General features: G+C 42.7%; 1 protein-coding gene across 1 annotated transcript; it reads left to right on the forward strand.

Annotated features, from left to right (window-relative positions):
- Nucleotides 1–6196: 6196 nt before the first annotated feature.
- TBC1D31 (TBC1 domain family member 31) lies at nt 6197–39381 on the forward strand. The gene is made up of 22 exons (XM_075270128.1): nt 6197–6347; nt 7292–7399; nt 10295–10441; nt 10571–10686; nt 11398–11576; nt 12187–12338; nt 12700–12859; nt 13750–13950; nt 14032–14223; nt 15343–15422; nt 16984–17130; nt 17787–17920; nt 18456–18589; nt 32877–33056; nt 33424–33656; nt 34178–34330; nt 35406–35634; nt 35721–35855; nt 35995–36189; nt 37626–37779; nt 38398–38523; nt 39143–39381. Exons 2-22 carry the CDS (start codon nt 7323–7325, stop codon nt 39283–39285), a joined length of 3267 nt encoding a protein of 1088 aa, XP_075126229.1. The 5' UTR covers nt 6197–6347; nt 7292–7322; the 3' UTR covers nt 39286–39381.
- Nucleotides 39382–62142: the final 22761 nt, after the last annotated feature.

The raw sequence follows: 62142 nt of genomic DNA on the forward strand, positions 1-62142 counted from the left end.
ATGTACATTTGTATTACTTTGTCCTGCTAGTAAAAAGAGCAACGATTACCCCCGAAGCCTGGTTGTCTGTTGTCACTGTCAGATATCAGAGCGGGGTTGGGTAGTCGGGGACATCAAAAAGGAGATTTTGTGCACATTTGGGACCCAGGGACCCCCCGAAAGCCGGCCACATCTGATATATATTACCCGTGATTACCAGCCCTGGCCCTCCTGAGTGTTGCACTATCATGTGGCCGTATATCAGCACCAGCCTCAGCCGGTGCAGGGACCACAGAACCAACACTTTCCTGGGCCTGTGATGGAGGGGGAGTAGGCGGGCATCCCGAGGCAGAGGAGCTGCGCGCGGGAAGTGGAGCTGTGCAGAGATGGTAACCGCGGCAGTGGAATGCACACGTGCGCGCGGACCGGAAGTGACGTCGGCCGGGGAACTCCCTGGCCGGAAGTGAACTGCCGCGGGCAACGCTGAAGCCGCCGAAGCCTCTGCCAGCGCTCGCAAGCTCCGCCCCCTCAGCGGAGCCACCATGGAGGGGGAAGGGCTAAGATGCTGCGGGGGCCTAGACACCCTATCTGACCTGCGACCACCGCCGGCAGACTCACCCGCCGACACCAACGGCGTGGAAGGACGCAGCTGACCCACCAATGATTCCAGCCAGCCCGGGCTTTCCACATCTAACCTAGCCCAGAAGTGGGACAGCAACTCTTCATCAGCCATTCCTCTCAGGACTGGAACACCTAAAACACACTGGAGAGGGCTGGAAAGAGGAAGAGGCAAACAAGGTGAGCACCTTAAACACCTTTGGCTTGTACCACCTACTGCTTACAAGGAGGGGAGGAGCTCATCAGCTACAACAGAGCACAAATCACTTTACCACACTTCAACCTAAACTCCCCCTATAACTTGGTATAACCTACCCTATTAACCATCACTGTAGGCCTGTGAGATAAACCCTTTACTCAATTCCTACTATAACCTGCTCCACAGTCTTGAGCGCCTTCTCTAACCTCTCCCCCTTGTTTTCTCCCTGTTTTTCGTGGTTGGCTCTTCCTCCGTCTTTTCTCTTTTTTTGTACTTATGGGGATTGGCGAACTGCCTTCTCCCCCTTGTTATTTGTTTTATTATCTCCTTTGTAAAAGTTCAATAAAAATCACAGTTGGAAAAAAAAAATTTTTATAACTGAGGTAGCAGCAAGATGGGGACAATGCGTAAGACCAGTACAATGTGGATCGGATGCCTAGAAAATGGAGGAGCCAAAGATGTCTGTACTGCAAACTTTACACAGACAAGTCACAGCTGGAAGAAGTGGTCATGGCGGTCCAGATGGGAGAGACGAGAAATGTGAACGATCACGTCACCTATAAGCAGCTCCATTGTTCTTGTACTGTATTTACCTAAAAGGTCTTTACACATCTGTGTAGAACCCGTATATACTACTATATGATCATAATATCAGTATACATGAGTTGGGGGCCCACTTAGATGTGTTCGTCACCTGTGCTGAGCCTCCCGCCTCTGACTGCAGAATAAACTACAGTATACGCTATACACTACCAAATACACTATAGTATACAGCAGGCATGTCAAACATGCGGCCACAGGCATATCTGCGGCCCGCACAAAAGTCTCAAACTTTGTCTCTAAGAGACAAAGTTTGAGACTTTTGTGCGGGCCGCAGAGGTGCAATACTCACGCGGCTACTCGCTGCTGTGTAGACGTGATGTGACGTGATGACGTCACATCGCGTCTAAATCTTCAGACGGAAGCCGTGCGGGTTGAGCCGCGCGGCTTCCGCCCCCGGCAGCTCTCTCCTATGTCGGCTCATTCATTTGAGCCGACAGCGGAGGGGAAAGCCGCGACCGCGATGGTCGCGGCAGGCGGGAGAGAGAGAGATTGCGGCGGGGGAGCGAGGACTCGGAGTCGTCGGAGAAGGTAAGTTTAATGTGTGTATGTATGCATAGAGGTGGAACGTGAAACAGGGCAGATGAAGGAGGGGACAGCATGACACTGGGGACAGAGATGTGGAGACATGAATCTGGGGGCAGAGATGGGGGACATGAATCTGAGGGCAGAGATGGAGGAACATGAATCTGGGGGCAGAGATGGGGGACATGAATCTGGGGGCAGAGATGGGGGGACATGAATCTGGAGGCAGAGATGGGGGGACATGAATCTGGGGCAGAGATGGGGGGACATGAATCTGGGGGCAGATATGGGGGGACATGAATCTGGGGGCAGAGATGGGGGAGACATGAATCTGGGGCAGAGATGTGGGACATGAATCTGGGGGCAGATATGGGGGGACATGAATCTGGGGGCAGAGATGGGGGACATGAATCTGGGGGCAGATATGGGGGGACATGAATCTGGGGGCAGAGATGGGGGACATGAATCTGGGGGCAGAGATGGGGGACATGAATCTGGGGCAGAGATGGGGGACATGAATCTGGGGGCAGAGATGGGGGACATGAATCTGGGGCAGAGATGGGGGACATGAATCTGGGGCAGAGATGTGGGACATGAATCTGGGGGCAGATATGGGGGGACATGAATCTGGGGCAGAGATGGGGGGAAATGAATCTGGGGCAGAGATGGGGGACATGAATCTGAGGGCAGAGATGGGGGGACATGAATCTGGGGGCAGAGATGGGGGGACATGAATCTGGGGGCAGAGATGGGGGGACATGAATCTGGGGGCAGAGATGGGGGGACATGAATCTGGGGGCAGAGATGTGGAGACGAATCTGGGGGCAGAGATGGGGGGACATGAATCTGGGGGCAGAGATGGAGGGGACATGAATCGGGGGCAGAGATGGGGGACATGAATCTGGAGGCAGAGATGGGGGGACATGAATCTGGAGGCAGAGATGGGGGGACATGAATCTGGGGCAGAGATGGGGGGACATGAATCTGGGGGCAGATATGGGGGGACATGAATCTGGGGGCAGAGATGGGGGAGACATGAATCTGGGGCAGAGATGTGGGACATGAATCTGGGGGCAGATATGGGGGGACATGAATCTGGGGGCAGAGATGGGGGACATGAATCTGGGGGCAGAGATGGGGGACATGAATCTGGGGCAGAGATGGGGGACATGAATCTGGGGGCAGAGATGGGGGACATGAATCTGGGGCAGAGATGGGGGACATGAATCTGGGGCAGAGATGTGGGACATGAATCTGGGGGCAGATATGGGGGGACATGAATCTGGGGGCAGAGATGTGGGACATGAATCTGGGGGAGATGAAGGGTGTATATGTAAATAGATAATTTTCTTTTATGAAACTAACAAAATCTTCTCAGAGAACAAGGCTGACTGATCACCACTTATAATCTAAAAAAAGATTGAAAAAAATGATAGCAAATAAATGTTTAGTTTTTAATTGCTGTATTTTTGTTAAATATATGTTGCTGTTACATATTACTGCTTCATATCTTGTTTTCATGACTGCTGTTAAAATATGTGCGTGACATTAGCTGCTGTGTGTGGCCCTCGCAACAACCTCTTGTTACTCATGTGGCCTTCGGGGTACCCTGAGTTTGACATGCCTGGTATACAGCATACACAATAGTATAAACTGCAGGATGAATATACACTATGCAGCAGAATACACTATCCACTACCAAATACACTACATTATATACTACTGTATGCACTATTCAGAAGAACACACTATACAGCATATACTACACTACTGATTTTAACTAGGGGAAGCAAAGTGATACGCGTAGGGGAAGCTTAGTGGTTAAATGTATAAAAATCCCAAACTTTTAGGTGTCCTGCCGCTGTATCCTTGGAGAGATGCATCGCAACAGGTCCTCAAAAACTTGTCCGGGTGTTGACACAGCGCCAAGTGAAGGGTGTAGTAAACTCCATGGGACATCCTTGCAGACGTGATGGAGTGGACCCAGTTGCGCCGTTGTTACTGTCTCTCCAGTTGCCGCTGCTGGAACCTAAAGGTTTATACCAGTGAGCAACATGGTGAGGATAGGCGAAAGGCAGATAGCAGGCAGAGAATGAGTAGTGCCAACATTGCAATTTTATTTTAATACTGTGCGGATTTACAATTGCAGACAGTTATGGACCCAGCTACTTTTACTGAAGGCTAAAGTTCTGTGCATTTGGTACTTTTGAACAATTAATGTTATTACAGCCTGTACTAATATCAGTCAAATATATGCTATAAAACAGATACTGTGTAATTTAGTGAGTATTATTTGCTTTGCAAGCCTGATGAAGTGCATTTAGCACGAAACGGTCGTCGCTTCATTTCTTCTACATCCCATCTACCCTACCCCCGTCTGTAAATGCTGTTCAAGTACCTATTTTTATGGAAGATTATTAAAGTTTGGTGAATTTTACTACTGGCTGGTGAGTGCCCTGATTTTTTTTCTATTTTTTTGCACTATATTGGACTATTTGTTTAACAGTGAGCACCACCTGAATGCCAGATCATCTAGTTTGAGATCCAGTGATTTGGTGTATGTTCACACCCACAGAACGGTGCCGCTGCTTTTGAACTTTTTTTTATTATTTGCTTTGCACTGACCCCCCCAGACAGTATTATATGCTCCATAATAGCCCCCCCCCCCCCACAGTACACCTTCCACACACAGTATTATATGCTCCTCAGTACGACCCTACACACAGTATTATATGCTCCTCAGTACGCCCCTACACACAGTATTATATGCTCCTCAGTACACCCCCCACATACACAGTATTATATGCTCCTCAGTACGCTCCTACACACAGTATTATATGCTCCTCAGTACGCTCCTACACACAGTATTATATGCTGCTCAGTACGCCCCCCACACACACAGTATTATATGCTCCTCAGTATGCCCCCCCACAGTATTATATGCTCCTCAGTATGCCCCCCACACAGTATTATATGCTCCTCAGTACGCTCCTACACACAGTATTATATGCTCCTCAGTATGCCCCCCCACACAGTACTATATGCTCCTCAGTATGCCCCCCCCACAGTATTATATGCTCTTCAGTACACCCCCCCACATACACAGTATTATATGCTCCTCAGTACGCCCCTACACAGTATTATATGCTGCTCAGTACGCCCCCCCCCCCACAGTATTATATGCTCCTCAGTACGCCCCTACACACAGTATTATATGCTGCTCAGTACGCCACCCCACACACACAGTATTATATGCTCCTCAGTACGCCCCTACACACACACAGTATTATATGCTTCTCAGTACGCCCCTACACACAGTATTATATACTCCTCAGTATGCCCCTACACACAGTATTATATGCTTCTCAGTACGTCGCCCCCACACACACAGTATTATATGCTGCTCAGTAAGTCCCTCCCACCACAGGTTTGCCAAAACGGTCCTATGGGGAGGATCACATGCAATCTTTGAACATGAACAAAAATCTAGCTTTTGTGTTGTAATTGTGTTATGTGTGATATGCAGTTTTTATGCTATAGATATGTATGGCTGAGATGATAATAATAATATATTATATTTATATAGCGCCAACAGATTCTGCAGCGCTGTACAATTTGTAGGGTTCAAATACATTAAAAAGATACATTACAAAGAAAGTCATTTCACAAAATGGGACTGAGGTCCCTGCTCCCAAGAGCTTACAATCTATGAGGTAGAGGGGGAGACACAAGAGGTAGCAGGGGCGGCGTAGGAGGTAGCATTGTTACTGAGATAATACAAGTCTACAAACCTCTAAAAATATTCTTCCCGTATGGCAAATGTCATAGCAGAAAAAAAAAAGTAAGAAAACCGCTGGTTTTTTGCTGTTTTGCCCCCATAAAAATTTAAATACAAAGTGACCAAAATATCAGACATTCCCCAAAATGGTAGAAATAAAAAGTACATTGGGCCCTGCAAAAAAAAGACCCCTATGCATTTAGGTGGGACATTATTACTGTTAGGCCACCTTGAAGGGGTAGCACAATGAGGGGCTACAAGGGGGGTGATACTATGTTGGGGGCCTCAGATTTGATCCCTCTTTCTATCCTAGACTGTGACATTACAGTATAAAGTATACATATAGTACTGGCAATTTTCCCAAAGTTAAAATGGCGGCCCTGTGAGACGCACGTACGTCACACCTTTCCCTCTCGTCGTTGCAACGGTCAACATTACGTCACACGTCCGCCTCCTTGGATTTCCCAGGATTCCAAGCGCCCTCAGTGCAGCGTGTATGGGCGCTTGCGAGGAGGGGGCGTGGCTTGGGTTCCCGCTGAGCTGCCCGGCTTGTGTACAGGTGAAGTGTCCGGGCAGGGGGCGGGGCTAGCTCGTCTGTTCTCATCCTGCAGACACCGACCGTCCCCCACACGGCTGCTGCAGGACCAGGTACTGTACACACGACCAATATCTACAGATAGCATGCAGCAGAGTTCAGACAGATGACATACACCGCCCTGTGTTATATATGACTGTTATATCAGTCAGTAAAGTTATTTACTGTCATTGCATTAGTAGCACCGATCTGTGGTTGGGAAAGCTGGATGACAATGATCAGGGCCACTGTTGCTCGTTCTGTATGTGCTGTGACCCAACTTTCCTAGAGTCCTGAGTGCCTGGTAATGCAATGGTATAGAAACAAGAGATGTGTCAGTGTGTAACAAAGCAGAATGGTTTGGGAAAGCTGAGTGTTACCCAGTGACTGTGGCTATAAGTCCTGTATGTGTTACCACTCAGCTTTCCTAGTGATCTGACTGCCTAATATGCAATGCATTAGGAATAGGAGTTGCGTCATTGTGTAACAAAACAGATCTCCTGTCCGGGTGCCTTGGGAAAGCTGAGTGACAACCAATATGATTACTTTTATAGGTCATGTATGTGTTGTCACCCAGCTTTCCTGGTGTTCTGACTGTCAAGTTAACCCAATAATACAATGGTATGGGAATACAAGATGCTTCATTTTATAACAAAGCAGGTTTGCTTTGCTTATTGGCAACCAATAAGACTGCTTTTATAGGTCATGTATGTGTTATCACCCAGCTTTCCTAGAGTCCTGACTGCCTAATGTGCCTAGTAATGCAAAAAAGCATGGGAACAGGAGACGCAACATTGTATAATAAAACTGTTTTGTTATCCGGGTACCTGGGAAAGCTGAGTGACAATCCCTATAAGAGCTGGAATGGCCTTTATATTGGTTGTTACAACTAAATATCTCCTGTGAGTCTCCAGTTATTGCAGAACTACAACTCCCAGCATGCACTAGGTTGGGGATCGTCCGTGTAGAGAATGGAGTTATCTTTGTATACCCGTCCTTATAGTCTTTATTGTTACAGCTCATTGTCATCTACGAGCTCGCCCAGCACCATGCAAACTACAGACCTGGGAAACAAAGAGAGCGGCAAGATCTGGCACAGGAAACCTACACCGGCTTCTAGTGATGGGTAAGTGGAGGTGATGCTTTAGGGTAGGGGTACGCGGCGAGTATGGCCACAACACACATTGCACAAGAGCACATTGTAGGGTAGGGGTACGCGGTGAGTACGGCCACAACACACATTGCACAAGAGCACATTGTAGGGTAGGGGTACGCGGTGAGTACGGCCACAACACACATTGCACAAGAGCACATTGTAGGGTAGGGGTACGCGGTGAGTACGGCCACAACACACATTGCACAAGAGCACATTGTAGGGTAGGGGTACGCGGTGAGTATGGCCACAACACACATTGCACAAGAGCACATTGTAGGGTAGGGGTACGCGGTGAGTATGGCCACAACACACATTGCACAAGAGCACATTGTAGGGTAGGGGTACGCAGTGAGTATGGCCACAACACACATTGCACAAGAGCACATTGTAGGGTAGGGGTACGCGGCGAGTACGGCCACAACACACATTGCACAAGAGCACATTGTAGGGTAGGGGTACGCAGTGAGTATGGCCACAACACACATTGCACAAGAGCACATTGTAGGGTAGGGGTACGCGGCGAGTACGGCCACAACACACATTGCACAAGAGCACATTGTAGGGTAGGGGTACGCGGTGAGTATGGCCACAACACACATTGCACAAGAGCACATTGTAGGGTAGGGGTACGCAGTGAGTATGGCCACAACACACATTGCACAAGAGCACATTGTAGGGTAGGGGTACGCGGCGAGTACGGCCACAACACACATTGCACAAGAGCACATTGTAGGGTAGGGGTACGCGGTGAGTATGGCCACAACACACATTGCACAAGAGCACATTGTAGGGTAGGGGTACGCGGTGAGTACGGCCACAACACACATTGCACAAGAGCACATTGTAGGGTAGGGGTACGCAGTGAGTATGGCCACAACACACATTGCACAAGAGCACATTGTAGGGTAGGGGTACGCGGTGAGTACGGCCACAACACACATTGCACAAGAGCACATTGTAGGGTAGGGGTACGCAGTGAGTATGGCCACAACACACATTGCACAAGAGCACATTGTAGGGTAGGGGTACGCAGTGAGTATGGCCACAACACACATTGCACAAGAGCACATTGTAGGGTAGGGGTACGCAGTGAGTATGGCCACAACACACATTGCACAAGAGCACATTGTAGGGTAGGGGTACGCGGCGAGTACGGCCACAACACACATTGCACAAGAGCACATTGTAGGGTAGGGGTACGCGGCGAGTATGGCCACAACACACATTGCACAAGAGCACATTGTAGGGTAGGGGTACGCAGTGAGTATGGCCACAACACACATTGCACAAGAGCACATTGTAGGGTAGGGGTACGCAGTGAGTATGGCCACAACACACATTGCACAAGAGCACATTGTAGGGTAGGGGTACGCGGCGAGTACGGCCACAACACACATTGCACAAAAACACATTGTATGACGGGGAGTGCAGGTAGGGGCACTACGATTTGTGTGTTACAACTTCATTCACTTTCAGTGGCTGCACGATAAAGTGTGAACATTTACGTATGTTAACCTATCTAACTTTCTTTTAATAGAAAACAGGCTGTAAAATCCTCCCTGGCAGTCATCCTCCTGTGCTCCTCTGTATTTGTATCCCTACACTGCTTTCATGTGATACCAGAACCATTATTCTAGGTGATATAAATCCATTTGAAGTGACTGCGCCCCCTATGCTCTGTGTACTGCACTGAATACAGGTGTACGGACAGAGTCTGCAGCAGAAATGCTAGGTTTTCCAAAAATTACAGCATGTCTGCTATACCTATGGAAGCGCTGGATTTCTCTATAGGTATAATAGGTGCAGCAAGTCTGTGAGATTGCAATAAAAAAAAAAAAAGCTGCATAAAAAACGTGATGCCGTTTCACCACAGTCTTTTCTAGTGCGTTTTTTTCGCTGCAGTTCCCTATGTGGGGACAGTACACCATGAGGTGGCTTATTGGTGCTTTTGCCATTACCTGTAGGCCCAATACATATATTGGAATCCGGATGGGAAAGGCCGGTCTGTACATGAACCTGAGACCGGACTCCTTGCATTACAGTGAAATTATACGCTGTAAGGGTTCTCTGTATACAATATACAGCACAGGACGGCACAGCTATGGGGAGGAAGGGACTCTTCTCATCATAGACCACAATGGTGCAGGGAATCTGGTGAAATCCTGCCCAAGTACAGATTGAATTTTCCAGTCCGGATTCCATTATGTGCATGGAGCCTTGCAGGTCGTATGTCGCATCCTTGCATCAAGGTCTCTGTTGTGTCCCATTGATCGTTCTTGCTAGAGGTCAAGCCAGAGCGTGCACAAAGCCTATATATGGCCTGGCAAAGACGTAAAGACACAGGCACATGATAGTGGGTTGTGCCTGGGTCCACCAAAAACAGAACAAACCATCTTTTGTCTTGCTCAGACCCATGCCTTAGAATAACTGAGCCCTGACCTGGACAGGAATAAGATCTGTTGTAGATTTATGGCCTTGTAAAACACAGTCGTGTGCAGGGGCCATAGGAAGAAGGGAGTCTGTGTCCTATCTGTCAAAAAAAAGAAAATGCACCGCACACATATAAAAAAACAAAAAACAGTGGCTTGCATTGGGCGTTATTGTGCAGTAATAGGCAGTCTGTGCACGACGGTATGGTGTCTCCATGTGGCGTCATATTACAGAGAGATTTTCCATGGCAATGTGTCAGATTCTGTATCAGATCGCAGGCCTATAGAGGTATAGTAGCCCTGAGGCTGCAGTGTTCACATATAAGGATCACCTCTGTACCTATAAGATCGGAGTAGAAGTGCGATGCAAGATATCTGCTGCTGGTGGCCATGTCTTGTCTGTATAACCATGAATTCTTCTGCTTTTGTTTTGTAGGATTATAGTGAACCTAGTCCATGGATCCGCAGGGTCTCAGGCCAAGACAATGCGCTTTTTACAGGTTGCATTTGACGGCTCTGGAGATTGTTTCCTGGCTGGAGATCACTTAGGAAGTATCTATGTATTCAACCTAAACCGGAACAGGTGAGAAGACTGCAGGAGAGTATGATACAGCCTTATGGGAATAGCTGCACGCTCTGTCCCGTCCGTAACTCTCATTTCTGTACAGTTTATAGATCATGTGTGATTATTTTTATTACACTTTTCTCTTAGATTTGATCTTGTGCAGCGGACCCTGCAGGCCTGCACAGCTCTGGCGTTTAATCTACATCGGAAATCTGAATTCCTCGTGGCGTTGGCCGATTATTCTGTCAAATGCTTTGACACAGGTAATATTATATCCATCTTGCAGTGTTATGGATCCTCTCACCTAGCTTGGTGAGGTCACCGGCCATTTTCTGATAAATGTCCTATGGTTTGTGTTTTCTGATCAGCGCTGTCCACAGCTGGGAATCTGTTCCTTTTGGAATAGAAATACTAATTTGGCAATAAACCCCGCATCATATCAGTAGGCTTATTAACTGAGTCATGCATGATGTTAAGGGGGCTGTCCACTAGAAGGCGGCATACAGAGTGCACTGTTCTCCTAATTACATCCTGGGGAATAGATTTGCTTATTTTTTAACCTATCCTAGTAATAGTTCAGCAAACAATACCTCCACGAAGACCCCTTTAAGGCCCTGTGCGCATGGCAGAATCTGCAGCTGGCGGATTCCACCCCAAAATTAGCTGAAGATTAAGTCTTGATTCTGCATCCCATTGTTTGTAAGCGACAATTGCAGCAGGACCCTGAAAAAATAAGCACCCTGCTCCATGTTGGAACAGATTCTGCTGATTAGGATTGTCTCCGCTGAGTGGTGGAAAAGACATGCCAGAATGCCAAATCCCTACATGACAATTCCCCCGAATCCGAGACGGTTGTCCATCTCAAACGCCTTCATTTTCCAACATCTGAACAGGGCTCCTGAAGGATTTCCTTTAGGGATTGGTGTCTGGTCAGTGTACAGGATATTGTGCTGATCACTTGTTTTGGTTCGTAGATACCAAGGAGCTGGTGAGTTGGATGCGCGGCCACGATTCTACCATCACATCCATCTCTGTACACGGCTCTGGCAGATATGCCGTCACCACATCTAGCGAGACGGCTCAGCTCTGGGACCTGGACACCTTCCAGAGGAAAAGAAAGCTAAACGTCCGCCAGTCTGTAGGGATACAAAAGGTGAGCGGAGAACTCGTCCATATACAGTACTGAATGTGTAATATTAGTCTCCAGGGGGGGTCAGGAAATAGTAAGTGGCTGGGAGGACATATATCGTCACCGCTCTCATCTATTATTAAAAATGCATGCTACCTGTGTATATACCCATTCCTCTAGAGTGACCTGGGGTCAGCGGGACAGACCTGGATTACTTATATTGCCCCATGGTCATAGCATGCTATACGTCTGACTCTGCAGAAGCCAATAGTCATGGCTATTATTAAGGGGGGGAGTCTTTGTGGTGCCCAGGCTCTACGACTATACAAGGGGAAAGCAAATAAATAACAATTTATCCTTTTAGGCAATTTTATAATAAGCCCTAGTGATAGGGATGGTATGTACAATAACGTCCGCACCTCTCGGTAATCCCTGTGCTCATCCTCCAGCTTGGTCTATTGTGTTTGACTGGTCGTAATCGCAAGATAATGAATTTCCCTTGTGCCTATAAGCAAGAGAAAGTAGAACTAATACTGTGAGCGCCCCCTGCTGGATCCATGTGCTCACAACCAGCGCTCGCTGTGCTTATTCTATGGCTTAGTTCACTATTGCAGTTTGTATTTGTTCTTTCCAGGTATTTTTCCTTCCATTAAGTAACACCATCCTAAGTTGCTTTAAAGACAATTCCATCTTTGCATGGGAAAGTGATACCCTCACCTGCAAATACCAGCTGCCCGCGCCGGAGAGTGGGCCCGTCTTCCGGTATAAAGCGTTTGCCATTACCAGGTAGGGTTCCACATGTAGGGTAGGACTGGGCGAATAACGGCAGAACGTTTGAAGTTGCTCATGTTGATGATTTCAATTATTTTTCATATGATTTGTGTATAGCCAAAACTGAAATTCAGTGGCCTATAAGTAGGGGGGTGTGATAGGTAAAGAGGGTGTCCTAAAATAATCATTTATTAAGGTAATAGGGGTCACGGTGCCGCAGCCCCTCACAATGCTGATCAGCAGAGGTCCTAGGTGTCAGACCTCCACTCATAACTTACAGATGACTTATCCTGAACTGGACAACCTGTTGCAATATATGGACTGCTTTGTGTGAGGACAGATTGTGATCTTCTTCTTCTCTCTCTTTCTCCTATAGGGATGGGAAGATGTTGGCAGCTGGAGGAAAATCCAACAACTTACATGTGTGGTGTCTGAGCTCGAAACAGCTGTTCCGGATCATCCAGATGCCCAGTACGGTGCGCAGCGTTCGCCAGCTGGAGTTTCTTCCTGATAACTTTGACGGCGGCTCCAGCCAGGTCAGTGACTACATTGGGTTTCGTCTTGCGTGGTGTTTCACTGGTTTAATAAGTTGGCAGTGCAACTTTGGTTCCGAATTTTTTGGGGAAAAAATTGCTTTCTTCCCCCTTTGCTAGTCTTGATTTGCAATTTGCACATGTATAATCCATATCTGGTGGCTTCCTTGCCTTTGACAGAGTTGAGAGGCTTCACTAACCATGACATGGTCTGAACCTAAGTATGTAAGGTTCTTGAAGTAGAGACACTTAAGACGTGTGCACCCGTTGTGCGACTGTCGCCAGATGACCCTCCGAGTAACCTCCTTATGCATCCACGTCTATGGGAGCTTCTGATCCGTCCCGTTCCATTGACACCATAGAGCAGGTCCTATCCTCTGTGTCATTGGAACAGGTCGGAAGCCTCCATCACTGAATGCGGTTGGATGTCACTCTTTATTTCTCTGCAAACCGTACCCCATATCGGAAGCACACCAGGTTATGTGCATGGGGGTCTTAGAATTTGGAATTGCTTGGAGATCAAATACTGTCACCTAAACCAGTCGGTAGAGCAATGTGCCTGTGATATTTGTCAATGCACCAGGGTCCGTCATCACTAGTGGGATGGAAAACTGATATCAAAGTTGGGGGAAATTTATCAAGACCAGTGTTTTCTAGCCTTGATACCCCTGCGCCACTGGAGGATGTGCATACTTTACCCACCATTCCCTGTTTTAACCTAATGAGGGGCAATAACCTTGCAACAGCTGTCTGTGGATGGGTCTCTGTTCCCTTTGGAGGAGATGTCCTAGCTTGGCTTTACTCCCAGATTTTGTCTTCAGGTTTAATAAATCTCCGCCCGTGTGTGTTCCTCTCCTACCATACGACTGACTATCACTATGTATATTTTCTAGGTTTTAGGTGTCCTCAGTCAGGACGGGATTATGAGATTTATCAATATTCAGACGTGTAAACTTGTGTTTGACATCGGAAGCCATGATGACGGCGTAGTGACCTCATCTGCCAGCCCTAATGGTCGATACATCGCCAGCGTCATGGAAAACGGCAGCATAAACCTGTACAGCGTCCAAGCATTGACCAAAGAACTCAATAAGGTAAGACCAAGATCATTCCTGTTGTGGTGTCTGTGCCATGAGCCTCTGCTCCTAATCTCTGTGCCATACTCCTTATTGCAGCCGCCCCCGCCCCTAGTGAAAGTAGTGGAGCTAACCAAAGACAAGGACTCGACAGCGAATAGATCTGGAACCACCAGCGAGAAAGTGAATGTTTCATCTGCACGACCTTGCCGACCCTGGAAGTCCAAGCAAGAAGTTGTGAAGACAAAGTATCTGCAGCCAGATGAGGGGGACACGTCTGATAACAAAGAGGTGCAGATTAATAAAGAAATGTTCTACAACTTTCTTTATATTTTTTTAAAGGGGTTTTGCCTCCAACATCTATTAAAATCTGTAGACATTTTTGCAAATATAAATAAGTCAAATTTTCAGTGTTTGAAAGATTTTTTCCAACCATCGTACTGGTGACCTCTGTGGTCCTGGTTAAAGATGAGCGAGTAATATTCGATCGAGTATCACTTGCTATTCGAATGGAAAAGTTTGATGCAGAACCAGCATTGATTGGCTGAATGCTATACAGTCGGTCAATCAATGCTGGTTCTTCTCCTACCTTTAGAAGTCTTCTCCGCGCAGCATCCCCGCAGCGTCTTCCGGCTCTGAATTCACTCTGCCAGGCATCGGGTCTGGGCAGAGCGGACTGTGCATGCCCGCGCTACAAGAAAATGGCTGCTTTGACTGTAAGCGGCCATTTTCTTGTAGTGCGGGCATGCGCAGTCGGCTCTGCCCAGGCCCGATGCCTGGCAGAGTGAATTCAGAGCCGGAAGATGCCGCGGAGACGCTGCGCGGAGAAGACTTCTCGGAGAATCCAGCCTGACCCTCAGTCGTGGACTTGGTAAGCTCAATTTGATCGAATGTTGCCTACCCCTGAAACGAGCAATTTCCCCCCATAGACTATAATAGGGTTCGATATTCGAGTAGTTGAATATTGAGGGGCTACTCGAAACGAATATTGAACATTTTACTGTTCGCTCATCTCTAGTCCTTATTCGTTGCCAATAGAGGTGACTGTAAATGCAGGAACTTTCTATGGTCTGACCCCGACATCCCACACTAGCTGTTAGAAGAGGTCGTGATGTGACCCAGCAACAGGCCATGAGACCAATGAATATACTGTCACTGGCCTATGTAGTAGACGCGGCCTTCACATCACTGATCATTGGAGTTACAGGTTGTTATACCGGGCCGATCTGATAGGCCAAGAATACAGCGACCGTATCGAACTCATGGGAAACTCCTCAATCAAGCTTTATTGATGTCTTGGGTTTTACTCCACAATGTAACTTGGAATGACACAGATTCTAAAACGTTTCTTCAGTCATCTCAATGTATGAATATCTTGTCACAGTAAAGTCTATGTGTATTCTACTACAGAATGAATTGTCGTGTGGGCTGAACAAGCAGCGGCTGCGAGGGATACTGAAGGGTTTTGGAGAGTACCCAGCAAAATACAGGTAGGAATATAATACATCCTATTTAGCGTTGAGCCGATTTTGAGATTCCAGGAACGATTTTAAAATCCGGTTTTCGATCATTTTCCAGCCAATCGCAATTGTGAAATTTGCTTGATCGCCGATCGAGATCCGATCTTTCCCGATCGCTCAACCCTAGTCAATGCTTCTCTATGGGAAAAGTCACTTTTAGGGTTGATCTGATCTTGAGATTTCAAAATCCAATTTCCGATTATTTTCCAGCCGATCCTGATCGTGAAATTTGCTTGATCGACGATCGGGATCCGATCTTTCTCAATCGCTCAACCCTAATCATATTCATTGTGTCTGCTCTTAATGTCCTTTTTACATTCTTTTGACCCGTGACCTGACACCTCTTGGTCATATAGTTGATGATGGGGGCAGTATGTAAAAATGAGGTATTAAATGCTACGCCGTTTAGCCGGTCATGTGAAGGATATTGAGGTCAGCATGAGACATGGGACTTGCAGAAATTCTCCATTGAGATGATTAGAACTTATTTTTGGTTGCAGAAACTTTTGCAGCAATTCTACCTCGTGTGAATACACTCGGGGTCAAAGCAGACAGAGTTTTTTGGTGAGGATTTTCACGCTGAATCCACCTCCTAAAATAGAGTTCTATGTATTCCGCTAGCTTTTTTTTTTTTCTGCGAGCCACATGACCTTTCTTCAGGCAGAATCCACCTGAATAAACCAATGGGAGGCGGAAAAACCCTGCGCCCTACACTGTGCTGGAGGAAAAAAAACATTTCCTAATTCCTGAAGCTGATTTTTTTTCCTCTCCAAAAAACTCTGTGTGCATTGACTCTTATACCCAAGTTTATGGTCAGCATGTTCAGTTCATTGCCGTAGGACTATGATACACATTTAGCACCATTTCAGTGATGCTGGGTCACATCTGTATCCTTATTCCCATTTCTGGACACAATGGGATCTACTCTATGATGGATAGGAGTCTAGTGGACCCTATGGGGGCCATTGGATGTCCGTTTTTTTGTTATCTTTTAGCGAATGAAAAAAATCAGGCTTGCAGGACTTTTTTTTTGGCTGACAACCAAGTTTTCGAACGGAGGTACCGTTGCAGATGTGAACCGATCCTGATTAAGAGTTAGTTCACACTAGTGTTCGGAGACATCGTCCTCCATATGACTTAAAATATGCGGAGAGAAAAGTCCTGCGGACATGAAGTGTTGCCCCATGATAGTGTAATGGGTTCTGCAGGTTTTCCTGGGTAACCACTTAGGTCTTAAGCAGACCCCAAAAAACATAAACTGGAACATAAGTACCATATGAACCAAGCGTTAGACATCTGATGATCTCGATCAGGAGATAAAAGGTATCGAAGAGAGATCATAGAGACCCAGATTAAACATCAGCTTTTCCTTATCACTGTTGCCTCTTGTTATAAATCTTTTATTTTTGGTGTATATCGGGACACCTGCATCCATATCTGTACAGCACTGCGGAATATGATGGCGCTATATAAGTAAGCAACATAGACAATAATTCTTTACAGATTTTTAATGGCTTTTCCTGTTCTGCAGAATGTTCATCTGGCGATCCCTGCTGCAGCTGCCCGAGAACCACGCGGCCTTCAGCAGCCTCACCGACAAGGGCGCACATCCCCAATACCTGCTGCTTCACCAGGAATACCCACTGAAGAGTAGAAAGCTCCTGAGAGTGTTACAGAGGTAGGAATTAGAGATGAGCGAACACTGTTCGGATCAGCCGATCCGAGCAGCACGCTCCCATAGAAATGAATGGAAGCAACTGGCACGGCGACTGGCCGCCGGCAAAGTGTACGTGCCAGGTGCTTCCATTCATTTCTATGGGAGCATGCTGTTCGGATCGGCTGATCCGAACAGTGTTCGCTCATCTCTAGTAGGAATGTAATGGCCGGCAACGTGAACTGTAGACATTGCAGGGGTTGTCTAAGAGTCCAGAAAAGTTCAATACTGGCCCTGATACTATGGTGGTCCCTGATTTTCTTGCTGGGGTGATACGCTTTATACGTATTTGGCTGCTACAGTTCCGAGGCTTGGTGGTATGTCCAGTGCACAACCCCAAGTAAGAACATAGATCTGGTGCTCGAGCACTTTACTCACCTCTCCCTAGACTAACCTCTCCAGCGGCAGCACCTCCGGTCTTCTATATAGGTCACCTGGCACCGATAAAGCTTCATTTATGTAACATTTGGATGGAAAAGTCCTTGAGACAGTTCTTACCCAAACTATAAATGGGTGTTATAAGATGAGAGCTTTCTCTTGCATCCTTGTATTTCGTTGGATTGTATGTGATGTAGATGTGAGTTCTCCTGTAAGTAACCGTGCTTCTGTTTGATCACTAGGACACTATCTACATTGGCTCATTGGTCCGCAATATTTGGAGAAACAAAGTACCTTCCCCTCCTGGCCTTTCCTTTTGTCAAACTCTTTCAGAACAACCAGCTCATCTGCTTCGAAGTTGTGGCCACAGTGATAAGTAAGAGCTTTGGTTGTATGTACAGGGGAGGGGGGGATTCGGAGATAGTGTAATAAAGAGCAGCCCTGAGAGGGTCTATCTCAAGGACTGAAGGTAAGGATGGGACCATGTTTGTCTACATACCTATGTCTATGTATTCAGCTCTTCAAGTTCCTCTCTCTACAGGATAGGGGATTACTTACTGATCTGTAGGGGTTTGACTACTGGGACCCCCTCTGATTATAAGAACAGGGGTCTCATTCTCCCACTTGGATGGAGAGGCGGGTTGATCATCCGATCTGAAATGTCATTCGCTATGGGATTGCTTGAGAGAGAAAACGGCACTTGGCTATCTCAAGCAATCCCATAGAAAATAAGTTGTGGCTGAGCTATGTGACCAGCTGCTTTACCTAATTTGAGGTACCAAAGACCCACTTTGTTGTGATCAGAGGGAGCACCAGTGGTCCACAAATATACTTTGGATAGAGGTAACTTGAGATAGAAATGTATAATTTTGTTTTGTTAGGCTAAACTTTTTTATTTATTTTTTTGTTAGCCAATTGGTGTCAGCATTGGTTTCAGTACTTCCCGAATCCTCCAATCAACATTTTAGGAATGGTTGAGAATGTGTTAGGACATCATGACAAGGAGCTTCTCCAACACTTTATGAAATATGACGTCACATCACAGGTAACTAGTACAGTCTGATATATCCACATGTTACTGGGGATATCATTGTGTGCATTCCTGTATTACCTGTTATGTTAAGAATATAATACTGCCACCTATGTACAAGAATATAATTGCCATAATACTGCCCCCTATGTACAAGAATATAACTACTATAATACTACCCCCTATGTACAAGAATATAACTACTATAATACTACCTCCTATGTACAAGAATATAACTACTATAATACTACCTCCTATGTACAAGAATATAACTACTATAATACTACCCTCCTATGTACAAGAATATAACTACTATAATACTACCTCCTATTTACAAGAATATAACTACTATAATACTACCCTCCTATGTACAAGAATATAACTACTATAATACTACCCTCCTATGTACAAGAATATAAGTACTATAATACTACTCCTATGTACAAGAATATAACTACTATAATACTACTCCTATGTACAATAATATAACTACTATAATACTGCTCCTATGTACAAGAATATGACTACTATAATACTGCTCCTATGTACAAGAATATAACTACTATAATACTGCTCCTATGTACAAGAATATAACTACTATAATACTGCTCCTATGTACAAGAATATAACTACTATAATACTACTCCTATGTACAAGAATATAACTACTATAATACTACCTCCTATGTACAAGAATATAACTACTATAATACTACTCCTATGTACAAGAATATAACTACTATAATACTACTCCTATGTACAAGAATATAACTACTATAATACTATTCCTATGTCCAAGATTATAACTACTATAATACTGCTCCTATGTACAAGAATATAACTATTATAATACTGCTCCTATGTACAAGAATATAACTACTATAATACTGCTCCTATGTACAAGAATATAACTACTATAATACTGCTCCTATGTACAAGAATATAACTATTATAATACTGCTCCTATGTACAAGAATATAACTACTATAATACTACTCCTATGTACAAGAATATAACTACTATAATACTACCTCCTATGTACAAGAATATAACTACTATAATACTACCTCCTATGTACAAGAATATAAGTACTATAATACTACTCCTATGTACAAGAATATAACTACTATAATACTGCTCCTATGTACAAGAATATAACTACTATAATACTACCTCCTATGTACAAGAATATAACTACTATAATACTATTCCTATGTCCAAGAATATAACTACTATAATACTGCTCCTATGTACAAGAATATAACTACTATAATACTGCTCCTATGTACAAGAATATAACTACTATAATACTACTCCTATGTACAAGAATATAACTACTATAATACTACCTCCTATGTACAAGAATATAACTACTATAATACTACTCCTATGTACAAGAATATAACTACTATAATACTGCTCCTATGTACAAGAATATATCTACTATAATACTGCTCCTATGTACAAGAATATAACTACTATAATACTACCTCCTATGTACAAGAATATAACTACTATAATACTGCTCCTATGTACAAGAATATAACTACTATAATACTGCTCCTATGTACAAGAATATATCTACTATAATACTGCTCCTATGTACAAGAATATAACTACTATAATACTGCCTCCTATGTACAAGAATATAACTACTATAATACTGCTCCTATGTACAAGAATATAACTACTATAATTCTACTCCTATGTACAAGAATATAACTACTATAATACTACTCCTATATACAAGAATATAACTACTATAATACTACTCCTATGTACAAGAATATAACTACTATAATACTACTCCTATATACAAGAATATAACTACTATAATACTACTCCTATGTACAAGAATATAACTACTATAATACTGCTCCTATGTACAAGAATATAACTACTATAATACTGCTCCTATGTACAAGAATATAACTACTATAATACTGCTCCTATGTACAAGAATATAACTACTATAATACTACCTCCTATGTACAAAAATATTGGGGCATCCTTAAAGCTGATGCTGAAATAGGCGACTTGTTGGGTGATAAACCCGATATAACATTTCGACGAGGTCGAAACCTCAAGGACAGGCTGGTCCATAGCCTACTTCCTGAAATTCCTAGAGGGGAGACTTGGCTCTCCGGTGGTAGGAGGGGTGGCACACATAGCTGTTGGAGGTGCACAGCATGCCCATTCATTGATAGAAATAAGGAGTTTGGGAATAAACAAACAGGAAAAACATTTTTTTGTAGGGATTTTGCCACCTGTGCGACCATGGGGGTAGTCTACCTCCTTAGCTGTCCATGTCCAATGTTATATGTAGGAAAAACTATTAGACAGCTGAGAAGGAGAGTGAGAGACCATGTATGTGATGTGCTTAATGAAAGGGACACACCAGTAGCACGTCACTTCAATACCTGTCACGCAGGTTTGGTGACAGGTTTAAAGGTCCAGGTGATTGAGGTGATTAGACCACCAAGGCGGGGAGGGGATTGGGACCGTCTCATTTTACAAAAAGAGACACAATGGATATATAGATTGGACACAGTATCCCCTAAGGGACTTAATGAACAAATGGATTTTTCTTGTTTCATTTAAAAACATGGTGGGTTGTTGCGACTTACCTGTATAGTTGTCCATTTCTTTTCCCTATTTTGGTTGTAATACCTCTAAACGATTGCTCCGTTTCTTCTTTGTAGCCTTCTTTATTGGTATCTCGATACATTTGTTTGTGTTTGGTAAACTAGATGTCACACATACTGATACATTGGGTTATACCTTTTTGTCCGTTCCGTGCTGCGATATACTTTTTGATACTCAGTAATGCTGTATTGTAAGCATGCAAATACCTGGTGAATATATCCCTTGTCTTGCTGTTTTCAGTATACGTGTCTAGCCCCCGATTGTATGACTCACCAAGTCTCGTTCATACACCCCCATGATAAGGATCGGGAATGGTGACAGGCTTTGATGCAATACCTCCGCCATTACGAGTCGACTTACCTAATGGTTCCGTAACAAAGTCCTGCGCATGCGTGTTAAGTCATTTGTGATACAATCTTGGTTCTTTACTATGTTTTGGCGCATGCGTGTGATGTCATCCTGTGTAAACATGTTGATGTGTAGTCCTCTATCAACACATATTGGGAGGATCACGATAATATCTGTAGCATTACATGTGCATCGAATAAATTATTATCATCCAAGAGCAGGACGATTGATACAAGATAACTTCTGGACAATTGGTTACGGACAATGCCGCGATGTAATATGGCAAGAGAAAAGAAGGGAGGTACCTGTCAGTACGTAGCTATTCATGGAGGGGGTGTGTACTCTATTAACATACGGAGCTACTGGTGTGTCATTATAGGCGACGCCAGATTGGCTGAGCAGTATATCGGGGGGCGTGGTTACTGATTTAAAAAGACCGGCAGTAACAGGGCACTTCACCGCTGTCTGTGGAGCGGTCCTGCCGGCGGTCAGTGCATCGTACCGCCAGACACTTGCACTATCGTGTGGCTTATGCCACTTATTTGCAACAAATTGACATACTATATACCCCTGAGGAGTCTCGCATGAGACGAAACGCGTAGGGTAAAGTTGCAGTAGTTATATGTATGTCTGGGAGCTATGGACTGAATCCTCCATACCCAGTGGTGTAGTTTTTCCGCTATCCCTTCCTGTTGGTGTGGCGTTAGGCCAGTATCCTCAGGGAGGAAGTGGATACTCCCACTATTTGCACTATAATATTGGGTTTTGGAGGTTGATACTATTTTGAATTCAGTTCCAATATACTCCGGACATACTTTGTATATTGTAGGGAGGTAGGATCTCCTAGTAAAAGGGCTGAATAGGTGAATTTAAACTACATTTACTCGCCCATATTCTTCCTACCCTCCGAGGGGATGTGGCACAAAGGCTAGTGCACACCCAGTAAATATCTGGCATTTCCATTGCCTGGTTTGCCGGAGATGTGTTTTTACCTTTTTTGTTGTTTTTTATCTGCAAAAAAAATAAAGGTGAAGTTTTATTTTTATTTTTGGTACTTGTTTTTGGGATTACTCTCCCTTCAGTGAATTTTGTATAAAGAAAAGTACTAGACATTGAGAAGTCAGTGAATTTATGTCTGTTTTTTGTGCCATCATTGGCGTCCATTTACATCATTAAAGGGATGGCAGGTTTTGTTTTCTCTGCAGTCAATACAGAAAGTTTACTCAGTGAAGCACATAGTGTTTTCTCAGAGGGGGAGTTACCAGTCTCCAGCCTAGGACCTTCCTCCCTTAAGGGAACGTTTCGGCAGTTGACAAAGATCTATAAAGACTATTATAGAAGTTGGTGGGAAGTCCAATCTCTAGATAGCTATATCAAGCATAATATTGTCCCACGTGGGCTAAGGATTACATTATTACCTGCGCCAAGGCTTAGATCTAAAGATCTACAAGACAAATGGGATAAGGAAATAACTCTTAGTTCTCTTAAGCTGATGCAGATCTTACTAGAGGAAGAAAAACAACTTCTTAAAAAATTGGAGGTGGAGCTTAATACGGAGAGGGAAAAAGCGAAATCTTTGGCCGAATTGTCAGGCTTTGAGGGAAAAGATAGACAATTACAGCAAGCGATTGAGAAATTTAGCTCTCAAATAAAGGAACGCAAACATTTCCAATTCTTAAGGGATCTGCAGGAGTTTAGAGATAAAAAAGCATATGAGATTGTAACCAATCAACAGCAACAACAAAAAACAGTAGCCAGGGACCATCCTTCATCGTCAGAGGGTGAAACAACTGACTCTGAACGGTCCACTACTAGTGCTGCTAATTTGAGATTGACGCCGAGAAACCAATCCCGTGGGAGGAGAGGGAGGGGTAGGGGCTCCACCAAAGAACATTTTTTAGACAAAAATCCCCCCATCTCGAGTTACCTACTGCGGGGCAGGAAGGACAATTGAATACAATGTGTCATCCGTACCCTGAAGAGAGGGATACTTCAAGGGACAATATGAGTAGGGTCATTAATCTTTCCTCACATGTGTTCACACAGGCAGAGATTGCGTTACTGAGTAAAGGATTATCTTATGTCCCGACAGTTAAATTTAATTCTTTTGACTGGGTAAAGGACATTAATCTTTTTGCCAGGAAATTGAAGTGGAAGAAACATCATATGAAATTGAGGCGTGAAAAATGTGAGGAGGTGGGTTTGGAAGCTACAGATTATGAGGGTCTAAAAGTATTGGAGGACCTTCTTAATGAATCAGAACAGATAGAAGGAAAAGGCCCATTTACCAATCTGAAAATATCGAGCAAAAAGCAGCCCCCTCCGGGGGATTTTACTCATATTGACCTATTTACCCAGTTGGTGTCAGATGGATTAAGAGAGATGGAGGGAATTAGTAATGAATTGTATCAGTCTAATTTAAGTAAAAATGAGGTGGAAGCCCTACTTGCACTGGAAAGGGACTATAATTTAGTCCTAAAATGCGCTGACAAAGGAGGCAATGTGGTAGCCCTGGACAGGGAAAGATATACAGATATGTGTTGGAGCATGCTAAAAAACACTGATTGTTATGAGATAATCAATAAGGAGATAGTGGGTGAATACAGGTCTGAACTGAAGGCAATCCTTGACCATGCATTGCAGGATGGACTTATTGACCAACAAGAGAAGGATTTTTTGTTTCCTCGACATCCAGTACTGGCTACTTTTTACGCACTGCCCAAAATTCATAAGGGGCTGCAGCCTCTTAGGGGTAGACCCATAGTGTCCCAAATTGACAGTCTTACACAGAATTTAAGTATTTATTTGGATAATATACTGAGACCATTTGTTCTGGGACTTACATCATATACTAGGGATACTATGGACGTCCTAAAGAAATTGGATGGTGTGGTGATGCAGGAAGGGAGTGCGTTTGCCAGTCTGGATGTCGAGGCATTATATTCCTCGATCCCACATGCAAAGGGATATGAGGCAGTATGGCATTATCTCAGGTCCAGAAGGATTCAGCTATACTATTGTCGGGGGAAAATCATAATACCCCAGAGATATGCTGTCTGTAAAGGAAAATTAATTAACAGGCCAAGATCGGCCTCCGCCATCTTGGCCTGGAGAACCACAAGACACATGGTGGTCGTGTATCAAAATGGATTCTGGTTTAATGGTGGCTAGAACAAAGTATATATCACATGGCATAGACAGAACAGGATTGGCTAGTATAATTAGCCTAACATCTATTGGTGGAGAAGTTTGTAACAATAGCCCTGATGCATATCTATTGGATAAGAAACTGGAGAGAGGTCACACCCCCCTGAGGACTCTAAAATGGAGTCTTGTGAGCACATGGTCTGGTGACCGCATGATCACACAAAATGGCGGCCATCAGCACATGTCTCAAATACACATCCTAGATGTCTATCTCATGGTATTCTAAAGACAATAGACATCCTTGTTGGAGACAATTAACTTAATTACCCTTCTCTTGTCCCTTTATCTTAAAAAGGGTCTTTGGTCTTTGATCCTTTCCTAACAATGCCCGTGGTTCCTGCCGAACTGTCTCCATTTTAATTAGTTTCTTTGTAAGATAGCATCACCCAATACACAGAGCATAGTATTTACATAACCAGTCTGGCAAGATCCAAACTGCATCTCTCTGGGAGAGAGAGATGGACAGATAGAACCATCTCAGCCCCCACCTCTATACACAATTTTTCATAAGATATTATTGTTCCCCCACAATTCCCCCATTAAGACATTTATTATTTTTCATATCAGATGAGTACGTTCACTTAGTTCCCTAAATGCCAGCCCTGTTGGATTCCCCATCTGATATTTTTTTTTATAAATGTCTACCACTTATATCTATCTTTATCATAACATCTATTAAAACATATCAAAATTAACTTGAAAGAAAATACTATATACACAATATGCCCATGGCAATTTGTACAATGTTTTGCCATATCCCCATTATCCTTTTAGGAAAGCAAAACAAAAAAACAAACAAATAATGTCCATTTCTTCATTCCTGCCGTGATTCAGGAATCTTTGTATAATGGGAAGCAGGTATCCTCCAATTTGACGGAGGTGGCAGTTGTCATCAGCACTTGGGAGGGGCCGTCTTTCTGACATATCTTTTCACTATCACCCAATCACCACCTGCAAGCTATGTGCTCCAAAACACACATATATGTATTCAGCAATGGAAAGAAACTCATATCTACTTGTCACCACCCTCTGTGGGACTATCAGCATTCAATTTCTTCATCTGCTCCCTGTGGAGACTAAAAATGTAACAATACAAACATGGACAAACAGAGCATGTGCATATAGCAAACACATGTAACCTGTACATATACTTGACACACATATGGGCCCATTCATTTCCATATATACATGCATACTTCACACTGGAGCTCCAGACACACACACATCCATTAAATCATAAAGATTATGATAAATTATTTTCCTACAAATAATCACAGGGTTAGTTATAATTCCTGCACAGCTGAATATTGAGGAAAAATAAACAAACATGTCATTAGTTGGCTTCGACTTCTTATCAATGTGTATATCACTGAAAAATAAACATAATAATGATTATCTAAAATTTATGCCATTAATCCAATTCTAAAGACATTAAATATGATTTAAACAGCCAATACTGATACCAACATTACATATTAATATCTTTGTGCAGTTTTTGAATATGTCTATGGCAAACCCCTCTCTTCTAATTACCACAGATGTTCAGAACCTTTTAAACTATATTTGAGGTTTTGCCTTAAGGGCCAACTGCCAGAATTTTAACATTTTTTTCTTTATGAGATTCCAATCAAAGTTTTTACCACTGTTACACAAGGTTTAAAAATCAAATACTGGCATTTCTAAAAACAGCTTACATTATACAGTTACAAATTATTAAACCATATATTCATAATTCTCCATACATTATACCAATGATGTTACATCGTATCACTCATAGCTGAAATCTTAGCTACCTGCCGTGTCTCCCCTCCCCCCTTCTTGCTACCAAACCTGTATACCATGATACCTCTGCTGTGGAGATATACGAGTCACACTGGGGGGAGGGGCCTGACCTTCATCATCACTCACATGGCACTAACAACACAATGCCATGTGCAGAACACATTGATCTTTTAACTGGACTGAGTGTGTGTCCACTATGCATTTCCTTACACTAAGGAAAATATACAAACACTTAATACCTTATTTCTGTAACCATTCCTTACTTAATTTGTTTTTCCAACTATCCAACATCTTATCAGCAGTTTCTCACCTCCATTTCTAACTGCTCTTTCCTTAAACTATCTTTTGGGTTGATTTCCATACTGGCTGACTCTGCACTCCTCCCATTCTGTTCTTCAATCAGAGCTTATTCCTCTTTGTAACTTATGCTCCTGTATCTGTCCTGCATGATCTAATCTCCATTGGTTCCCAACATTTACTATCAAACAATCCTATCTTAGGAACCCCTGCTCTCTTAAGGATTTTTATTTATTTATTTATTTATTTATTTTTCTTTTACTTGGGCGGCAACTTCTCTCTCTCTCTCTTTCTATTAGTTCATATGGGGTGTACCATATCTCAGAGGGTCCCTTCCCCATACTAGCTGATGGCCAGTCAGCTGTGAGCTTCCCACCCCTCTAGGGCAATTAAGACAATAGAGGGTCACCCTTGACTACTCGAGGGTCATACATACTGACCTCTCTTAGTGGGATCTCCCAAACAGTCACTCTGTTTTCACTGAACTAATCTCTAATGTACAAGTTTCCGGTATCTGTGCTCAAGGCAAAACCTATTCTGAACACCCCTGAATCTTTACACGTACTTGCGCGGATTCTACTCAGTCCTTAGTGTTTAAACAAGGACTTTTCAATCACTCAGTATTAAGGATGGAGACTGACTCTCCCTTCTATGCCTCCCTATACACTTTATAACAGATGTATCAATCAAATCACAGCATGGACAGTATACAAAGAATGAGGTATAACATTCCCACCCCCTTTACAGACAATATATTCTACTGGTTCTTCCGAGCTATATAAAAATGGCGTTGATTTTATACTATATGCAGCACTAACCTCACTTATCAACACACAGGATCCGGGACACGTAGGAACTCAGATTAATTATTTGGTAAAGCAAACGCTTACCTTTCTTTCAGCGCTGATTTATTCATCTGAGGTCCTCCGGGCCCGTCTCCAAATCGGTTGGTGAGTGGATCAGTACACTATCGGCTGCACATCAAACGATCATCAACGCCCTCACGTTGGGCGCCAATTTCTGTCGGGGGAAAATCATAATACCCCAGAGATATGCTGTCTGTAAAGGAAAATTAATTAACAGGCCAAGATCGGCCTCCGCCATCTTGGCCTGGAGAACCACAAGACACATGGTGGTCGTGTATCAAAATGGATTCTGGTTTAATGGTGGCTAGAACAAAGTATATATCACATGGCATAGACAGAACAGGATTGGCTAGTATAATTAGCCTAACATCTATTGGTGGAGAAGTTTGTAACAATAGCCCTGATGCATATCTATTGGATAAGAAACTGGAGAGAGGTCACACCCCCCTGAGGACTCTAAAATGGAGTCTTGTGAGCACATGGTCTGGTGACCGCATGATCACACAAAATGGCGGCCATCAGCACATGTCTCAAATACACATCCTAGATGTCTATCTCATGGTATTCTAAAGACAATAGACATCCTTGTTGGAGACAATTAACTTAATTACCCTTCTCTTGTCCCTTTATCTTAAAAAGGGTCTTTGGTCTTTGATCCTTTCCTAACAATGCCCGTGGTTCCTGCCGAACTGTCTCCATTTTAATTAGTTTCTTTGTAAGATAGCATCACCCAATACACAGAGCATAGTATTTACATAACCAGTCTGGCAAGATCCAAACTGCATCTCTCTGGGAGAGAGAGATGGACAGATAGAACCATCTCAGCCCCCACCTCTATACACAATTTTTCATAAGATATTATTGTTCCCCCACACTATACTATATTATACTACTATAATACTGCTCCTATGTACAAGAATATAACTACTATAATACTGCCCCCTATGTACAAGAATATAACTACTATAATACTGCCCCCTATGTACAAGAATATAACTACTATAATACTGCCCCCTATGTACAAGAATATAACTACTATAATACTGCCCCCTATGTACAAGAATATAACTACTATAATACTGCCCCTATGTACAAGAATATAACTACTATAATACTGCTCCTATGTACAAGAATATAACTACTATAATACTACTCCTATGTACAAGAATATAACTACTATAATACTGCCTCCTATGTACAAGAATATAACTACTATAATACTACTCCTATGTACAAGAATATAACTACTATAATACTGCCCCCTATGTACAAGAATATAACTATTATAATACTGCTCCTATGTACAAGAATATAACTATTATAATACTGCTCCTATGTACAAGAATATAACTACTATAATACTACCTTCTATGTACAAGAATATAAGTACTATAATACTACTCCTATGTACAAGAATATAACTACAATAATACTACTCCTATGTACAAGAATATAACTACTATAATACTGCCCCCTATGTACAAGAATATAACTACTATAATACTACTCCTATGTACAAGAATATAACTATTATAATACTGCTCCTATGTACAAGAATATAACTACTATAATACTGCCCCCTATGTACAAGAATATAACTATTATAATACTGCTCCTATGTACAAGAATATAACTATTATAATACTGCTCCTATGTACAAGAATATAACTACTATAATACTACCTTCTATGTACAAGAATATAAGTACTATAATACTACTCCTATGTACAAGAATATAACTACTATAATACTGCTCCTATGTACAAGAATATAACTACTATAATACTACCTCCTATGTACAAGAATATAACTACTATAATACTATTCCTATGTCCAAGAATATAACTACTATAATACTGCTCCTATGTACAAGAATATGACTACTATAATACTGCTCCTATGTACAAGAATATAACTACTATAATACTGCTCCTATGTACAAGAATATAACTACTATAATACTGCTCCTATGTACAAGAATATAACTACTATAATACTACTCCTATGTACAAGAATATAACTACTATAATACTACCTCCTATGTACAAGAATATAACTACTATAATACTACTCCTATGTACAAGAATATAAGTACTATAATACTACTATGTACAAGAATATAACTACTATAATACTGCTCCTATGTACAAGAATATAACTACTATAATACTACCCCTATGTACAAGAATATAACTACTATAATACTACCTCCTATGTACAAGAATATAACTACTATAATACTATTCCTATGTCCAAGATTATAACTACTATAATACTGCTCCTATGTACAAGAATATAACTACTATAATACTACTCCTATGTACAAGAATATAACTACTATAATACTACCTCCTATGTACAAGAATATAACTACTATAATACTACTCCTATGTACAAGAATATAAGTACTATAATACTACTCCTATGTACAAGAATATAACTACTATAATACTGCTCCTATGTACAAGAATATAACTACTATAATACTGCTCCTATGTCCAAGAATATAACTACTATAATACTACTCCTATGTACAAGAATATAACTACTATAATACTACCTCCTATGTACAAGAATATAACTACTATAATACTACTCCTATGTACAAGAATATAAGTACTATAATACTATTCCTATGTCCAAGATTATAACTACTATAATACTGCTCCTATGTACAAGAATATAACTACTATAATACTGCTCCTATGTACAAGAATATAACTATTATAATACTGCTCCTATGTACAAGAATATAACTACTATAATACTGCTCCTATGTACAAGAATATAACTACTATAATACTACTCCTATGTACAAGAATATAACTATTATAATACTGCTCCTATGTACAAGAATATAACTACTATAATACTGCTCCTATGTACAAGAATATAACTACTATAATACTGCTCCTATGTACAAGAATATAACTACTATAATACTACTCCTATGTACAAGAATATAACTACTATAATACTACCTCCTATGTACAAGAATATAACTACTATAATACTACCTCCTATGTACAAGAATATAAGTACTATAATACTACTCCTATGTACAAGAATATAACTACTATAATACTGCTCCTATGTACAAGAATATAACTACTATAATACTACCTCCTATGTACAAGAATATAACTACTATAATACTATTCCTATGTCCAAGAATATAACTACTATAATACTACTCCTATGTACAAGAATATAACTACTATAATACTACCTCCTATGTACAAGAATATAACTACTATAATACTACCTCCTATGTACAAGAATATAAGTACTATAATACTACTCCTATGTACAAGAATATAACTACTATAATACTGCTCCTATGTACAAGAATATAACTACTATAATACTACCTCCTATGTACAAGAATATAACTACTATAATACTATTCCTATGTCCAAGAATATAACTACTATAATACTGCTCCTATGTACAAGAATATAACTACTATAATACTGCTCCTATGTACAAGAATATAACTACTATAATACTACTCCTATGTACAAGAATATAACTACTATAATACTGCCCCCTATGTACAAGAATATAACTACTATAATACTGCCCCTATGTACAAGAATATAACTACTATAATACTGCTCCTATGTACAAGAATATAACTACTATAATACTACTCCTATGTACAAGAATATAACTACTATAATACTGCCTCCTATGTACAAGAATATAACTACTATAATACTACTCCTATGTACAAGAATATAACTACTATAATACTGCCCCCTATGTACAAGAATATAACTATTATAATACTGCTCCTATGTACAAGAATATAACTACTATAATACTACCTTCTATGTACAAGAATATAAGTACTATAATACTACTCCTATGTACAAGAATATAACTACAATAATACTACTCCTATGTACAAGAATATAACTACTATAATACTGCCCCCTATGTACAAGAATATAACTACTATAATACTACTCCTATGTACAAGAATATAACTATTATAATACTGCTCCTATGTACAAGAATATAACTACTATAATACTGCCCCCTATGTACAAGAATATAACTATTATAATACTGCTCCTATGTACAAGAATATAACTATTATAATACTGCTCCTATGTACAAGAATATAACTACTATAATACTACCTTCTATGTACAAGAATATAAGTACTATAATACTACTCCTATGTACAAGAATATAACTACTATAATACTACTCTTATGTACAAGAATATAACTACTATAATACTGCTCCTATGTACAAGAATATAACTACTATAATACTACTCCTATGTACAAGAATATAACTACTATAATACTACTCCTATGTACAAGAATATAACTACTATAATACTACTCCTATGTACAAGAATATAACTACTATAATACTACCTCCTATGTACAAGAATATAACTACTATAATACTGCTCCTATGTACAAGAATATAACTATTATAATACTACTCCTATGTACAAGAATATAACTACTATAATACTACTCCTATGTACAAGAATATAACTACTATAATACTGCTCCTATGTACAAGAATATAACTATTATAATACTGCTCCTATGTACAAGAATATAACTATTATAATACTACTCCTATGTACAAGAATATAACTACTATAATACTACCTCCTATGTACAAGAATATAACTACTATAATACTACTCCTATGTACAAGAATATAACTACTATAATACTACTCCTATGTACAAGAATATAACTACTATAATACTACTCCTATGTACAAGAATATAACTACTATAATACTACCTCCTATGTACAAGAATATAACTACTATAATACTGCTCCTATGTACAAGAATATAACTATTATAATACTACTCCTATGTACAAGAATATAACTACTATAATACTACTCCTATGTACAAGAATATAACTACTATAATACTGCTCCTATGTACAAGAATATAACTATTATAATACTGCTCCTATGTACAAGAATATAACTATTATAATACTACTCCTATGTACAAGAATATAACTACTATAATACTACCTCCTATGTACAAGAATATAACTACTATAATACTACTCCTATGTACAAGAATATAACTATTATAATACTGCTCCTATGTACAGGAATGTTCTTTGGTCCTATGTAACAGTCTCATTCTTCTCCTGTACAGGTCTATGCGTGGCCTCTGTTGGAAACATTATTCTCTGAAGTTTTAACAAGAGAGGAATGGCTGAAGCTGTTTGATAATGTATTTTCCAATCACCCGGCCTTCCTGCTGCTTGCGGTTGTGTCCTATATCCTGTGCTCACGCTCTCCATTACTACATTGCAACCAGAAAGAAGACTTTGATGTATTACATGTATTTCTCTTCTATGTAATCCGTCACCCCCATATCTATTCCGTTGCTTTTCCATAATAAGGGAGGGGCTGAATCAGATCTGCTATTATTATTCTCCCTTCAGACCCCAGAGTATAATTCGTAGAGACGCTGGGAAGGTATAAAAAATATGTTGGGGTCACCCATCACCTCCCATTGTAAAATTGAGCGTGTCCTAAACACCATTATTTTTAATGAGGGTAAAATTCTTGATTAATCACCGTTTTAATTTAGATCATAATCGCCCAGTCCTAATGTGACACTATTTATCTATAGGAGACAATTCTATCTTTTTGATTCCTCACTTTTTTTTTTTCTTTTTTTTTCTATTATTTTGTAGTATTTTTTCCATCACCGGAATAATCTGGACGTCGACACAATGATTAAAGAAGCTTATCATGTTATGGACGCGACACCGGCTGAAATTCACCCCCAACGCCTGCTGAATGAGTTTGCACCTCTTACTAAAGGACAATATCCCATATTCAACAAGTACCCCAAATTCATTGTGGACTATCAGAGTCAAGAGAGGGAGAGAATCCGGCAGGAGGAGTTGGAGTATTTACGAGAGAGGTTAGAGAGCCCGTTAAAGGGGTTGTCTTCCCATCATTATTATTATATTTTAGTAAAAAATATTACAGATCACATCACCTATCCTTAATAAATGAGTCCAAAAATTTTCCCAACACCGTTCCCAACATTACATTATAGATTATAGGGGGAAAGAAAGGGAATAAGCTTTAATATCTACATGGTATTATAGAAATATTCCAGTGAAGAGCTATGACATTTATTTACTTAGTATAGCACCACCTAGTGTTAAGAGTGTATAGCAATGCGCACGTCCACCTAATGTGCTGGCAGGCTTGTGCACGCACATGCTCAGTCACTCCCTCACAGCCAAGTCTAGGCAGGTCAGAGAGTATCCAAACCTCTGCAGTAACATGGCGGTGCAGGTGACTCCTACTCCAGAGAGTGTAAGCAAGGATTGCCGCATCAAAGAGTATACATGGAAGCAAGCAATGAAAATTTAAGATCTATAGATAACGTCTTTTTTTTCTGTTATCCTGAGTATTATTGTGTGTTACCTGCAGACAAATATCCCATGAAATGGAGGCGGAAGGTTTAAGACGTAGAGCGGAGGATGAGGCCTGGTACCAGCAACAGGAACTTCTCCGAGGGGCAGAACAGCAGAGGCGGCAACTTCTTATCGAAGAGGAACAAAGACTCCTGCAGCAGAGGCAAAGGTAAAGGACCTGCATGTGTAGGCCACAGCCTGCGATCATCTAGACCTCTTCTTTATTGTACAGTATTTGTGGGGAAATATGTTCTGCCCCGTATACCAGACACCATTACCCACGTACCCTTTGCCCCCTGATGTTTCACTGGAGACCCCCAGGAATAGTTGGAAAGTCCTGAGAAAATCTGCAGGTTCAGACAACTTTCCACCAATATATAGGTCAGGGGACAATCGTACACATTAGGGAGAGTGTGTGTCTACATAGGCGTACGGAGACTTACAAGTCATTCCTGCTCCGCTAGGGATTCTGGGTAAAAAATATGCAAATCTATTCTCCAGGATGTAATTAGGAGAACAGTGCACTCTGTATGCCGCCCTCTAGAGGGCAGCCTCCTTAACATCATGCATGACTCAGTTAATAAGCCTACTAACATGATGCGGATTTAATTGCCAAATTAGTATTTCTATTCCAAAAGGAACAGATTCCCAGCTATGGACCGCGCTGTTTCGGTCTTTTGGACCTCCTCAGCATAGCGCAGCATACAGAGGCACTGTTCTCCTAATTACATCCTGGAGAGTAGATTTGCATATTTTTTACCCAGAATCCCTAGCGGAGCAGGAATGACTTGTAAGTCTCCGTACTGCCTATGTAGGCACACACTCTCCCTAGTGTGTATGATTATCCCCTGACCCTGGTCTATAGTCTCTCACTCTGCCAAATCAGTATCCCTGCGCTATGCTGAGGAGGTCCAAAAGACCGAAACAGCGCTGTCCACAGCTGGGAATCTGTTCCTTTTTGAATAGAAACACTAATTTGGCAATTAAATCCGCACCATGTCAGTAGGCTTATTAACTGAGTCATGCATGATGTTAAGGGGGCTGCCCTCTAGAGGGCGGCATACAGAGGCACTGTTCTAATTACATCCTGGAGAATAGATTTGCATATTTTTTACAACAATATATGGGAATGTTATTCTCTGGTCCATTAGAAAGACACATCAATTGTAGTCAAGGTAATCTTCTTAACGGTGGATGTATTTGTGAGATATCCACTCATCGTCCACAACTGTGTTCCCTTCTAGGCTCGGAGCAGTGAAACGAGAGCTCAAGCTAAAGGAACTTCAGCTTCTAGAGGGAGCAAGAAGACGTTTTATGAAATATCAACAGGATCAAAGAAAGATGGAACTGAGACGTCTGGACGATGAGATTGAGAGGAAGATGTGTGTACGGGAGAGGGAAGCGGCGTCCGTGGTCCAGGACGTGGAGATCCGGCAGATGGAGCTAGAGGCTCAGAGACGATTCTATGAACAGGTATCTGTGTGTGTCATGCACTGCAGTGTGTGATTTTTGCCTACAATTGACACTGATTTCTTTTAATTTACTTTTATAATATATAGCAATTGGCTAAGGAGCTGGAGGCCGAGACGCAGGAAGTGAAAGGAGAGCTCGACACCAAGCGGAGGCAGGCCGGGCTGGAGGAGCAGATGTTCTGGAGACTGATGGAAACCGAGGAAGATCTCAAAGATAAAAAGGTCTATATCCATATGTACAAATGAGTCAGGATCGATGTGTCAATCAGCAATTTCCGCTCGGTTCCATCTGTAAATTTGTTGCTATTTTTGTAAAATTTCAAAAGAAAAAAATTTAATTTTTTCTTTTTAAATCTTAAAGCTTCTGGAAGAGAGTTTGGCAAAAGCCGACCGTTTATGTTCAGAGACCGAGTGGAAGCTCCAGGCGCTTCATAAGCAAAAAGAGGACGACGTTCAGCGCGGGAAACATTATGAAGATGTGGCGAAATTAGCCGACAGCATCAAGGAGCAGGAGAAGCAGCTGTGTGATGTCATCAAAGAACTGGAAGTGAGAAAGGTAACGAAAATAATCCGCCGGATAGATTTGTATCACTGAATCGCAAAACAGTCAGTTTTAGTAAATTGTATTTGTTGTCATACAGTAAAGTGAAGCGTGCGTTTTCAGTGATTTTGTGTTAGACGTTGCTGCTTTTGTCAGCTTCCTCGTCTGCCTGTTTCTCACACCGTACAAAGCTCTAATGTGACGTAAACAGAATCTCCTCGCTGACTGGATGTCACAGGACTCCATCTTTGATACATACTTTGAAACGGATGATTTACTATGTTTCTGCCGCGTGAATGAAACAAACAGTCCTATACGCAGGTCCTATAACTGTCACCTATGCTGCATTGGAGTTGGCTTACCTAACCTTATCTAGGAGTCTGTGCAATGAGAGGGAGTTTATTCATAACTAGCCTCTGCCCGCGACTTCGTGTGCGTGTTGTTGACGTCGTTGATCCGCCTATATTCAGCAAATTGCTGCCGTCGATGGTTTTCCTGCTACGGTATTTCTGCAGCTCTTAAGTTGTACTGCTGCTGAACTTGTTCCTCGCACTGTGCCTGTGATTGTTCCGGCATCTCAGCAGCTCGCTGGGATGCCATATAATGAGCATGTTGATGGCACCGATGATCCCCCTCAGCTCCCCTTGAGGAGACCTCTGTGACTTCTGGCTTCCTTCATAGCTCTCATTTTTAGAAATTTTTACCAGCATGTTTAAAAGTAGCAAACGGGCAACACAGTGGCTCAATGGTTAGTACTGCAGCGCTGGAGTCCTGGGTTCGAATCCCGCCAGGAACAATATCTGCAAGGAGTTTGTATGTTCTCCCCGTGTTTGCGTGGATTTCCTCCCATTCTACAAAGACATACTGATAGGAAAAAAAAATGTATATTGTGATCCCTATATGGGGCTCACAATCTACATTAAAAACAAATAAAATAGAAGTAGCAAACTGCATTAAAGGTGTTTTCCCATCCAATGTGTCAGCACTGCCTGGAGCAGATCAGATAATATGCCAATGCATGTACACAATGGACTCAGTGTTATCTGAGTGTTTACACAGAGAGATAACAGACCTGGCTTTATCAGAAGCTGAGATAAGAGCAGTGTAATATAGTATGTGAACATAAATTCATAACAGTTGTGAAGCCATGTCATTTACCGGGATGAAAAGTAGCCAATGTGTTAATCCAGGTGATAATCTATCTATGTGCCGAATTTCATTCAAATCCGTTCAGCTGTTTTTGCGTGATTGAGAAACAAACATCCAAACTTTCACATGTATAATATTAGTAGGATGTTATGTACAGAGGGCCGGGCACAAGGCAGTGGAGCCTGAATGACCACTGAATGTCTCTGCTCTGAGACTGCCCGCTGTCGTCTCCAAGATGTAAAGAGAGCATTTCACTTCTGAAAAGTCAGTCATTTCCATATTGTGCTGCTTGTTCTCCACAGTGGGCAGAAGTTTCGAGCAGACAGTCACAGGTGGAGACCGAGCGGCTCTCAAAATCCACATTGGATGCAGAAAGGAGAAAGTTTTTACGTACAGGAATGGTGCAGGAGGTGCAGCCGGAGGACGTCCTGCCGGAGACCGAGAGCGAATATTCTGGTCTGTAGACACCGCGTTTCTTGTCTGTCTTTGGTTCAGTCTGCCCTTTATTTTGTATAAATTTTTCTCTAAACTTAAAGTGCACCTTCACTTATAAAACCACTTTCCATAAATGAATAGTACAGGTGAATATAAGAAACTTTTATAATATATTCTATTAAAGAAATCTGTTTCCTTCTCCATCTAGACTCCTCCTTATCTTCACTCTGTATAGAATCTGTCTCCAGTTCACACACAGAAGACTATGGAGAGAAGAGGGGGAGGAGGAAGCTGTTAATTGATTTATTGCCTCATTAATTATCTTGAAGATATAGCAGTGTCAGAACAGCTACCTCACTTACAGTGTAACCGCTTTACTCCTCCATCCCCTCTCCATAGACTTCTATGTAAAAAGTAACTGGATAGATGGAGAAAGAAACTTATTGCAGTAATACAATATATTACAAAGTTTCTTACTATTGTTTTATGACAAGTTGTTGATGTAATACGTCCTCCTTCCTATGGGGGCGCTGCAGGGATGTGGGAACATTTGCAGTTGGGTTCAAAGATTGCAGCTGATCTCTGGGGGTGGGGGCAATCTTGGGATTTCTCATACTGTGTATTTCCTCTGGTTTACAGACAGGCTTCGGGACTTGACTCTACATTCTCCGGATAAGAATTCCCCGCAGACTGATAAAGAAGTTCCGAGCAAACCACAAAATGTTTGTCTTAATGACGTTTCTTCCTCCAGCTCCTCCACACATTGTAAGTCGTATGTAACACTGGAGTCTATTTCCGGTATTTTCTCTCTGCGGCCTCTTCATACTGATCAGGTATCCACCGAATTGCGGTAGTTTCGGTGAACTTCAGTGCCACTCCTATTACTTCACTAGGAGCGGTACTGCATGCGCCACGTACCAGGAGGCCGCTAGGTCTGACCTGTGTCGGGTTCTGGTGTCGGGCCCCGGCATATCACATACTGACTCATCAAAAGAAAAATTTGATTTTGGACCGGACAACTGTTTTAAAGGGTAAATGTACAAAAATCGTGTAAGCTTTCTCTTGTACCTGAGCCCTTACTGGCCATTCATATGGCGGGAACAAAAATCAAATGAATGGGGCTGAGTTGCAATACCAAGCACAGCCACTGTACAATGTATGGCGCTATACTTGGTAGTGAAGAGGCTGCAGCAATCAATATTGTAGTCTTAGATAAGCTCGCTTTAAGATAATTTTCCAGGCTTACCTGCAGTCCTATGTAACCCACAGATAACACATCCCATGAGTGGTGGCAGATGTTAAAGATTCTGAGCTATATATATATATATATATATATATATATATATATATTATAATATAATATAATGTTTTGTCATTGATATAGTTTCTCTGGATCGAGGAAGAGAACACTTGGAGAGTAAGGAACGTGCCTTAATGTCAGAAGTCCGAGAACTCAGGCAGAAGCTGGCGTCCCAAGCCCGGAGAAAGTACCGCACCACGCACCTCCCGGACACGCAATGGACATGACGGCCACTTGGGGTTATTTTATTTATCGGCCTATTTATTTTTAGTCGTGTTTTTCATATTTTGTACAGTAAATCTGAATCTCGGTGTATATGATCATTAAACATGTTTTATTACTAAAGAGATGGTATATTTTGTTATCACTCAATTTTTTCTAGTTAGCATGTCGGAATAGCCTTGGGAAAGGCTTTTCTTCTCTTACCTTTCGTCGTCTTCTCCGCACCGTCTTTCGCCTACTATCCCGGTTCTTGTTGTTATGCAAATTAGCTCTCTCACAGCACTGGGGGAGAACTCTCTCCAGCGCCGCCTCCATCTTTGTCCTCTTCATCCTCTTCTTCCAGCGGTGGCTTGTAACTTCTAGGCCTTGGGCAGAGCTTACAATACTGTGCAAGCGGCCATTTTCTTGTGGCCTGTGGGCATGCACAGTCTGCTCTGCCCGAGGCCTATAAGTTACAAGCCACCGCCGGAAGAAGAGGCTGAAGAGGACACTGTGACGAAGATGGAGGCGGCGCTGGAGAGAGTTCTCTCGCAGCATTGGGGACGCCCCCAGTACTGGTTGAGTGCTGGGGCCCGCCCTCAGTGCTGTGAGAGAGCTAATTTGCATACTGACAAGAACCGGGATTGTAGGCAAACGGCGGTGCGGAGAAGACAATGAAAGGTAGGAGAAGAATAGCTTTTCTTAAGGCTATTCCTATGTAGTAGCTAGAAAAAATTGTGTCTGAGTGATAGGATCCCTTTAGCGATGCAAGAACACGAGCTGCAATATCTTCTAGCATCCACTAGGTGGCACTGGCTTCCTGGTTGGGAAAAAAATACTGATAGAGGAATTTGTGGGTGTTTTTTTTTTTGTTATTTGCTTTTCTTTTCAGTTTGAGCCTAATAGGGAAAGTATTCTCAGAAAATATTATTCTTTAAAAAAAAAAAAAAAAATTCTAATTTTATTATTTTTTTTTAAATTGTTTAATTTTTGGGGGGTAGCCAGATAAATCAATAAATAAAATAAACACCAACAATACACTCATTATATGGTGAGAGGTCGGAACAATCACAGGCACGGCGCGAGGAACAAGTTCAGTGGCAGGACAGCTGCCTAAACGCCGGAGCAGGCGGATCATTGATGGCAGCAATTCGCTGAATATAGGCTCATCGATGCCAACAACACGCAGACATAGTTGCGAGCAGAGGCTAGTGTGAAATAAAGATGAAAAATTAATGTAAAATACTTATATACTATGATATTTTTTTTTCTAATCTACATAGAATATAAATGGTAAAATTTAAAATATCAAAACAAATGAAAAAAATAAAATGGTATATTAAAATAAAAAGTAGTGATTTATATAAAGTTCTGTATAAATAAAGTGAAATAACAGTAAATCCAGTGCGTATAATATGAGACTATTGTTGCTATCTGTAGCATCTCCATATTTCAGCAGTCTCCATTGTGGTTCGATCTTAGACTCCGCCTCCTCACAGACGAGCCTCCGGCACAATCAGTGTTGATTGGCTGAATGCTGTACACTGGCCAATCAACGCTGGTCAATGCATTCCTATGAGAAAAAGTCAGCTCCCTCATAACAGCAAGCTGCCAGCTCTCCCGACGAGCCTTCTGCAGAACCAGCGTTGATTTCCGTCTTTGCTAGTCAGGAGAGCTGGCAGCTTGCGGTTACGAGGGAGCTTATTTTTTATCAGCTCAACTGCAAGCACTGTGCAGCTAAAGCACACGGACCCCATAGACTATAATGAGGTTTATGCTCTTTAACTGCACAGCGCTCCTCCTAAACACTCTCCTCCTGCTATTCATGGACTTGGTGACCCTCCTGAAGTTGAATAGTGGTTTCCCCTGAAACGAGCATTTTTTCGATTCGATCGAGTAGTCGAATATTAAGGCTCTACTCGAAACGAATATCGAATCTCGAATATTTCACTGTTCGCTCATCTCTACTGGTGATGCGTTACTATGTCCCATGTGATGATCATCTTTTTCCAGCAGATGGCAGCGCTTACAGATGTCAAAGGGATCAGTAGGGGTAACATCTCTCATTGGGGACAGATGGGGCTTATTCGGCTAAGTATGTCTTGGTAAAAAATATGCGAAGACAGGAGAAGGGGAATATTGTGAAAAGGCTTGTTCCATTAGAGACACTTATTCTCTATCCACAAGACAGGAGATAAGTGTTAGATCACGATGGGGCTGATTATAGGGTTCACCAGAATGGGGGACGTAAAGTAAGAATGAAGTTCCAGTGCGTTCACGAGTCCGGCGCTCCATTGACTTCTATTGGAGTAGTCCCACATACGAGAGCAGCCGCGCTGTTCATTCTGATTTTCAGGAAATGTTAGACAATTGCTATAATAACAATTGCAGTTACAGGAATCTCTCCCTTTAGGGCGTACCACTAGGACCCTGCCCGTTCCTCACGTTGCTTCCAGCACATCCCCTCTCGTTTTTCTTATGTAAAGGTCGATAAACCAGTTCTATTGACGCGTCTGATATTGTTGGTTTATTCCTCTGGGTGTCTTCTATTACTCGGCATCGCCTTCAACCCCCCGTGGACTTCGCTTTTACATTAATGGAAGACCAAACTAGAATTTCTCCTTGTTCTTCACTCGCTGAACCCAGTATGGCAAATATCCAGGCGTGAGATGTTCTGCTCCGACATGACTGACCCTCCTCCTTTATTCTTAGGAGGGATCCTATTCTGTGAACGCACGATGTAGCAGAGCTGAGCGGTGTCAGTCTCTGTCATGTTGCACAGTATGTCCTGATGGGCTTCTTAGAAGTGGAGATACTTGATCCCGGCCGCTTGATCATTCCTGGTCTTTGCATAGCTATGGTTGTATAAACACGACAATGTATTATCACTTGCCTGTGTGCGGTTGTGCCCCCGGGGAGAATCTCAGGACAGGATGACTTATTGATTTATGTCCCTGCTCATCCTGTGCTTAGGAGTCCAGTGGGCGGTCTCAAGAATTGTCCGCCTCCCCTGTAGGATATGTAAATACAAAATGGCCGCCAGTCACTGGTTTGTTCTACACAGTGGAATCCTGAGCATGAAAAGAACGGAGATCTTGATAGAAAGAAAGAACCCTTTCCAAACTGCGGCAGCCCCACCTGCCAGTGTCCGGAGATGACTCTCAGCCTGCGCTGTGAACAAGCAGCACCCCCGCCCCCACCATCCCTAAGAGCAGCCTGCAAGTGTCCGGAGTGCTTGTTCACAGCGCAGGCTGAGAGTCGACTCTCAGCCTGCACTATGAACAAGCAGACATCGGGGATCCCAGGCTGCATCCTGCGATCGACCGGTAGATTGCGATCAACGTATTGGGCACCGCTGCTCTAGAGGATTGTTAATGGCTTGCGGGTGGGATTGTAGCTGACCTTCATGTCGTGGCCTAGGGTTATGGGTAGGTTTGTACTCACTGCTTTTGCTTATACCGTGGTCCTTTGCTTGGAGATCATTGCAAATATCCTGTATTAGGATTATATAAGTATGTACGTGTGGCTGAGACAAGAAGATGTATTCAGTAAGGGATCATTAGTACAAGGATTAATGAATTATATCGGCACTTGCTGTATGTTCTGTCCTGTAAGGAACGCTGCACCTCCCTGCAAGTACATGGCACTCCTGTGACCCAGTGTAGTAATCCTGAATTATACAGGGCCGATCGATCATGGATTATATAATAAATTATATGACATTGTATGACCAAAAATAAATCAGCTATTCATATATATATATATATATATATATATATATATATATATATATATATATATATATATATATCCTTTAAAGGGGTTGTCCAGGATAACACTTTCCTGTCCCCAGTGCTCCAGTATTTCCCACCACGGTTTGTCCGGCTGCTCCAGGGTCTTGTTTTGGAGGAAGTCCTTGTGCACGTGACCTCGGAGGCCAATCTGCAACCTAAGGAAAGGAACCTAGTTTAATTTGTTACGGGCAACATTTTAATAAATGTGTCCCATTGTCTTTCCATATACCGTATATACTCGTGTATAAGCCGAATTTTTCAGCACAGTTTTTGTGCTGAAAAAGCCCCCCAAAAAATTATTTATTTATTTATTTTTAAAAGAGGGGGGGGGGTGGCTATGACCAGCCGCAATATCAATGTATAGAATCTCCCATAAAATAGTGGGGAAAAAAGAAGCTTTAAATCGCTCCTTTCCCTAGAATACATATAAAAGTAGAAAATGTCTGTGACACACAAACACATTAGGTCTCCCTGTGTCTGACAGTGCCCGGTCTACTGAATATAGGGGATCTGCAGTGCTCCTGTTCTGTCCAGAAGGGGTTAATAGGAGCACTGCAGATCCCCTATAGTCAGCCAGGCTGAATTCCACATGGGGGGAAAAAACAGTGCTCAAGCTCAGGGAAGGGGCAGACAGACAACCAAAACACCCCCTCTCCTTCCCCAGCAACTACTGCACCCAAAAACTCCGACCATTTTAATTTTTGAAATTTTCCAGTAGCTGCTGCATTTCCCCCCCTAGGCTTATACTCCAGTCAATAAGTTTTCCCAGTTTTTTTTGTGTAAAATTAGAGGCTTCGACTTATACTCGGGTCGGCTTATACTCAAGCATATACGGTAATTCAAATGTTTACATAAAATGGAAAAGTCTCTACATGTCTTCTCCTCCTATGACCACAACATGACCTTAACCAGTTTTCCCTGAACTGCAACGTGCGCCATAGGCATTGTAGGTGTGCTTGTTCTCCATAAGTGTGTATTATATCACGATCTGTCACATCAGTCCTGCAGCTCACAACCCACCCATAAATCTACTACTCGTATAGATGTCACACCTGGCAGGTTTATTGTACAGGGAAACTTCAAGGGAAATCACATGGTGCACATTAATAATGTATAGATACTGTCAGGGTCTGAGGTTGCTAGGTGGGGTGGCATAGACACATAAATCCAGATTTTTAGTCCAAAAAGGTAGACTTTTATTTTTTACTCCACAAGAAACAGTGCGGCAACCAAAAAGAAAAAAAATAAAATAAAATACAAAATAAATACCTGCCCGGCTAGGCTCTGAATAAATACATAAATGGGTTACCTCACCTATAATAGCAGATTCAATAGCAAAATTGAAGGGTACAAGACACAGCCCCCACAGTGTGACCTTCCAGCTGGTCCTGCAGCTCAGCTCTGTCCAAAGTCTTGCTGCTGGAGCTGACCTTTTAAACCTCACTGATGAGGACAATCCACAGCAGCCGACACGCTGCAGAAACATCCACAATGTATGGACTGGAGGGGGGTGGAATGACAGGTCCCACTGCCAATCCTACCTGCCATTCCTAAAAATCCAGACCAATACTGAGCATTTACCAAAATGTCTACTGAGAACAAGTCATTCCTGGACTTTCTCTCATCTTGCCCACCTGAGTAGTCTGGGCGAGATGTACACCCCCTCCATTATTTTGCCGGCCATCGGCTTACAATACATATAATATAATAATATATACATGAAAGGATAGATAGATAGATAGATAGATAGATAGATAGATAGATAGATAGGAGATAGATAGATAGATAGATAGATAGATAGGAGATAGATAGATAGATAGATAGATAGATAGGTGATAGATAGATAGATAGATAGATAGATAGATAGATAGATAGATAGATAGGAGATAGAGAGAGATGATAGATAGATAGATAGATAGATAGATAGATAGATAGATAGATAGATAGATAGATAGATAGATAGATACAGGGCCGCCATCAGGAATTTTGGGGCCCCATAAAGCCTAAGTGTCTGCCCCCCCCCCCCCCGCCATTTTAAAACGACCTTATTTTGCGACACACCAATTATGTATTACATTTCCCTTTATTTAGCAGCATTACAAGGCTTAATCAGATTCTCTTTGCAGGTAAAATCTGCTCCGTGTGACAGCGCCTATAGAGAGCCAACACCATCTATAAGAGCCCTCCTAATAAATCCTCAGGGCTTATTCACATTGCGCTTTTGGCCTCCCTTGCCGGGATACGTTGGTAACCAGTCAGAATCAGCTGTCAACTTATCCCTGCACGAAGAACTGGCCATTAAAAAAAAAGGGGGCCTGCAGTTGTCCGTGCAGGGATAAGTGGGGAGCTGATTGTTACTGGTTACCAATGTATCCCGGCAAGGGAGGCCAAAAACGCAATGTGAACACTCCTTTAAAGTGAAAGTCCCACCCCCAAACAGGCTGCTATGCTAGTAACATAGCGGCCTACATCATTATTATTCTCCAGCTAAAAACTTATATATTACTAGCTGGTACCCGCGACTTCGTCTGCGGTGATTGTAGCAGTGGGTATATACAGGCGCGGGTAAGGTTTTCGTACTGTGTATATGGTATGGGATATGAAATGTAAGTTTGTATCTTGTGTTTGCTGTAATTCAGAGAATACGTGAGACTTTTGTGTTGAAGTTACTTTGTATTAGAGCTGCTATATATACGGTGTTGTGAGAAACTTTACATAGTGACTTTGGGACAGAAGTATTTGAAGTTAACCCTTTCCCGCCGATGGCATTTTTTGATTTTCGTTTTTGACTCCCCTCCTTCTAAACCCCATAACTTTTTTATTTTTCCGCTCCCAGAGCCATATGAGGTCTTAATTTTTGCGGGACAAATTTTTCTTCATGATGCCGCCATTAATTATTCTATATAATGTACTGGGAAGCAGGGAAAAAATTCAGAATGGGGTGGATTTCAAGAAAAAATGCATTTCTGCGACTTTCTTACGGGCTTTGGTTTTACGGTGTTCACTGTGCAACCAAAATGACATGTCCCCTGTATTCTGTGTTTCATTACGATTCTGGGGATACCAAATTTATATGGTTTTAGTTACATTTTGACCCCTTAAAAACAAATGCAAAACTGTTAAAAAAAATTTTTTTTGAAAAGTTGCCATATTCCGACAGCCGTAACTTTTTTATACGTCCGTGTACAGGGATGTATAGGGCGTCTTTTTTTTGCGGGACTGGGTGTACTTTGTAGTTCTACAATTTTCAGGAAATGTTATTGCTTTGATCACTTTTTATTCAAATTTTTATCAGAATCAAAACAGTGAAAAAACGGCGGTTTGGCACTTTTGACCATTTTTCCCGCTACGGCGTTTACCGAACAGGAAAAATATTTGTATAACTTTGTAGAGCGGGCGATTTCGGACGTGGGGATACCTAACATGTATGTGTTTCACAGTTTTTAACTACTTTTATATGTGTTCTAGGGAAAGGGGGTGATTTGAATTTTTAATCATTTTTTTTGTTTGTTTTTAAAAAATTTTTTACTTTTTTTAAACTTTTTTTTTGCATTTATTAGACTGCCTAGGGGTATTGACATGGGTGGGCGGTGTCGCGGATTGTCAAAGCGGTGGGGATTGGCAAACATGGCTGCTCCGGAGCGTTAAAGAGCGCCTCCTGGAGTATCGTTAAGGTGAGGGGCAAAGTGGTAAAGTATATGTATATGTGATTGTGTGGGGTTAGGGGCTAAGCTGTAGAGGGCAATATGAATTTTGTGGCTTGCTATGGTCCAAAGTGTGTGAGATAGCAGAGATGGTGGTGTGAGTTTGGGGTTTGTGGGGGTCCTGGGAAAAATGTATGTGCGCTATTGTGACGAAAAGTAGCCTATTGCGCAATGGGGTGTATTAACTATGTTTGTGGAAAATTTCAGCCAAATCGGTCGAGCGGGTTTTGCGTGATTGACTAACAAATATCCAAACTCACAAACTTTCACATTTATAATATTAATAGGATATATTATTGCCCCAGTTCCCTCTCCGCAGTGCCGCACACCCGATGTCCCAACAATCCCCCCGTCCACCTTCTAACATCTTTCTATTGCCCCCTGTACCCATACCTCTCAACTTTTGAAGAACCAAAAGAGGGACAAAATGTGCGGCGCGCCCACTCATTAATTTTCCATTTGCCCGCACACTGTATAATCCTCCTATAGTCACCCGTAAATTATATGTCCCCCCTCCGTCTCTCCCCCAGCTTCATATACACCCTTCATCTGCCCCGAGATTCATGTCCCCCCATCTCTGCCCCCAGATTAATGTCCCCCTCCATCTCTGCCCCCAGATTCATGTCCCCCCATCTCTGCCCCCAGATTCATGTCCTCACATCTCTGCCCCCAGATTCATGTCCCTCCATCTCTGCCCCCAGATCCACGTCCCCTCCATTTCTGCCCACAGATTCATGTCCCTCCATCTCTGCCCTAGATCCATGTCCCCTCCATTTCTGCCCACAGATTCATGTCCCTCCATCTCTGCCCCCAGATCCATGTCCCCTCCATTTCTGCCCACAGATTCATGTCCTCACATCTCTGCCCCCAGATTCATGTCCCCTCCATCTCTGCCCCCAGATCCATGTCCCCTCCATTTCTGCCCACAGATTCATGTCCCCACATCTCTGCCCCCAGATCCATGTCCCCTCCATTTCTGCCCCCAGATCCATGTCCCCTCCATTTCTGCCCACAGATTCATGTCCCTCCATCTCTGCCCCCAGATCCATGCCCCCTCCATTTCTGCCCACAGATTCATGTCCTCACATCTCTGCCCCCAGATTCATGTCCCCTCCATCTCTGCCCCCAGATCCATGTCCCCTCCATTTCTGCCCACAGATTCATGTCCCCTCCATCTCTGCCCCCAGATTCATGTCCTCACATCTCTGCCCCCAGATTCATGTCCCTCCATCTCTGCCCCCAGATCCATGTCCCCTCCATTTCTGCCCACAGATTCATGTCCCTCCATCTCTGCCCCCAGATCCATGTCCCCTCCATTTCTGCCCCCAGATTCATGTCCTCACATCTCTGCCCCCAGATTCATGTCCCTCCATCTCTGCCCCAGATTCATGTCCCTCCATCTCTGCCCCCAGTGTCATGCCGTCCTCTCCTTCATCTGCCCCCAGTTTCACGTTCCACATTACACTTACCTTCTCCTTCGTTCCCCCGCTGCACTCTGCGCGCCTCTCTCTCTTACTGGCGCACAGTTGTAGACGCGATGTGACGTCATCACATCGCGTCTACACTGCCGGGTAGCCGGCGGCAGCGGCGAAGTGAGGAGCTGACACAGGTCAGCTCCTCGCTTCAGCGGCTGAAGCGATCAAGCGAGCTGACCTGTGTCAGCTCCTCGCTTCGCTGCTGCCGCCTCTCTCGCTACCGCTGACACATATGCGGCTGAAGCGAGGAGCTGACCTGTGTCAGCTCCTCGCTTCGCCGCTGCCACCTCTCTCGCTGACACATATGCGGCTGAGCCGGATAGATAGATAGATAGATAGATAGATAGATAGATAGATAGATAGATAGGAGATAGATAGATAGGAGATAGATAGATAGATAGATAGATAGATAGATAGATAGATAGAGAGATGATAGATAGATAGATAGATAGATAGATAGATAGATAGATAGAGAGATAATAGATAGATAGGAAATAGATAGATAGATAGATAGATAGATAGATAGATAGATAGATAGATAGGAGATAGATAGATAGGAGATAGATAGATAGATAGATAGATAGATAGATAGATAGGAGATAGATAGATAGATAGATAGATAGATAGATAGATAGATAGATAGATAGGAGATAGATAGATAGATAGATAGATAGATAGATAGATAGATACAGTCCTATGAAAAAGTTTGGGCACCCCTATTAATCTTAATCATTTTTTGTTCTAAATATTTTGGTGTTTGCAGCAGCCATTTCAGTTTGATATATCTAATAACTGATGGACACAGTAATATTTCAGGATTGAAATGAGGTTTATTGTACTAACAGAAAATGTGCAATATGCATTAAACCAAAATTTGACCGGTGCAAATGTATGGGCACCCTTATCATTTTATTGATTTGAATTCCCCTAACTACTTTTTACTGACTTACTGAAGCACAAAATTGGTTTTGTAACCTCAGTGAGCTTTGAACTTCATAGCCAGATCTATCCAATCATGAGAAAAGGTATTTAAGGTGGCCAATTGCAAGTTGATCTCCTATTTGAATCTCCTCTGAAGAGTGGCATCATGGGCTACTCAAAACAACTCTCAAATGATCTGAAAACAAAGATTGTTCAACATAGTTGTTCAGGGGAAGGATACAAAAAGTTGTCTCAGAGATTTAACCTGTCAGTTTCCACTGTGAGGAACATAGTAAGGAAATGGAAGACCACAGGGATAGTTCTTGTTAAGCCCAGAAGTGGCAGGCCAAGAAAAATATCAGAAAGGCAGAGAAGAAGAATGGTGAGAACAGTCAAGGACAATCCACAGACACCTCCAAAGAGCTGCAGCATCATCTTGCTGCAGATGGTGTCACTGTGCATCGGTCAACTATACAGCGCACTTTGCACAAATAGAAGCTGTATGGGAGAGTGATGAGAAAGAAGCCGTTTCTGCACGTACGCCACAAATAGAGTTGCCTGAGGTATGAAAAAGCACATTTGGACAAGGCAGCTTCATTTTGGAAACAAAAATTGAGTTGTTTGGTTATAAAAAAAGGCGTTATGCATGGCGTCCAAAAAGAAACAGCATTCCAAGAAAAACACATGCTACCCACTGTAAAATTTGGTGGAGGTTCCATCATGCTTTGGGGCTGTGTGGCCAATGCCGGCATCGGGAATCTTGTTAAAGTTGAGGATCGCATGGATTCCACTCAGTATCAGCAGATTCTTGAGAATAATGTTCAAGAATCAGTGACGAAGTTGAAGTTACGCCGGGGATGGATATTTCAGCAAGACAATGATCCAAAACACCGCTCCAAATCCTCAGGCATTCATGCAGAGGAACAATTACAATGTTCTGGAATGGCCATCCCAGTCCCCAGACCTGAATATCATTGAACATCTGTGGGATGATTTGAAGCGGGCTGTCCATGCTCGGCGACCATCTAACTTAACTGAACTTGAATTGTTTGTCCAAAATACCTTTATCCAGGATCCAGGAACTGATTAAAAGCTACAGGAAGCGACTAGAGGCTGTTATCTTTGCAAAAGGAGGATCTACTAAATATTAATGTCACTTTTCTGTTGAGGTGCCCATACTTTTGCACCGGTCAAATTTTGGTTTAATGCATATTGCACATTTTCTGTTAGTACAATAAACCTCATTTCAATCCTGAAATATTACTGTGTCCATCAGTTATTAGATATATCAAACTGAAATGGCTGTTGCAAATACCAAAATATTTAGAACTAAAAATGATTAAGATTAATAGGGGTGCCCAAACTTTTTCATAGGACTGTAGATAGATAGATAGGAGATAGAGAGATAGGAGATAGATAGAGAGAGATGATAGATAGATAGATAGATAGATAGATAGATAGATAGATAGATAGGAGATATAGATAGATAGATAGATAGATAGATAGATAGATAGATAGATAGATAGATAGGAGATAGATAGATAGATAGATAGATAGATAGATAGATAGATAGATAGATAGGAGATAGATAGATAGATAGATAGATAGATAGATAGGAGATAGATAGATAGATAGATAGATAGATAGATAGGAGATAGATGATAGATAGATAGATAGATAGATAGATAGATAGATAGATAGATAGGAGATAGATGATAGATAGATAGATAGATAGATAGATAGATAGATAGATAGGAGATAGATATCGAGAGAGATGATAGATAGATAGATAGATAGATAGGAGATAGATAGATAGATAGATAGATAGATAGATTATTAGATAGGAGATAGATAGATAGATAGATAGATAGATAGATAGATAGATAGGAGATCGATAGATAGGAGATTGATAGAGTTAATAAATAGATAGATAGAGAGATGATAGATAGATAGATAGATAGATAGATAGATAGGAGATAGATAGATAGATAATAGATAGATAGATAGATAGATAGATAGATAGATAGGAGATAGATGATAGATAGATAGATAGATAGATAGATAGATAGATAGATAGATAGATAGATAGGAGATAGATTATAGATAGATAGATAGATAGATAGATAGATAGATAGATAGGAGATAGATGATAGATAGATAGATAGATAGATAGATAGATAGATAGATAGATGATAGATGTAGAGAGAGATGATAGATAGATAGATAGATAGATAGATAGATAGATAGATAGATAGATGATAGATATAGAGAGAGAGATGATAGATAGATAGATAGATAGATAGATAGATAGATAGATAGATAGGAGATAGATAGATAGATAGATAGATAGATAGATAGATAGGAGATAGATGGTAGATAGATAGATAGATAGATAGATAGATAGATAGATAGATAGATAGATAGATAGATAGATAGATAGGAGATAGATAGAGTTAATAAATAGATAGATAGATAGATGATAGATAGATAGATAGATAGATAGATAGATAGATAGATAGATAGATAGATAGATAGGAGATATAGATAGATAGATAGATAGATAGATAGATAGATAGATAGATAGATAGATAGATAGATAGATAGATAGATAGGAGATAGATTATAGATAGATAGATAGATAGATAGATGATAGATAGATAGATAGATATAGAGAGAGAGATGATAGATAGATTAGATAGATAGATAGATAGATAGATAGATAGATAGATAGATAGATAGGAGATAGATATAGAGAGAGATGATAGATAGATAGATAGATAGATAGATAGATAGATAGATATAGAGAGAGAGATGATAGATAGATAGATAGATAGATAGATAGATAGATAGATAGATAGATAGATAGGAGATAGATAGGAGATGGATGGTAGATAGATAGATAGATAGATAGATAGATAGATAGATAGATAGATAGATAGATAGGAGATGGATGGTAGATAGATAGATAGATAGATAGATAGGAGATAGATAGATAGGAGATAGATAGAGTTAATAAATAGATAGATAGATGATAGATAGATAGATAGATAGATAGGAGATAGATAGATAGATAGATAGATAGATAGATGATAGATAGATAGATAGATAGATAGATAGATAGATAGATAGATAGGAGATAGATATAGAGAGAGAGAGATGATAGATAGATAGATAGATAGATAGATAGATAGGAGATAGATAGATAGATAGATAGATAGATAGATAGATAGATAGATTATTAGATAGGAGATAGATAGATAGATAGATAGATAGATAGATAGGAGATAGATAGAGTTAATAAATAGATAGATAGATAGATAGATGATAGATAGATAGATAGATAGATAGATAGATAGATAGATGATAGATAGATAGATAGATAGATAGATAGATAGATAGATAGGAGATAGATATATAGAGAGAGAGATGATAGATAGATAGATAGATAGATAGATAGATAGATAGATAGATAGATAGATAGATAGGAGATAGATAGATAGATAGATAGATAGATAGATAGATTATTAGATAGGAGATCGATAGATAGATAGATAGATAGATAGATAGATAGGAGATAGATAGATAGATAGATAGATAGATAGATAGATAGATAGATAATTTTTTTGCAGGTGATACAAAGTGTTGAGGGCGGGGCTAGAACCTGTGATGTGGATGTGGCATTGTTTTTTTAATATATTTATTTTTTAAATTTTTAAATACATTATCCATAATAGACCTTTGGGGGCATTATGACATCATCTTTTTCTTTTGTTTGCTGATACATTAGCCCCAGTTACAGGAAGAATACAGACTCCTAGTGTACAGGGCAGATCTGCTCTGGGTTATATAGGACTCAGTAGCGACTGCAGCTCCCGATTCCCGGTGTATCACATGACCCTTGGACCACAAGGGGAGATACATCATGACGGCTCCTATAGCTGTGTATACAGTGATAATTGAGTGTTGTGTATACAGCGATTGGGAAGGCAGGGACGGTAAAATAAACTTGTGCAACGTTTTATCTATAGGAGGACGTGCAGGTATATAATCAATGGTTAGACAAAAATGTGTAAGTTGCACAAGTAAGTGGAGTGGGGGGCTCTTCATTTATGAAACAGAACTTAATAAAAAAATAATAAAATTGTATATTAGGAAATTGCTAAAATCCAGTGATGTTACTAAAGCAGATCCTCTGCGCCCTCCACTGATTATATTATAGGAAGACTCCTGAGACTGAGCGCGATTGTTCTTAAGGCTATGTGGATGCGTGATCAGCACAACATCCTGTTCTCCCGATTCCTAGAATCCATCTACCCTAAAACAACAATTACGAAACCCTGAGCAGAAATTTATATAATCACATCCCTACATGTGAACACTGAATTCTATCCACATACGTGCTCACGAGGAGCGGCAGCTACAATAAGGACACACCTTGAGAAGTTATCTCACATTTAATCTTATGCATAAGTCAATCACTTTGTGTATTGCTCCTTATCCTCCTGAGAATGTAGAAGAATGAAAACATGAAACCCTTAAGATCCTTAAATCTCACCAAGAACCTTCAACACTTCAAATTACTTTCTAGACTTCCAAGAAACTTAGAAGCTCCAAAGCCTTCAATAAGTTTTTTGATGCTTAGAAGAACCTACAACCACGTATCTTAGACCATTGTAAGTACCTCCAACAACTCCAAGAACCTCAAACAACTTGAAGAATTTTTTATAGAATCTTGAACACTTCCAAGTGTTCCAAGAACCTGAGATCTTCCAAAACTTTTAATTAATGTTATACCTCCAAGAACCACTGGAACCTCCATGAATTTCCGACAATAGTCAGCATCTCCAACAACTTTAAAAATTTTATGACACCTCCAAGAATTTCCAACAGGGCCAAAAAACCGTGCCACATGACAGAACTTTCAAATGACGTTCAACAACTCCTTGAATTTCTGATTACTGCAAGCAACTCCAGCAGCTGTAGCCTCCTTCCTCTCCTCCCGCTTTCTCAAATTCAACATGGAGAAAACAGAGTTTATCATCTTCAGCCCATCCTGTATGGCCCCTCCACCTGACCCATCTATCAAAGTTAACGGAATCACAGTTACCTCTGTCCCACAGGCCCGATGATGCCTTGGGGTAACCCTGGACTCCGACTTATCCTTCAAGTCACACGTTCAAACCCTCAACACCTCCTGCCGCCTCCAACTCAAGAACATCCACCGAATCCGCTCCTTCCTCACCCCAGAAACTACCAAGATGCTCGTCCAGGCCCTCATAATCTCCTGCCTAGATTACTGCAACACCCTTCTCCATGGACTCCCAGCTAACACCCTCGCCCCCCTCCAGTCCACCCTAAACTACGCTGCTCGCTTAATCCACCTCACCTCCCGATCCTCATCGGCTGCTCCCCTCTGCCAGTCCCTCCACTGGCTACCTATAGCCCAGCGAATTGAATTCAAGCTACTAACGCTAACATACAAAGCCATCCACAACCTGCCCCCTCCATATATCTCTGACCACATCCACACCCTGTCCCCTCCATATATCTCTGACCTCATCCACAACCTGTCCCCTCCATATATCTCTGACCACATCCACACCCTGTCCCCTCCATATATCTCTGACCTCATCCACACCTGTCCCCTCCATATATCTCTGACCTCATCCACACCCTGTCCCCTCCATATATCTCTGACCTCATCCACACCTGTCCCCTCCATATATCTCTGACCTCATCCACACCTGTCCCCTCCATATATCTCTGACCTCATCCTCACCTGTCCCCTCCATATATCTCTGACCTCATCTCCAGCTACCTGCCCACACGTAACCTCAGATCCTCCAATGATCTCCTACTCCGCTCTGCTCTCATCCGCTCCTCACACAACCGTCTCCAAGATTTCTCCCGTGCATCCCCCATACTCTGGAACTCCTTACCAAGACACATAAGACTGATCCCCACAATCACAGGCTTCAAGAAGGCCCTGAAGACTCCCCTATTCAGGAAGGCCTACAACCTCCAATAACACTATCACCGCACCCCCATCTGTATTGTCTCCCCTTCTCCTTCTGTCTCTACCCCCCTTCCCTAATAGATTGTAAGCCCTCGCGGGCAGGGCCCTCTACCCCACTGTGCCAGTCCGTCATTGTTAGTATTATATCTACCTGTATATTCTGTGTGTTGTATGTAACCCCCAAATGTAACGCACCATGGGATTAATATAATAATGTACAGCCCCATGGACTTAATATAATAATGTAAAGCATCATGGAATTAATATAATAATGTAAAGCACCATGGAAATAATATAATAATGTAAAGCACCATGGAATTAATATAATAATGTACAGCACCATGGAATTAATATAATAATGTACAGCACCATGGAATTAATATAATAATGTACAGCAGCATGGAATTAATATAATAATGTACAGCACCATGGAATTAATATAATAATGTACAGCACCATGGAATTAATATAATAATGTACAGCAGCATGGAATTAATATAATAATGTACAGCACCATGGAATTAATATAATAATGTACAGAGCACCATGGAATTAATGGTGCTATATAAACTATAATAATAATAACATCTCAAAGATCTTCTGACAACTAAAAGAAGTTCCAACAATTCCATAAGCCTTTGATACATCACAAACATCCAACGCTTCAAATAACCTTCTACACGTCAGAAAACCTTTGACACTTCCAAGAAACTCTACAACGTTAGGATCTTCCAAAAAAAATCTGAGAACCTCCAACACACACTTCAATCTCAAAAATCTCTGACAACCTCGGACAGTTTAAGTCTTCATGATACATTTGGGACAACTCCTTAGATTTGTTAGATGGTTCCCCTAGCTTACACCACCACATCCACAGTACTTTACACCAATATGTTAATGGTATTTTTTGTAGATTGTCAAGAAAGTCGTATGAGGTGACTAAAGCGCTAACAAGTGATTATGAAGATAATCTTGTTTCCCTTAGTCCTAACAGCGGCACAATGTGGGGTATTTCTGCCCCTGTGTGCTGGTAGGACAGGCGGATTTTTAATTAGCCAATCAAAAGCGTGGCTGGCCCTATAAGAGGGCACAAGAACCTCCCCTCTGCGTGTCAATACAAAAGTACCTCCATATTTATACACAGTTTTATACATAAGATATGATTCCCAGGGTGGGAAATCTTGTGCCGCTGTTAGGACTAAGGGAAACAAGATTATCTTCATAATCACTTGTTCCCTGTCGTCCGTACCAGCGGCACCATGTGGGGATATAGCAAGTAGGCCCAAAGATGGGCGGGATTACTCCATGACAGAGCTCAAAATAGTTTGGGCAAAGGCAGAGGAATCGGACACCCGGTCCCTCAGGCGGTAATGCCGAATGACCGTGGACTCAGATGCCCAGGAGGCAGCTGCACAAATCTGATCCAAGGACAACGCACTCCTCTCGGCCTGAGAGGTGGACACTGCCCTGGTCGAGTGGGCATGAAGAAAAGATGGGACCGGACGCCCTTGGGCGGTGTAGGCGACCTTTATGGTATCGGAGACCCAGCGGGATATCGTGGCCTTGGCGGCCTTGGCGCCTTTATTCTTCCCCGTATAACTAATTAACAGGTTTTCGGCCTGCCTAAAAGGGCGAGTACGCTACAGATAAATCTGCAGACATCTGATAACATCCAGCCTGTGCCATCTTTCCTCTTCAGATGAAGAGGGGAAGGGAAAAAATGCTGGAAGAGAAATAGTTTGGTTCCTATTTGCAGCAGATGGAATCTTGGGACGAAATCCTGGGAGGAACCTAAGCTGCACATGGTCCGGAAAAAATATAGTATATGGCTCCTCGGCAGACAAGGCTTGTAGCTCACTAACTCTTTTGGCAGTTGTAACTGCCAATAGTAGAGCCATTTTGCCAGTTAGTAACTTAAGTGAGACTTCTTCCAGGGGTTCGAATGGTTGGTCGCAAAGAGCGTTCAGGACCGGAATCAGGTCCCATTGGTGGACAGGGGTGTTCACCACCGGTCTCAGCCTAGTTGCCCCTTTAATAAAGGTGCTCACTAAAGGATCCTGAGACAAACGCCTCCCCAGATAGGCGGACAGGGCCGCTACGTGTACTTTGAGTGTGGCCGCAGCCAGACCTCTGTCTAGTCCGTCTTGAAGGAAGTCCAGGATCGCCTCAGTCGGGGGACCAGTGGAGTCCACTTGATGCTGCAGACACCAGGCATTAAAGATGTTACTAATTCGACGGTAATTCCTGTTAGTCGAATCCGCTCTGGCGCTGGATAGGGTCTTCAAGACGGCTTGTGACAGTCCTCTATTCCTCAATAGGGACTGGTCAACCTCCAGGCTGTCAGGTTGAGTCTCCTCAGATCCTGGCATCTCAGCTCTCCTTGGGTTACCAGATCTGGGAGAGGGGGAAGCCTCCAATATATGCCCTGACTCATTAGTATGAGCTGAGCAAACCAAGCCCTTTTTGGCCAGAACGGGATTATGGCTATTCCCGAGGCTTGGTCCTGTCTTATTTTGATCAATACCTTCGGTATGATTGGAATTGGAGGGAATATGTAAAACAGCCTGAACCTCCATGGGATGGACAGGGCATCCACTGCCAAGGGATCGTCCTCCTGGTATAGGGAGCAGAAGGTCCCTACCTTGGCATTGAGTCGGGTAGCCATTAGATCGACCTCCGGGAGACCCCATCTCTGGACGATCTGTTGAAAAACGTCTGGATTGAGAGACCATTCTCCTGATACGGTAATACCCCGACTCAGATGATCCGCTACTATGTTCAGGGAGCCCTTTATGTGAACAGCGGATAACTGGGCTAGGTTCTTCTCTGCCCAGGCAAATATAAGATTCGTCTCTCTCAGCAAGGTTGGTGACCTGGTGCCCCCTTGTTTGTTTATGTAAACAACCACCGTCATGTTGTCTGACCTGATCTTGACAGACTTGCCTCTCAACTCCGGGGCAAAGTGCACTAGGGCCAAGTACACAGCTCTGAGTTCCTTGAGATTGGAAGATCCCAGCTCCGGACATCTCCATCGTCCTTGTACAGTCCTGTCCTGACAATGGGCTCCCCATCCCCACTGGGATGCATCTGTTGTCAACAGGGTCCACAATGTTGGGACCGTGGACCTTCCGTCTTTCAGGTGTATCCACCATCTGAGGGAAAGACGGGTAGCGGGAGAAAGGCAGATCTTCTTGTGCAGTCCCCGTGGAGACCTGTTCCAGGTTGTCAACACTTCCATCTGCAGGGGACGCAAATGCCATAAAGCCCAAGGGACTGCTCTGGCCGAGGATGACATTAGGCCGAGGACCCTCATGGCGGTGCGGATAGTTACCCGCCGGGTGTGTAATAGAAACCGTGCACCGGCCTGGATCCTTTCCTTCCTTGGGCTGGAGAGGAAGATCTGCATCGTTTCTGAATCCACTATGAACCCGAGGAACTTCCTCCGTGTGGAAGGAACGATTTCGGACTTCTCCCAATTGATGATCCATCCTAACTCTTGTAGGAAACTGATGGCAAGGTTGAGCTGCTGGAGGAGAGCAGCCGGAGACTGAGCTTTCAGAAGCCAGTCGTCTAGGTAAGGAACGATGAAGAGGCCCTGTAGTCTGAGGGCCGCAGCAACCGGAGCGATCACCTTGGTAAATACCAGGGGGGCGGATGTGATGCCGAACGGCAGAGCTGTGAATTGAAAGTGCTCCCTGTGGCCGGCCATAGAAACGGCAATCCTGAGGAATTTCCTGTGGGAGTGAGCAATAGGGACATGAAGGTAGGCGTCCTTCAGGTCGAGGGTAACCATCACGTCTCCTGGCTGGAGAAAAGCAGACACGGAATCCACGGTTTCCATACGGAATGACCTCTTCTTGATAAAGCGATTGAGATACCTCAGGTCTATTATCATTCTCCAGCCCCCGGTGACTTTGGGGACCAGAAAGACGGGGGAGTAAACTCCCAGACCGAGATCTGAGGCTGGGACCTTCTCCAGGGCGCCTTTGATGACATACTCGGCGACCAAGGCCTCTAAACTGGCCTGTTGGGAAGGTGGAAGGGTTCTGGTGACAACAAACCGATCTGGAGGTGGAAGGTGGAATTTGATAAGATAACCGTGCTGTATAATTCTTAGCACCCATGGATCTTGAATATGGGTGACCCAAGCTCTGAAAAAAACCGAAAGACGTCCTCCCACAGGAAGGGGGGCCACAGGGAGCTGCCCCGCGTCAAAATTCCGGCTTCCTCTTGGTGTCCTCCCTGGAAGCACCACGTCCGGAACCTCTAGGACGATATCTGGGACGCCTTTGCTGGGTTGGGCGTCTATAATTAGAGGCGGAACCTCTGCCTCTAGAGGGGGCACGTCTGCCCCTGGCAGCTTGAGGTAAGGACTTCCCCTTACCTTCAGCTAATCCCTCTATGATAGTATCCAAGCCTTGCCCAAATACTCTTCCTGGCTCAAAAGGGAGCGCGCAAAGAGCAGCCTTGGATGCAAAGTCTGCACGCCAAGGCTTTAGCCACAGGGGTCTGCGGGCCGCAGTGGACAACGCCATCGACTTGGCTGAAATTCTCAACTGATGGCGAGAAGATTCTGCCAAAAAATCTGCGGCCCTATGAATATTCTTCATGGAAGCCAAGATGTCATCCCTGTCCACACCGGAATCAATATCCCGCTCCAAGGTGGCTAGGCGGTTACGAAGAAAATCGCCCACAGTGGTAGAGGCTATGGCTACTGAGGCTTGGGCAGAGGAAGCAGAATAAACCTTCTTTAGGGTGGCGTCAGCCCTGCGATCCAAAGGGTCCTGAAGATTTGATCCATCTTCAAGGGGCACCAGGGTTCTACGAGACAACTTCGCCACGGCTAGATCCACCTTCGGGGGAGGCCCCCAGGAATCCCACTGAGTTGAATCCATAGGGAACAGGTGCTTAAAGATCCTGGATAATGAATGTCCTTTTTCTGGCTGCTTCCACTGCTGCACCATGAGGTCGGTCAGCGTGGCGTCCGCATGGAAGGCAATATGTCCCCCAGAGGCAGACGTGGAGGCTTCCCCGTCAACATCTCGGCCCACTGTAGACCGGATGGACTTCAGCAGCCTGCCTGTTTGTTCATAGTGGAACACAGGTCTGCTGGAAACTACAGAGTCGTCCTCGGAGGAAACATCCTCTGCCACCCGTAGATGTTCCAGGGGAGGGAGGGACGAGGAACGATGCTCTGTGCATGGTCTCTTGGCGAGCTGAGACAAGGTAGACTGTATGCCTTTGAGGGAATCATCCTGCAAAAAATAAAGAGAGAGTACAAGCAAGGGAATTATCCTTACCCAAGCGATGCCCAACTCACCATCTCCTTGACCCAGGCCATCATATCTCTAGGAGAAGGCTCCTCAGGAGGGGGGCCTCTGCAACCACGACAACGGGCCCACTCATAGCCTAAAAATAATAGGCGGGTTATAGGGCCGGTAGTACCCAGAGGGATAACCTCTTAAGCCGCTACCTACCATCAGGGAGCGGCGTGTCACAGTCAAAACAGGAAAGGTGCTTCCTTTTAGCAGTAGATTTCCTCCTATAATCCCCAGGGGGGGTAGTAGAGGAAGACATATCCTACAGAGAGACCACAGACCATGCAAAATTGTCACCAACATATTCTACCAAATATCAAAAGGAGGGGTAGATCTTACCGTGTCCTAGACCCGGACAGCAAGGTGACAAGAAAGTGAAGATTTGGTTTGGAGGCAAAAAGAGACCTGAAGCTAAGCAACAACCTCTGATGCACAGCCTTCCGCCTTAGAAAGGAGAAGGTAACTAATAACCGGCCGGCCTGACCTTTAACCCGGCCGGCCGGAAATGGGAGGGGCCATAGTCACATGAACCTTCCAGGAAAAGAAAAAGGTTACCCCCCCCTCCTCTTCATACAGCCCCAGCAGGGGCGCCTACCCCCTCAATTCCTGGCCCGGACGTGCGTGCAGGCTAGATTCTGCAATAAGCAGAAAGCCGGAGAAAACATCCTTCGCCGGCGCCAGGACCTTCAATGGCGCCGCTATACTTCCGGGCACAACAGGAAGTGTGCGCCCGGCAAATGCGGACGCAGGAAACTCTCCGCCGGGAACTTTAGTTCCGGCAGAGCACGTCCGCGAGCGACAGCGAGAGAGCCCCGCGGCAGAGTGCCGGGCCAACTCACCAGACGAGATGTGCTGACAGGTGAGCCAGAGGGAGAAGGAGGGGAGGGGGGGGAGGGAGGGAGGAGGGAAGGAAAGGAGCCACGCAGGCTAAAGAGAGACTTTTTTTTTTTTTTTTTTTCCCAGACAGGGGAAGGGACCTTCAATCAAGAAGGTCAGAAACTGAAGAAAGAAGAATTATGCTCCAAAGGTAGGTAACCCATAGAGCCTAAAATAAGAGGACACAAGTCCTCCCCACCTGTCCTTGACCACACAGGACAGAAAAAAACACGCAGAGGGGAGGTTCTTGTGCCCTCTTATAGGGCCAGCCACGCTTTTGATTGGCTAATTAAAAATCCGCCTGTCCTACCAGCACACAGGGGCAGAAATACCCCACATTGTGCCGCTGGTACGGACGACAGGGAACCTCTGTACTATTACACTGGATGACGTAAAGGGGTTAATATATGGGGTCCCTCATTTAGGATCTTTATCAATTAGCGAGAGCAGAGAATGGCTACAAAAAATGTTGTTGGAGGACCCAGCACATCTACGTGTTACAGCGGATAGCCCATGAATTATAAGGGACAGTGTGCAATTCTTCATTCTTCCTGTGGGGGTGCTGCAGTGAAATTGAACACTTGATACCAGGTTCTCTCATTACAACTGATCGGACAACCTATGATCAGCTAAGTCAGGTGGTTCCTCAATCATAAAGGGATTGTCCTCGGTGGAACATTTTTGGAACCGCAATAAAGTAGAGCAAATACGTGAATTCTGTGTAAGATGAAGACCTGGTATTAAATGTGAGTGATGCAGAATAATAAACCTTTTATATC

The sequence above is a fragment of the Leptodactylus fuscus genome, chromosome 4, assembly GCF_031893055.1.
Source record: "Leptodactylus fuscus isolate aLepFus1 chromosome 4, aLepFus1.hap2, whole genome shotgun sequence".
NCBI lineage: Eukaryota > Metazoa > Chordata > Amphibia > Anura > Leptodactylidae > Leptodactylus > Leptodactylus fuscus.

Excerpts from the sequence above, each read along its gene's own strand:
- TBC1D31 (XM_075270128.1), top strand. The coding sequence starts at position 7,323 with ATGCAAACTACAGACCTGGGAAACAAAGAGAGCGGCAAGATCTGGCAC. Across the intron at positions 11,577-12,186 it reads AGTCTGTAGGGATACAAAAG|GTATTTTTCCTTCCATTAAG; the intron begins GTGAGCGGAGAA and ends TGTTCTTTCCAG. Across the intron at positions 14,224-15,342 it reads ACACGTCTGATAACAAAGAG|AATGAATTGTCGTGTGGGCT; the intron begins GTGCAGATTAAT and ends ATTCTACTACAG.